The sequence below is a fragment of the Gossypium raimondii genome, chromosome 1 (genome assembly GCF_025698545.1).
Source record: "Gossypium raimondii isolate GPD5lz chromosome 1, ASM2569854v1, whole genome shotgun sequence".
Lineage (NCBI taxonomy): Eukaryota > Viridiplantae > Streptophyta > Magnoliopsida > Malvales > Malvaceae > Gossypium > Gossypium raimondii.
Genome location: NC_068565.1, coordinates 41,459,009 through 41,531,097, shown reverse-complemented (window position 1 = coordinate 41,531,097; position 72,089 = coordinate 41,459,009). Strand labels below are relative to the sequence as shown.

The 72,089-nt window shown below is 32.7% G+C and overlaps 2 protein-coding genes across 3 annotated transcripts; one reads left to right on the top strand and one right to left on the bottom strand.

Annotated features, from left to right (window-relative positions):
* Window positions 1–23,990: 23,990 nt before the first annotated feature.
* Window positions 23,991–33,909, top strand: LOC105785861 (mannosyl-oligosaccharide glucosidase GCS1). 2 transcript variants are annotated; one of them, XM_012612050.2, is made up of 22 exons: window positions 23,991–24,466; window positions 24,628–24,701; window positions 24,868–25,119; window positions 25,690–25,858; window positions 26,376–26,462; window positions 26,576–26,644; window positions 26,760–26,936; window positions 27,600–27,707; window positions 28,401–28,522; window positions 28,673–28,780; window positions 28,854–28,927; window positions 29,764–29,889; window positions 30,410–30,477; window positions 30,996–31,145; window positions 31,231–31,281; window positions 31,609–31,665; window positions 32,150–32,299; window positions 32,466–32,557; window positions 32,672–32,781; window positions 32,950–33,013; window positions 33,101–33,256; window positions 33,707–33,909. In XM_012612050.2, the coding sequence occupies exons 1-21, from the start codon at window positions 24,164–24,166 to the stop codon at window positions 33,243–33,245; spliced, it is 2,556 nt and encodes an 851-aa protein (XP_012467504.1). In that variant the 5' UTR covers window positions 23,991–24,163; the 3' UTR covers window positions 33,246–33,256; window positions 33,707–33,909. The 2 variants fall into 2 exon arrangements, with proteins under 2 accessions (XP_012467504.1, XP_052489876.1); XM_052633916.1 differs by lacking the exon at window positions 33,707–33,909 and having other exon boundaries at window positions 33,101–33,449.
* A 1,390-nt stretch (window positions 33,910–35,299) lies between these two features.
* Window positions 35,300–38,135, bottom strand: LOC105785860 (F-box/kelch-repeat protein At1g67480). The gene is made up of 4 exons (XM_012612048.2): window positions 37,982–38,135; window positions 37,111–37,179; window positions 36,195–37,015; window positions 35,300–36,107 (listed from the first exon to the last, which is right to left on the bottom strand). Exons 3-4 carry the CDS (start codon window positions 36,713–36,715, stop codon window positions 35,480–35,482), a joined length of 1,149 nt encoding a protein of 382 aa, XP_012467502.1. The 5' UTR covers window positions 36,716–37,015; window positions 37,111–37,179; window positions 37,982–38,135; the 3' UTR covers window positions 35,300–35,479.
* Window positions 38,136–72,089: the final 33,954 nt, after the last annotated feature.

Sequence of the window (72,089 nt, the reverse complement as noted above, 5' to 3'; positions counted from 1 at the left end):
TCATAAAACCTTGGTCAAAGTTTCCATTGCCATCCCTTCCTAGTTACCATGCAAGGGAAGATTCTTTCCTCTTTTAACTAGTCAATTTTTCCCCATAAACCCCCTTTTCACTCCACGTGTTCCCCATGATCCACTTTTCATGCCACTATTCCCCAAAGCTTCCATTTTCTCCCATTTACCAAGCTTGAACCCTCCATCCCACCAATGGTAGTCACCATTCACATTTTTCTTTCATTTTGTTTTCTTCTCCTCCCTTTTTGGCTGTTCCTCCTCCTTACTCCTCCCTTTCACACTTTTTGTTTTATTTTAGCCTCTAAACCTCTTCCTTTGCACCACACATTTCCATTCTTTTCACCACTACTTGATATCATTCTCCACCACCAAACCACCACTTCACCACCGCCACACCACCACAACACTACCATTTTCTCTATTCTTCTTTTCTCTTCTCAAAAACTTGCCACTTCCACCTTAATATTTATCATTTTATTTTGATAGAATGATGCTGGAATTATTTTTTATCTCAAATAGATCCTTTTCTATAAACCAGTCATTTGATTTATCCTTGCTCTCCTTTTGATTGATGGATTCAAGAAAGTTTTGATTAAGGAATAATGTAAGTATGAATGATTTCGGTATAGATCATTACTTCTTTTCATTCTTTTATTAAGAGTCGAATATAGAATTAGTTTTAGATATCACTTCTTTTCAAAATTAACATCTTGTATATTGTTTTGATGATGAATGATCAAATACGGATGTTTTGAAATGTTAGTAATTTGGAAGTGAGAATGTTAGTAATTTGGAAGTGATCACATCTCTGATTTAAATATCACAAAAGTAAGTATTGTCATAAAAGCCAAAGTGTAACCTCTTATCAAATATTTATTAAGGGTGTTTTAATGGTGGATTATTCATTTTGTGTTTAAGTCTGAGATAGATTTAATTAAATTCGGAAGTAGGCGTTAGAAGGATTTTCGCATTAGATTTGCTTAGATCAGGTGTGGGGTTTAATTTAATATTAAATAAATGAATGTGATTCATTTTTAAATAAATTATTTACATTTATTAATAATGGAAACACTGTTGAGTTCTTCATAATGCGAAATAATATGAATACACTATGTATTCGAAAAGGGATGCTAAACCCGTAAAAAGGCTGATTCTCAAGTAAGTACCTCGAATTGATTATTTTTTTACTGTATAATTATGTTGATGTGATTCAATGTTGATTGTGAGAATATATTTACATTCTAATACTCATGATGTGTGATATGTTGGCATTATATGATATGCATGATATATAAAACATGCCACTGATATTGAAATTGAGATATATGATGCACATGTTAAGCATGCCCATTGAAAATATTGTTTATATGTCATATCATTTGCATAAGGTTGGGATGAATGAAAAGAGGAAGCATTTGGCAGTTTTACTGCAATATTGAATGGCTTGGCCATAATGTTATTAAGTGGCTTGACCACAACGTCCAGCTTATCTGCGATATTGAGTGGCTTGGCCACAACATGGAGTGTTATTGGACGGACGAGTTCTAGGGAACTATTTATTGGTGTGTAATGGAGATGGGTAGGGATGTTTATGAAAAACTTGCACTAATTTCTAAAAAAGCTCTACATTAACATCCTCATACATACTGCTATTTTTATGAAATGTGTGTTTAAATTATTGGTTGTTACCCAAGTTAAGACTCTGTGGAATTAAATTGCATAAATTATCTGTAATATTTTGATTTGTATACTAAATTCTTGTTTCATACTTGAGTTAAGTCTCACACTGGCTTAAATGGTTCACCCCTTTGATTTTTTGACATTTTAGATAACCCCCGAGGTTAGAACATGGAAACGGCTGATGGAGGAGTACTCGGACGATTTTCAAATAAATGTTCTATACTTTAATTTTTTGTATCTGAACTGCTTAATTATTATTTTCGGATTGTGGCATGGTACATTATTTTGGGGATTTTTATTCTGGTTTGCATGACTTGATTGCATGACATTAAGTTTTAAAAACTGCATAAATTATTTTTTGATAAGATTACGCAAGAAACTTGGTTTTTAAATAAAACCTGAAAATATCTCTCTTTCCATTGCAACAAAGAAAATAAGTTTTAGTCAAAATACGACTTCGTTTATAAATGTTTTATAGAATTTACATGAAATATTGATTTTTACAAGATATGGTTTTAGCAAAAAAATTTGTTGTGATTTTTATTATAATCATCAATATTACATTTTTCTCTGCAATTCTAAGAAACAAGTTTTTAATAAAGTTAGACTTAGTTTTCAAAATTACTAATGTTTACAAAGGAGATTTCTAAAGACATTTGATTTCGAAGTTAACATGTTTTTCCGAATAATGATGATTAATCAAGTTCTCTAGTTTTGAAGAAAAGATAAATGATTTTGAAATGTGATTGAAATTATGAAAGTTTTGAATAGCTATCAAGTTTTTACAAATGAAATACCGAAATCATTGATTTCTATAATTTTCATGTTTCTACGAAATTAAGTTAAATATTTGATTTCACTAGTTTTGAACTATTCATACAAATGGTTTAAAAAGTATGTTTGAAAACTACGAAAGTTTTTCTGGGCCAATGTAACTTTTCAAATTCAGTCGTAACGAATGGGTCGAATTTGGGAGGTTACATTTATAAATACAGAAATGATTGTATATCAAGTTGAATGCATGTTTTGGTTGAATTTTAGTCATTTAATAGTATAGATTGGATGAAAATTTTTATAATTGCTCTGGAAACGAATGTGGCATCTGTAACTCAAACCCAAAAATTGATTCAGGTATAGGGTGTTACGTACGGGAACATATATGATTACTTATTAGAGCTTAGGACTACTAACCTTGGCATTACAACAATATGCTCCCTACATGCTAGGTTATTTCAAAAATTAAATATGGTTATAAGGTTAGATGTAGAAGTATTTTATGTCTAGATAGGTGCTTTTTGAAGGGGTATTATGGAGGTTACATCTTATCAGTTGTTGGGATAGATGCAAATGATGAATATCCAATTGTATATGCTACAATTGAAAGTGAGAACCATGCATCTTAGTGTTGGTTCTTGGAGCTACTATCAGGTGATTTACATTGTCAACTCACATCACATCACATCACTTTTCTGTCTAACAAACAGAAGGTACCTCAGCTTAAATATCTATTCTTACTTTTCATTTATTTTCAATTTTTTCGTTAATAAGAACTTGACTTCTGAATTGGAATTTGTTGAATCAGGATAAAGAAGATGCAGAGATTGGTTAAAAACATAGAAGTAGTTGAGAAGTACATTGGACACTTGTGTCCAAAAATTTAGAAGAAGTTGGAAGCCAATATTCAACAATCCATAAGGTATTTAATATGCTTATACACTATGCTCAAATAAAGGTCGTACTTTTTGACCAATCTTTACTTCAACAATAGTTCTACTTTATATATCTTTCTACAACTAATTCTAATGACTTAATTCCTACAAATCAGGTTAGAAGAGTTACAACTAACTAGACATCTATTAGCCAACTTATCAACCTCTCCCAACTAAGCAATAAAACTCGTAACCCAAACCCAGCAACTAACTACTACTCTATTAAAATATCAGCCTCCATTCCAACAATCAACTCTAAGTCAGTAACAACTTTCAAGCCAGACACAAATAACCAACCTCCCAGCTACAAGGGCAATCCAACCTCCAAGGGAAAAGTTTCCATTCAAGAGAAATGATGTTGGGGAGCCTAAGATAATTAGATTGAGGCTCTTTTCACAAGAATCTTTTGTCTCTAACCCTACTACACCTGATGGAATACAAAGGCAACACTTTGATTGAATGCAAGCTGGTTATTATTTTGTACAAACTCTTAATATGTTATGGTTTTTTGATAGGGTTTATGAGTTTAGGTTTAATTTTGTATAGCTGAAGATAAATTTGATCACATATGGTATTTTGTTTTGCGTCTAATTTCTGAAACAATTTTAAGCATAGGTGGTTTAGTCCTGAATTGTAGGCAACTTTCTGAATTGTAAGCAACTTTCTTCATTCAACTTAGTTGAAATACCTAAATTGTAGGCAACTTTCTTCATTCATACATGTGACCTTAAGTGAACATTAATTGCTTTTTTCATCAAACTCAACTTCTATTTTGTTAAACCTTAAACCAAAAGGAGAATTAAGTCAATATTTCTTTTAATAATTTGACTACTCTTGAATGTTGTATAATTTTTAAAGTTCTTTTTTTTCTCATAATATGGGATCAAACTCCAATGTGATACAAATCTAATGTTGGAGATTTTCACTCTATATAATCATTAAAACTTGTTGAATTTTGCAATATCAATTTCAAACTAATATTATACTTCTATTTTTCTATTTCATATGTTTGTTTCTTAGCATACCATATTTAACTTCATCATTCCATTTCATAAACAAAAAATGGGGTTACAAACCCTAAAATTTTACACCCTCAATGTAACATCCCATACTCAGCCCGATCACTAGGTTCGAGCTACAGGATGTCACATTCGTTACCAAAGCAACTACAAACGATTACATTTCAATACAAAAATTCATGCATGTTATTAAAATCATTACGCATTTACAACATGCTTCATAATCATATCCGAGATTTAAACAAGTTACAAAAGTTATTTTGATAACCTAAAGTCGAATAATGATTAAATTGTAAAGTTTTTACTTTTTTTTCGAGTTGATATCATGACGTGAATTTTGGTTTCAATTACATCAAACTTAAATATTAAACAACTGGACACTTTATTTATTACTTTATTAATTCACCTATGTACATGTCATACTCTAGACCATGAAATTTATTTTGTGTCCCTTTTATCCCAAGCTTTGATGATGTGATGATATTGTCGAGGTCACCACTTGGTACAAAAACTTCAATTCGACCTTTCACCTACACGTTTAAAAGACGTGTTAAGCTCCTGAATGCTTAGTAAGTACCCATGAATTCAAAGCTTAAAATTTCTTTAATTTATTTAATAGTGAAAATATTACTAATATAATTTCATGAACATGTCATTATTTTCAAGAGATTATTCACTACTATATAACACTTCATTCAAGCTCACTAATCAATTTTTTTTATAATCATTCTTCTAGCTTTACTTAACAATTATCCCTTCATATTTATTTTCAAGTTCACTTAGTCACAATATTTTCACTTCTCATCTACTTACAATTAATTATGATATTCACTTGTTATCACTTATGTTTACACTTATTCATACTTGTAAAGTCACTTATCATGCTACATTTCACCAATACTTTGGATCATTATATTATCACTTCACGATTTAATAAAAATTGTTATCATAATTCACTTGCCTCGGTTTCTTAGCCCATGTTAGACATGTTTGAACTAGCTGGATACTCGGAACAAATTAGAATACAAGAGCACTGATGTGCTACATCAAAATAGAACAAAGAACATCGTAGTGCTTTATCAAAACAGAGGCATCAAAGTGCATCTCACAATTAACACGGGAGCGCTCGAGTTCTTATGGCATGCCAACTATATCCATAAAGTTCAACTTTAGTCTACATGGGCATTCATATATCACTGAATTCACAATAATTAATCACGAATACTTTATTCCACAATTTTCACAATTTCATTACATTTTCTCATTCCTTTCATTTGAGTTTAATATTTAACATCGCACAAACATATAATCTTAAAAATTAAGACTTTAAAAAACTTTAGCTTTTCATTTCCATTATAGAACTATCCACTATATTTATTCATACTAGTATTTATTTCACGATTTTCACAATTTAACTATATTTTTTACTTATTCAATTTAGTCCTCATTTTCACGATTTAAAGAATAATTGTAATTTCAATTACAATAATCATGATATTTTATTCTCTAAATTCTAGGTCCATAATACATCATATATTTTGTACTCTCTACATCTTTTCAATTGTAAAATAATAACACATATAACTTTCACATAATTTTCAATTTAGTCCTTTTGCCACAAAATTCAATACACAATACTTACACACTTTAAATAAGTTCTCTTCCATGTAACTCTTTACTTGAATAATTCTTTTCAACATTTTTAACACTTATAGTCATTTCTAAACATCTTACAATTTAGTCCTTAACATTATAAAATTTCAATAATTGTTATAATACTTCATTCAAATTCACTATCACATAAAACTTTAATAAAAAAATTCTTTATAATGTCATATTTCACATATCTAATTAATATGCTATTCTTTTTCTTTTTTCAATTATAAATTTCACAAAGAGCACAATTTAGTCTTTAACATCATGAACATATAATATTTACTATAATCTCACTTCAACATCATTTTATATCTATTTAATTACCATATTTCACTTCAATTAAGCTTTCTTTTAACATTTTCTATTTTATAAAATTATTTTACTATTTTCAACAACTTTCACAAAGTTTACTTTTTAATCCTTAAATAACAAGAGAATTCAAGGGTACTTATCTATCACTAACCTAAAATCACTTGTTTTCCCTTCTCCTTATCACTTGATTCACTTTCTCAATTTATTTCTTCAACATGTCAAGAACATAAAACTTTTCATGAGTAATCTTTACTTTAACATCATTTCTATACTTTTCTAACAAGTTTAAACTTGAAAGCATGATAGAACCTTGATATTTATACATTGTTCTCTTGGTTTCAAACCTTAGTTTGACTTTCTCTCTCCTTCAATTCTGTCTTTCTTGAATCCAAATTGATATTCATGTTCACCATAGTCTTCTTATCATTTTTTTCCTTTTTGGTAGCTATGAAAATTCTTTTTTTCCCCAAATTATAAGCAAAACTTTCTTTTCTTCAAGATGGTCGACATGAGCTTGAAAAAAAGATGGAGAAATTTTCATCATCTTTTCTTTTTTATTTTCTTAACCATTAATTAAATAATAAAATATTTTATATTAAAATAATCTTAACCAATCAAAATCTAACACCAATATTCATAACTATCATGATGCTTCATGATAATTATCTTAATTAAGATATGACTATTTTACCCTTCAACATTCTCTATAATTCATTCAATGAATCATCACTTAATTTGGTAAAATTACAATTTAGTCCCTCATATTCTTCCACTTATTCAATTTGATCCCTGCTTACCAATTTCATGTCACAATATATTAGGTTATTATCACTTTTGATCTTTTAACTTTCTCGTATTTATATTTCAACCCTTCAAATCTCAGATATTCCCACTTGAGTCTCAAAACTTTTCACATCTTTATGGTTTACTCTCTGCCTTAAATTAATATATATCATGACTTACTTTGTAACAGCCAAATTCCTAATAACCCATAAATTTTAGGTAATAGGAGGACTAAATGGTAAGAGACCACAAGTTGGCAGCCTCTATTGGAAGAAACGGGAAAATTAGAAACTGAATTAGAAATATTTGAGGACCAATCCTGGTTCAATTAGAACGAAATCAACCGCTTCCTTAGTAGGAGACATAATGATTATAATGTACGATTCTCATAAGGTGGGTATTAGCGCTGGAAGGGCAATAAATAGCTGGAAGATAGCTCCCAGGGATGATTTTCTTCCCGATTCTATTTCTTTTCCCTCTTCTTCAGTTGCTTTGAATAAGAGGAGGCCATAGAAAGTTTTGCATGGAGCAAACTTCATGAGGGTTAAGTTGGAATAATAGGGAAACCAGCAAGTTGCTACCAGGAGAATGGAAGCTCTGGCGTTCGAGGAAGCTAAGCTGTGGAAACGATGAGGTTTCAGATAAGTTTTAAACCCCAAACCTGGTATTATGGTCTACGCTATTTAAGTATGCCATGTTTGCATAAACATGAGATATGATGATATGTGAATGCATTGCATGACTGTGGGAAAAACCTGCATGGGATAGATGAAGTTAGAAAGGGAAATAAGGAGTGACCCTGTTAGTTATTACCTCGGACAAAGCTCTGGTCCTTGCAGGAGGATTCGAGAAATAAAATCATGGAAAGGTATTTACTACGACCGTGGTATCGACTGGTCCTTTGGGGTAACACCGTGACGAAGGTATATGGTGTAAGACCATAGATGAAAGATGCTATGGCAGCTAGGTATAATAAGTAAGACCATGGATAAAAAAACTCCATGGCATCATATGATAGTGCACCAAGATGGCAAATCGGTGTAAGACCATGGATGAAAAACTTTATGGCATACGCAGAGATATTCCGCTAGGACAATATACATAGAACAAAGATAGTTCGCTAGGACAATAAGCACAGAACAAATATAGTCCACTGGGACAGTAAACACATAATAGAGATAAATCCCACTGAGACAGTAAACATGAGGTAAGTCTATCGGAACAATAAAAATGGGGTAAGTCCGAGAGGACGTGGAGGTAAAAAGGGTGTAAGACCACAGCTCAATTGTGGCAACCAACAGTGAGAGTCTGTCAAAGTAGTAAATGCGGAGTAGCCCACCAGGACATTCCAATAATGCAAATTGTCAAAACGATAAGGGCGAGGTATATTGCATAAGGCGACAAGAGTTATGGCTAGGAGTCTGCTAAAAGGTAAGCAAAATAAGGAGAATGGTATAAGACCATAGCTCAGCTACGAAAACCCATAGAGTCCGCTAGGATACAAGCACGAAAAGTCTATCAAGACCTTAAGCGAGGGGTATAGGCTAGTGCGTCAAGTATGGGAAACCACGTAGGTGGAAGAAGAGTTGAAAGAAAGTGTAAGTGGTGGCAAACGAATTTTGAGGAATCCTCCAAAAATGATAAAAGCAATAAAGGTAGATGTGAAAGCCGATTAGGCATGGATGAAGACCTGACAAGAAATAGAGAAAGATAGATCGAGTAGAAACTGGCCTAATTATAGAAATGTAAGAGGGGAATCAGACTCATGTAGTCTTATAAGTGATGGTCTGCTTGTAACGCCCCAAAATTTCTAATTTCGTTATTGTGAAAAAATGACACAAGTATCTATCAGCTTTAGTGGTTATGTGTTCTGGGAGTGTTTGGGAGTGTCCGGGAGGTCTCAAGTTCAAGCCTTCGCTTGGGAAAATTTTGGTATTTTGAATGAATTAGGTCTTACTCTTGTTCAGTAGGCTTTTATTTGATTGTTGGGTAAATTATATCAGAATGGGCCTACTGGTCTGGTGGTTAAATTGTGTGTTCTTATGGTCGAGGTCTTGTGTTCAAATCCCTATGCAGGAAAGGGTATTATTTTTTTGCTCAGATTTTGGGATAGAGTTGTGTAATAGGGGGATTCTGAGTAGTAGATGTGTAGTGGGAATTAGGGGAGAAGATTAAGGGATTTTGGGGGTTATCGAGATTTTATTTTATTTTTTTACCATAACCAAATTGTGACTCTCTTTTCAAAAAAAAATTCTGCCGTCTATTCTTCTCCCTCTCTTCTTGCTGAAATTCTCTGAGTTTTTCCATCCTTCTCTTCTTTTTGTTCTTCTTGATTTTTCCCTAATCCATTTATTTTCCTTCGTTTTCACACACGGTTAGTGCTCGCTTAGTTTCAGTAAGAATTTCTCTTCATTTATGTCATGAATCTCTTAACGACTAAAGTGGTAATGTTTTTTCTTTATGATTTGGGCGTAGGGGGAGGCTCGAACTGGTGAATTTGGTGTTCTCGTCTTAATAATAATTAAACGGAAGGTTATTGTTGGTGATAAGTTGGGTTTCTGTTCGTTCTTGGTTGTCAATTCGCTTATAAATCCATTAAATTGATGTTGAGTATCTTGATTATAGGCTTTGGAGTGCTCGGGGACTGTTTTATCATAAAAAAACCAGGTGTGTACCCAAAACGCAAAAAAAAAAAGGGATTCGGCGAAAAGCTAAAATTGCTTACTGTTTGGACAGCAACAGTAGGATAATTTTGAAAAATCGCCATAAATTATGGAAATCGAATTAGAGGATGAACAAAATATAAAATTAAATCTTATTGAGTCTAGTTTCTCATAGAAGAAACGGTGTAAGTAATGGAATTGTAAATCGTGAGATATAATAAACTTTGTAAGACAAGGTCAGATTGAATTTGGGCTCCCCTGTTCTGACTTTGGAAAATCATCAAAAATTGGAGAAAAATAATTAGGGGTTAAAATTTACATGTTCAAATTATTAGTGAGTCTATTTTTAATAGAAATAAACGGAAACATCATCAAAATTTTTTACTAAGAGATAATTATTTTTTAGCAAAGAAGGGACGAAGCTATCAGATAGCAGAACAATGGTAAGTTTGAAGATTTTACTGTACTTATTGGCTAAACCAAAAATTTTGAAATTTTTATGGTAGAAAGGTATTTGAGTCTAGTTTCAAAGACATCAAGTAGATCTTAATTCGAAATTATGTAGCTTAAGATATAAATAATTTAGTAACAGTGACTCAAGTAAATAGCTTTGAAGGAACATTTAATTAAATAGTGAAAATATATATGAATAACTAACTAGCATGGGTTACATTAAAAATAGATCGCGTGGCCAAGGCCAATTTGTGGCTGAGTGGGCCACATGGGTGTGTGAGCCCATTTTTTTGAAAAGTTTTGTAAGGTTGCACGGGTCGCCCAAGTCGACTGTGGACCTACTGTAGGGTCGGTAAGCTTTACTTAGACCCCTATATGTTTGATCTGTCTGTCTGATTTCTGTACCGAGCATGACTTATGATATCTAAATGTATGTATTATTAATTGCATAATGGCATGACATATTTTGTATGTTGCATTGCATCGGGGTGGGTTGATGACATTTGGAAGAAGTGTCTGAAAGGCTATTAAGCCTATTATCTGGCAGCTCAGCTGCGACCTTCTGATTATGTGCCGCATTTCGGTACAACATGATGTGTAGGGATGGGTGGGTTGATTTAATCCCTACATGGTGTGTAAGGTCAGACGAAGATGGTGTGTAGAGGCTGGTAGGTAGGATTCTAATTTACTATATCTGCATTTTGTATCTGATATGGGCCAAGGCCCTAATGTATTTCTGAGACTGTATCTGAATGAGCTAAGGCCCAAACTGATTCTGTGATGGGCACGGGCCCCAAACTGTATCTAACTAAATTCTATTGATTATCTGTATGCATATTTTCTGTGGGGATTACACACTGAGCTTGCAAAAACTCACCCTTTCTCTGTTTAATCTGTACAGGTAATCCTCAGACTTGACGAGTCGGTGCAGCGGAGGACTCGACGGTGGCCACACGTAAATTTTAGGTTGTTTTTCGTTAATGCCTAGAATTTATTACCTATTTGGGGTTTTTGATGTATCTTTTGGACTATAGACTGGTTGACTTTAAATTTGGGACTTTATACTATTTTTTATGGATTTTTTTTAAAAACTGCAACTCGACAAAACACGGGTTTTGTTCTAAAAACTAAGGTTTTTCGTAAATAGAAATGATTTTCTCTAAATTAATTGGTTACAAAAACTTCCGCTAAGAGACAAGTTTTAAAGCAAATCAACTAGTTTTTTCGAATTAAATAAAATCTAACTTACTATAACGGTTATTAAACTCGACAATCTTGTCTTTAAATCCCTTTCCATGTGACATCGCCAGATTCGGCCATAACGTCTAGGCCAGGTTTGGGGTGTTACATTGCTTATCACATGGGACAGGTAAGGTCCTAGGTTAGCCTTGTGCCTAAGGCAGATTACTGGAAGTAAGCCCATCATTGTTACTAATAGGAAGAAACGAGAATGAGTTCACTAGAGTGGCAAGGTCTGTTGAAGGTCAGAACAATACGAAAATGTCAATGAGTCTTTTGGGACTATGGTATACAAAGAGGGAGTCCGCCAAGGTCTAATTCGACCAAAGCAAGTGTGCCAAGGAAAGGGATGACCTAAGGATCTTTAGGCGGGAATTCAAGATAATTACCATAGAGGCCATCGAACACCCTATATGTGGGGTGTATGAAAGGAAGGAAAGTATGGATATGTTTAGTTGAAATACGAGGTATCTGGTGTACGGTTGAGTGGAGAGTCTGACCAAAGGAAAGTCTTATAGTGAGCTGAGTAGCTTAGAGGAACGGGTGGAGTCTGCCACCCTGATAAAGAACATCCGCCTTGAGCTACTAGAGAGTTAATTTAAGTTTAAATTTATCTTACATTATTTATCCTCGTGTAATAGGATTTATTTATGTATGACCTAGTGAAGGAACTCATTAAATTCAATTGAACTTACAAGAGTTTATCTGATATTCGCAGGACTTGGAAGGATGATCGAGGACTTAAAGGAAAGACCAAGCCAGATAGAGATGAGATCGAGGATCATAGGCAATTAAAGCCATGCACATAGGAAGAGGGTACCAGTGAAGGCTTCACCTCAGAATCAATTATGTAATAGCCAGATAACATCATCCAAATCTGGATTTTAGATAGCAAACAGTAGTTAATTTTTAAGAGTTTCTTTGTACCCAAATAGATGGATTTGAAACTGAATTTGAGAGACCTAACACTTAATGGCTCAAGGCCTTAGTTGTAAGAATTATTGTTTTTAATTTCATTATTAGAAACTTTTATTGTTAGGCTATTTTATAGCAATTAAGTTAGCATAATTAAGAATAGGTAAACCTGGTCTATTTGTGATGCACCATACTCGGATCTGGCAAATGGGTCGGGCGTGAAGTGTTACATACTTATTAATTAAACTTTCTTTGGCATCCATCAACCTTATCTTTTTTTAATTATATTCCTTATTCAATTTTACCGAGGAATCCATTATGCACGATTTTTACTTTATGCTACTTTTATAACATAACAATTTTATGGGTGTTACACTCAACTAAAGCTTTTAACATTTTCCCTTCAATAAAACAAAAAAAAAACCTCCCCAAATTTCAACCCCATTTTCATACATGAACAATAGAAAACCCTACATTCAACCCTAATCATAATTCAATAATAATTATTTTCTTTGTTTCATAGTCCACATTATAATACAAATTGTCGAAACCATTTTTTGAAAAAAAAAATTTTGGGTTGTCGACTTAAAAAAATGAAAATTGGGAGTCGCCACCAATCTTTTATTGAGGTGTGATTGGATCACCTAAAAAAAACGGCTTTGGTCTACGAGTTTTAGAAAAACGGATCCGGGAGTCAGTTGCGTACGAGGAAGGATTAGCACCCTCGTAACGCCCAAAATTGGTACCTAGTTAATTAATTAGTGTCTTAAGGTCGAGAATTTGGAAAAAAACGTGATCCTTGGCAAAACTTAAAAGGTTACGTATTAAGACCCTTATTATTTCAGAGAAAGAAGATACCACACCCAATGCGTTAGGGCACAGCATTCTAATTTTCCCCAAAATGAATTGGGCCAAAATACTTGTACAATAAAACTTTAAAAGAACATCCACTTATCCAAGATTTAAGAAATCACACCCAATACGTTAGGGCACGATTCCTTTAGAATCCCAAACTTGGAATATTTCCTTTACTTTAAAAGAACATCCACTTATCCAAGATTTAAGAAATCACACCCAATACGTTAGGGCACAATTTCTTTAAAATCCCAAACTCGGAATATTTCCTTTATTATTTTTAAAAAAAATCTTCATTTCGAGAAATCAATGCGTCACATCCAATACGTTAGGACACAACGTGTTGAATTCCCAATAATGAGTTTTTATTTTTTTGATTAAAGAGAAATGCTCGATTGTTAGATTCAACGAAGAAAATCGGAACCCAATACGTTAGGGCTCAATTTCCTTGAAAATCCTAAATACGAACATTATCTCAAAAAATTTCTATTTTAAAATTTGAGTAAAAAATGATGTAACGTTATTTTATACGTACAAATGTTATAATAATAATAACAACAATAATAAATACATCAATGACATAAAAATAATATAAACAAATGAATAAACGAAATAAAAAAACAGTAATTCATGACATGCAAAATATTAAATGTAAACACAATTATACAATGAATGGGAAAGCAAACAAAATAAATAAAGATCGAAGACGATAATATACACATGGAAATTATGAAGATAAAAATATACATATAATTTACAAATAAAATTTTGGGTTATAGAATTTATATATAAATATAATACATAATATACTTATGCAAATAAGGAAAAAATATAATTATACGTACATATATAAAATAATAAAAAATAGGTATATTTTAAAAAGAAAAAGTGAGTATTTAATCATTTAAAAAACGTAAATATATACATATAAATATGAAAATATTTATTTAAAAATATAGGAAAATATTAGTTTAAAAAATATTAGCTGAAAAAATAAGTATGTTCATAAAATATACATATATAGATTTTAAAAAATGAAAATAATAATAATAATAATTACACTATCAATTAATAAAATAAATAAAAAGAACATAAAAAAAACTAAATTGAATTGCAATTAAAAAATCAGGGTAAATCCATAAAATAAATAAAAGTAAAAGGACTAATTTGAACGCGCGAATTACGTAGAGGGTGGAAGGAAAATTTTCCTTTTCCTCTAAAAGCGCCGCTTCAAATGGATCAAATTGGAATTTAAAATAAATAAAAGGGTAAATTAAAAAAAATAAAAAAAAACTTAATTACAAAAACATTAAAAGGCGGAGGGGCTAAATAAAAATAAATAAAATTCGCAATGGTGTCACCTTCTCCTTTTTTTTTAAATCGTAAATAAATAAAAAAATAATCGAACGAAAAATAGTAAACCACCTTTAAAAACTGCCAATCGTTCTCTTTTTTTATTCCTCCTTTTCTTTCCTCTTTTTCTTCCCTTTACAATGAAGGGAGAGGCCTCTATTTATAGTTGAGCCTCCCAAAATCCAACGGTACAGATCAATTACATCAACGGCTGAGATTAAAGGGTATCTACAAATTAAATCTCTAAGATTACAAAATCATATATTCTAAGATTGCATATCATATCTAAGATTATATATCATATCTAAGATTACATATCATATCTAAGATTGCATATATCATATCTAAGATTGCATATCATATCTAGGATTGCATATCATATCTATGATTGCATATCCTCAAAACTTATGTTTCCATATGTGAGCCCGGGCTAAAATTGGGTATTACAGCTGCCCCTCTTTGCTCGTTGTCGTGTAACAGGAACGGAGCAAAGACTTTAAAAATGCCCAATTTTGCCCGGTCTTGCTGGAACATGAAACTCTTCTTCTTCAAATAGCCTCATTCCTTCCTACTGCATCTTCAGAAGTATAGGAGCTAGTGCTTCAATCAATTCCACTGCAACTGCAGGGAGATAAGACTTACAATCTTCAATCTATTCCACTGCTGACCAGGGAGATAGGATTACTGACTTTAATGTACTCCACTGTAACCACAGGGAGGTAAAATCCACCATCTTCGATCTACTCCACTACTGCTTAGGGAGATAAGATCTGAAATCTTCAATCTATTTCACTATTGCCTAGGAAAGTAGAATTACTAGCTTCAATGTACTCCACTATAACCACAGGGAGGTAAAATCCGCCATCTTCGATCTGCTCTACTACTGCTTAGGGAGATAAGATCTGAAATCTTCAATCTATTCCACTGTTGTCTAGGGAAGTAGAATTACTGGCTTCAATGTACTCCACTATAGCCACAGGGAGGTAAAACCCGCCATCTCCAATCTGCTCCACTACTGCTTAGGGAGATAAGATCTAAAATTTTCAATCTATTCCACTGTTGTCTAGGGAAGTAGAATTACCGGCTTCAATGTACTCCACTATAACCACAGGGAGGTAAAATCCGCCATCTCCAATCTGCTCCACTACTGCTTAGGGAGATAAGATCTGAAATCTTCAATCTATTCCACTGTGTCCAAGGAAGTAGAATTACTGGCTTCAATGTACTCCACTGTAACCACAAGAAGGTAAAATCCGCCATCTTCGATCTGCTCTACTACTGCTTAGAGAGATAAGATCTGAAATCTTCAATCTATTCCACTGTTGCCCAGGGAAGTAGAATTACTGGCTTCAATGTACTCCACTGTAACCACAGGGAGGTAAAATCTGCCATCTTCGATCTGCTCCACTACTGCTTAGAGAGATAAAATCTGAAATCTTCAATCTATTCCACTGTTGCCCAGGGAAGTAGAATTACTGGCTTCAATGTACTCCACTATAACTATAGGGAGGTAAAATCCGCCATCTTCGATCTGCTCCACTCTCGCTTAGGAGATAAGATCAAATCTTCAATCTATTCCATTGTTGCCTAGGGAAGTAGAATTACGGCTTCAATGTACTCCACTATAACCACGGAAGGTAAAATCGCCATCTTCAATCTGCTCCACTCATCGCTTAGGGAGATAAGATCTGAAATCTTCAATCTATTCCATTGTTGTCCAGGGAAGTAGAATTACTGGCTTCAATGTACTCCACTATAACCACAGGGAGGTAAAATCTGCCATCTTCGATCTGCTCCACTACTACTTAAGGAGATAAGATCTGAAATCTTCAATCTATTCTACTGTTGCCCAGAGAAGTAGAATTACTAGCTTCAATGTACTCCACTATAACCACAGGGAGGTAAAATCCGCCATCTTCGATCTGCTCCACTACTGCTTAGGGAGATAAGATCTGAAATCTTCAATCTATTCCACTGTTGTCCAGGGAAGTAGAATTACTGGCTTCAATGTACTCCACTATAACCACAGGGAGGTAAAATCCGCTATCTTCGATCTGCTCCACTACTGCTTAGGGAGATAAGATCTGAAATCTTCAATCTATTCCACTGTTGCCCAGGGAAGTAGAATTACTGGCTTCAATGTACTCCACTATAACCACAGTGAGGTAAAATCCACCATCTTCGATCTGTTCCACTACTGCTTAGGGAGATAAGATCTGAAATCTTCAATCTATTCCACTGTTGCCCAGGGAAGTAGAATTACTGGCTTTAATATACTCCACTATAACCACAGGGAGGTAAAATCTGTCATATTCGATCTGCTCCACTGTCAATGCAGGAAGGTAAGATTTACTATCTTTAACCTGCTCCATTACAAACGAGGAGGGCAAGGCTTTGTTTTCGATCTGCTTCGCTGTCGATGCAGGAAGACAAGATCTGCTCTTTCACTAATCTGTTTTCTGGGGAGCATGACCTGTATAATGAACCTAATTATGCCTAATGATTAGAATGGCATGATCAAAATGCATCAAATGCTCCTAACTAGACATGTATGAATGGTGCTTGCATGAATGCAAAATTTTATTTTTCCGAGAATGATCCCGCTTAGGTTGTCATTACTCGAAGTTTATTAAGGCTTTGTGACTAACGTGCTACAACACCTTCTTGCTTGACTGGCTTTTCTGAAGAAACATTTAGCCAGGTTGCCCCCAGTGTGAACCTCCAAGTTTAATCCATTGGGGCGCAAAAATTCATACCATCGTTCTCCCACTGTAACCCAAGAGTATATGACTTTTCTTCAATCCTCTCCTATAACAATTCAAAGATACAGGATCTAAATCTTTCTAGTCTCTTACACCATTCCCAAGGTGTCGTACCAAAGGCTCATGCGCAACTGAAGGCTCTCTTCCCTGAGGTAACCTCTTTCTATTGCCTGGTGATCATTAATTGCTTGTTGACCTAGGCTTTGTCATCAACACGACATCCAATTTTTGACAACAAAATCCAAAGAGAAAGTCCTAGTTTAGACTGTTCCTTTTCAGATTTCCAACCTTTAAACCCGGTGTGTTCTAAATAATAGTCCTATTTCAGGCTCTTGTATTATTTAGAAACTTCTAGAGTAATATGCAAAACTTCCTTCGTGAAAGTTTTATTAGTCCATTGATCATTATTCTAATGCAACATGCTTGCAAAAAGAACAAAACGATGGATGAAATAGAGATAATTCTGAGTATAGCTTGAAATAAATAAATTATCAAATATAGTAAAGAAGAATAACAAAGAGATTAATTGGGAATACGTATCTTGGAAACGAATGAAGTATTCCGAGAATAACAAATTTAGTATAAATAATATGAATATTGGGTGCCCCAGATATCGCAGCTTGAACTTCTCTGTACAAACTTTTTTTTTGAAGATCCATCTGAGTTTAACATGTGTTTAGGAGATCCACAGTACTCTGCCAATGCCCCAAGATGTTGCCTACCTTTTCTTGATAATTCTGGTATAACAAGATCACCACATGTCCTAATCTGGTTAAAATTTGAGTTGCTCTAATCACCTCGTGCCCCATTCTGATCAATATTTGAGCCGCCCTTTTCGGGTTTTCAACTCAAATCCCCTTTGGTCTCAAAGTGCCCTTTGTGGGTTTTCACTTTGGCCTCTCCATTTTTCCCTTTTTTTTGTTTTTTTTTATTTTTTTTTGAATCTGAACTCATAGGATTAGACAAGTCTTCGTTATCCCTTTCGATCAGAATCAATGTAAAATCTTCTTTGTGATCAAATTTCTTTGATAGAGCCTTTTGGGGCATAATTTTAACTATGACGAAAACTTTGGATCTTCCTCTTCAATTAATATGAAATCCAACAATGGAGAAATGACAACTTGACTTCGACGGGCTAAACCATTATGAGCCAAAGAAGAAGGCATTGCCCCGGCAAGGAATGCATCGTTCATGATGTTAATCTTGAACATACTGTAAAATTTTTTTTTTTGATATTGCATTGTTGTTCAGATTACAATGTCAATGCATACCCAAGCATGACCATACGAAGACATATTTGAACTCTTTGAAGTAACTCAACAAGGTTCTGCTTCATTTCTTCGGTTATGCACGTTCCCTTAAGGTCACAATCTCCATTGTCTCCTCATGAGGTAAGATTTCATTCATGTTCGACCATCTGTAACAAGTCTGAAAATAGGCTTTGAATAAGCTTTCATTCCATTGTCTCCGCATTGAATAAGCTTTGATACAGCTCCTTGTACGACATTGGAATTGGCGTGAACTGGAGCTTTTCAGTACCTGGCTTCACACCTAATTCTTGTATTGATGAACCCTGTTGGTTAGCAATCGATTTGCCGTATGTATTCACTCTGTTCACTTCATTTCCCTTTTCTTTTGAGGCTTGTCTTTTGTTATTTCCTCCAGCATCAATCGTTCCGCTCCTTATGGCACTTTCAATCATTTCACCATTCATGATTATGTCAAAAAAGCTTTTTGTCGCACTCCCTAACATATGTGTGATGAACAGAGCTTTCAATGTATTTATGAATAGCATTGTCATTTCCCTTTCCAAGAGCGGTGACTGAACTTGGACGGCGACCTCCCTCCACCTCTATACATACTGCCTGAAGCTTTCATTTGATTTCTTTTCCAAATTCTGTAAGGTGATTCTATCAGGAACCATATCATCACATGACTGTACTACTTTATGAATGCATGCCAAATCTCTCCATGAATTAATGCAGGTGCAGTTCAATCGATTGTACCACTTGGATCTCGCCCTGTGAGGCTATCACGGAAGCAATGAATCAAGAGTTGGTGATTATTGACATAACCGGTCATTCGTCTGCAGAACATGGTAATATGAGCTTCGGGGCTACTGGTTCCATTATATTTCTCAAACTCTGGCATTTTGAATTTGTAAGGGAGTACTAAATTCGGAACCAGACTCAATTCTTTAGCATCCATCCCATAGTAGCCTTCTGCACATTCCATCGCTCTAAATTTCTCTTCCAACCATTTGTACTTTTCCTCTAGTTGTTTTGGCAATTCATCATTCATTTTCTCCTTTCTAACCGTCTCATCGAAATCAGGGATAGCAGGATTAACAAAGTTGGCTCCGGGGTTAGAGTTTGATCCTGCTTGGAGATTCAATAGCGTTGCAGCGTCACCCGGAGGATTAATGGTAACAGAGGACCTACGCGGGTATATCTCAACTTGTTGGGGGTAAAGTCCGGAGGATAAACAGGTCCCTCATTGTCTCCTTCTTCAATATTGAGTACAGAGGCTTTTCCTTTATCAGTTCCTTTGTTGAACCATTGAGTTAACTGAGCCATCATACTCCCTTGAGATTTTATTATTTTGTCTATCATTTTTTGCTGCTCATTCATTTGCTTTTGAAGCTGTTCGTGCATTTCCTTTTGGGATTGTTCTATTCTTTCCATCCTTTGATCCATATCCTTAGTTTTCGATCGAGTACCGTAGTAGTGTTTGGTAGGTTGATTGGTTTCCAGATTAACTGAGGAGTGATTAGAATCTTTTAGTGGAATTTAATGCATATGATATCATGTAATGTGAATACATGCAATGAATGCATAAAGAGACAAAATGCCATGTCATGTAAATAAAACACGAAAAGCCAGTATCATATAAACATATAATATAATAGTAGAATTCCTACTCGGATATCTACTAGGGTTTAGTATAATTCTACTTAGGGTGGATTCCTAAGGTTCATTATATGAGGTTTGGCTTCTAGAGTAAAGGTACCCAAACCAGCAGATTCCTCAATCCTCATCCATTATAGGCTCATATGGATCGAGTTCAGTTCAGGGGAATACATTTCCCTATGGCTGCACGGAGATGAAAAATCTCACGAAGACATAGGTACGGATGTATCTTGAAAGCAATCCACTACCCTACACGGAGGTAAAAACCTCACGAAGGCATAGTTTCTCACTCACACTTAAAAGGGTAACATTGTTCAATTCATGAAATGTATAATGCAAACAATATTTAGACAATAAGATGATGAATGCGAAAGGATGTCATGAGTTTTTTTTAAAAAAAATATTTTCTCGACCATAAGACAAAAATTAATCAACTTTGTGGCTCGACTCTCTTATCTTTTAAAAAAAAGTCCCCAGCGGAGTCGCCAAGCTGTCGAAACCATTTTTTGAAAAATAAAAATTTTGGGTTGTCGACTTAAAAAAATGAAAATTGGGAGTCGCCACCAATCTTTTATTGAGGTGTGATTGGATCACCTAAAAAAAACGGCTTTGGTCTACGAGTTTTAGAAAAACGGATCCGGGAGTCAGTTGCGTATGAGGAAGGATTAGCACCCTCGTAACGCCCAAAATTGGTACCTAGTTAATTAATTAGTGCCTTAAGGTCGAGAATTTGGAAAAAAACGTGATCCTTGGCAAAACTTAAAAGGTTACGTATTAAGACCCTTATTGTTTCAGAGAAAGAAGATACCACACCCAATGCGTTAGGGCACAGCATTCTAATTTTCCCCAAAATGAATTGGGCCAAAATACTTGTACAATAAAACTTTAAAAGAACATCCACTTATCCAAGATTTAAGAAATCACACCCAATACGTTAGGGCACGATTCCTTTAGAATCCCAAACTTGGAATATTTCCTTTACTTTAAAAGAACATCCACTTATCCAAGATTTAAGAAATCACACCCAATACGTTAGGGCACAATTCCTTTAAAATCCCAAACTCGGAATATTTCCTTTATTATTTTTAAAAAAAATCTTCATTTCGAGAAATCAATGCGTCACATCCAATACGTTAGGACACAACGTGTTGAATTCCCAATAATGAGTTTTTATTTTTTTGATTAAAGAGAAATGCTCGATTGTTAGATTTAACGAAGAAAATCGGAACCCAATACGTTAGGGCTCAATTTCCTTGAAAATCCTAAATACGAACATTATCTCAAAAAAAAATTTCTATTTTAAAATTTGAGTAAAAAAAATGATGTAACGTTATTTTATACGTACAAATGTTATAATAATAATAACAACAATAATAAATACATCAATGACATAAAAATAATATAAACAAATGAATAAACGAAATAAAAAAACAGTAATTCATGACATGCAAAATATTAAATGTAAACACAATTATACAATGAATGGGAAAGCAAACAAAATAAATAAAGATCGGAAGGCGTATAATATACACATGGAAATTATGAAGATAAAAATATACATATAATTTACAAATAAAATTTTGGGTTATAGAATTTATATATAAATATAATACATAATATACTTATGCAAATAAGGAAAAAATATAATTATACGTACATATATAAAATAATAAAAAATAGGTATATTTTAAAAAAGAAAAAGTGAGTATTTAATCATTTAAAAAAACGTAAATATATACATATAAATATGAAAATATTTATTAAAAATATAGGAAAATATTAGTTTAAAAAATATTAGCTGAAAAAATAAGTATGTTCATAAAATATACATATATAGATTTTAAAAAATGAAAATAATAATAATAATAATTACACTATCAATTAATAAAATAAATAAAAGAACATAAAAAAACTAAATTGAATTGCAATTAAAAATCAGGGTAAATCCGCAAATAAATAAAAGTAAAAGGACTAATTTGAACGCGCGAATTACGTAGAGGGGTTGGAAGGAAAATTTTCCCTTCTCCTCTAAAACGGCGCCGTTCAAATGGATCAAATTGGAATTTAAAATAAATAAAAGGGTAAATTAAAAAAAATAAAAAAAAACTTAATTACAAAAACATTAAAAGGCGGAGGGGCTAAATAAAAATAAATAAAATTCGCAATGGTGTCACCTTCTCCTTTTTTTAAATCGTAAATAAATAAAAAATAATCGAGCGAAAATAGTAAACCACCTTTAAAAGCGCCAATCGTTCTCTTTTTTATTCCTCCTTTTCTTTCCTCTTTTTCTTCCCTTTACAATGAAGGGAGAGGCCTCTATTTATAGTTGAGCCTCCCAAAATCCAACGGTACAGATCAATTACATCAACGGCTGAGATTAAAGGGTATCTACAAATTAAATCTCTAAGATTACAAAATCATATATTCTAAGATTGCATATCATATCTAAGATTATATATCATATCTAAGATTGCATATATCATATCTAAGATTGCATATCATATCTAGGATTGCATATCATATCTAAGATTGCATATCCTCAAAAATTATGTTTCCATATGTGAGCCCGGGCTAAAATTGGGTATTACACAAATAATCACAACTATTAACCATATGATTGTCTCATTCCTTCTCCATTGTTCTCACTTTTTTCAACATCCCCAATAAAACAATTCTTGAATGAACTCTCAATGGTGGATCATACTAGGAAAAAAGAACAACAAATTTAGTTTCCATTACCATAGTTCATACAACAAAAAAAATTCCTACATGAGTTGTCATATTATTGGGAAGTTGTTAATTTTGCTAGGTTTCCATAATAGCACATTGGATTCAAGCTAGGCTACTCTATTCCTTCTTTTTTATTGGGATAAATACCAAAACTATACATGAACTATGATTTAATGTGCAATACTATACACAAATTTTGATTTTGTGTAATTTGATACATTAAATTTTGATTTGATCAATTCTTGTAAATTATTAACACAATTATTGATATAACATCATTTTATATTTATCTATTACATAAATAAATAATTATATTTATCTAATATAAAACTAAATTGATGTATTTATTTCTTTAAATATGTATGATTAAATTAAAATTAAAGTTTCAAGTATATATTTGAACCACAATTAAAGTTTCACGTATATAATTGCACCAAATTAAAGTTCATATATACAATTACACATTAAATAAAGATTCATATATAATTTTAAGATTTATCCCTTTTTTATTCTTCCTTCTTCTTATCTTCTTCTCGTTGGTGAATGTAAAAAAAAAGAAAAAAAGAGCTGAGTATAACACAAATTAGCTTAGGGTTTATATAGAAAACTATTCCTTATCTTTTTCCAATATAAATATTTAACTTTTTTATTGAAAATATTATTTTTTATTTCCCTAAATTTATGTGGCAATTCACGTGGAACCTATATGAAAAACTAACGTGCCACATAAGACAACAGTTACCCCACTAATAGATGATAACGGTTGGGCGATCGTTTTGTTCAAACCCGAAATGTAAGTAGCAATTTTAAAAGTTTTGAAAATTCAGTAACAAAAACGTAATTTCAACCAAAGTTGAGGGGAAACCGGGATAATTTACACAAAAAATTAAATCGTATGTTATTGGATCGTGTGACGTGCCAACATGTGATCTATGATACGGAATCATTACTCGTTAGTCGTCACAGGCGACGGGAGCCGTGATGGGCTGGGCCGAATCCTAAGCTGCCCGCCATTTTTGGCGCACACACTGCGTTGCTCCATTCCTCCATCGATCAGTGCAAGAAAAACGCCTATTTCCCTAATCTCAAAAACTCTCCGACCCCAATCTGAGAATGACCGGAGGTGGTCGACGGAGCGCTCGAAGCAGAACCAAACCCTCCTCCGATGTCAACGAAGACGATGATGCTTTCAATAAAGCTAAACCAATCTCCAAACTCCGCAGAGTTAAAACCAAAGATCACGGCACCGCACTTCGAATCCTCAACGCTGATCTTAAAATCATTCTAGGTTTCGGCATAATCGCCGCCTTAATTATATTCTTTTTAGTCAATCATCTCATTAGCATAGCTGAAGAAGCTCGTAGACCTAGAGTCGTCACTCCATTTCCAGCTCCCAGAATCATGGACTTACCTCAGGTACTCCAAATGTGAATTTCTATCCCTTTCTCACTTTTTTCCTTCAAATTTTTTTAACAGAAGTTTTTAAATCGCGAATATAAATGTAAGTATATTGCAGTATAGATTTTTTTTATACGTATATGTACGTATTTGGTAATGGAGCACTCGATTTGTGACAGTTTCAAGGCGAGCATAAGGAGAGCTTATACTGGGGAACTTATCGTCCTCATGTTTATTTTGGGATTCGTGCAAGGTAATATCATATTTTTACATTCCTAGAACTTGATATGTTTTTCCCTTTAGCTTTATAATTTTGAACCGAGGAGATAAAGTTCATGTGAATAATAGCATGGTAATTCTTTTTTGGCTAAAAAGTGATTGTAATTGGAGGTTGTTAATTAGCAAACTGTATCTGGCAGGACTCCTCTGTCACTAGTTGCTGGATTAATGTGGCTCGGTGTAAAGGATGGGAGGTATTTTATTCGACACATTTGCCAAGATTCCGATGATCTGAGCACATATGGTTGGACAAGTCATAATGGACGGGATTTTGGACATCAAGTTCTGGTTGATCAGGATATGACTTTAGCAACAAGTTTCTTGAAATATAAGGAGGATGACAGTGGCTATGGAGGAGACTGGGCAGTTCGAATTAACGTACAAAATCAAGGGTATGTTGCTTGATCTGTTATTTTACTTGTGTTGTTGATTGCATATGTTTAACCTGGTGCTTTCTTGAAGATAGGTCAGAGGAAAATATTGAAGTTGATTTTATGACAGTCCGAGAAAAAAGATTGAATAACTGAAGAATACATTTGTAAATGTACAATTAATGCATATTTCAATTTTATGAAAGTCTGTGGCTTAACATTTTTAGTGCCATGCATGTTTCAATTTTAGGTGTAGAATTCTTTGGGTCAATTAATGTATTGAGGTATTATATTTTCCTATATAGCTAGCCTGCCCCTTGGAGAATGAGTTTTAAATTCATTATGCAGTAGTGTGAATGGAAAGCCTGATCAACTATAGCCATTAGAAATATTGCTTCCTCTCTACATTCCTCCATACACTCATAATTGCATGTTTATTTTCAAGCTAGAATAACAAGGTGTGTCTGAAAATATCTATAGAATGCATTTACTTGCATGTGGAGCAAAATGTTCAATTCTGAGTGTGTACTTGGCTCACCATTCAATTTCCCTATGGGATCAAGTTTATCATGTTCCATTTTACACCTCTAGGTGGAATGAGGAGATGCAGAAAAATGTGCACCTTTTTTTCTATTTGGCTGAGGAAGATGGAAATGCTCTAAGTTTAGGTGGAGATATCTTAGACATTCACGAGAATTCTCTCCTGGCATCAGGGTCACGAACAGACATTGGAGAGTGGCAGCTACATCTAAAGTCGAAGGTAAAGGGAAATTGAATGGGAATTAGAAATTACAATACCTATATTTGAATGAAAATTTGATACTGATGAGGAAAATTAGTTCATATAGTAGAAAGCTCTCGTGGCCTACTTGCCATTCACACTACCAAAGTAACTCAAATAATGTTCATTTATCTATTTATTGCTGGTTAGCATTTAGGAAGGAGACTGAAATTGGCCACTAATATTTACAGAATCACATGTGCACTTCTTAGTTATGTTACAATTTGAGCATCCTGGATTCAAACAGGAAAGTATCTAAAATATATTAGTCAACTAGGCTAACCTCTTGCTAAATGTTAGCATCAAATAGCTTATATGCTTCCATACTATTTCTTCCAAATTTCGGCCTAAACCTCTCACTAATTGCTTTTAAGGGTTCAATATCTGGATTTTGTTCAATAAAATAACGGGACTTATATGTGTTTTTGTTTTTCTATGGTTTTATTTGGTAATTGATACTAATTTGGAGCTAACTTTTTTTGTTCTTATTTTGTAGGCTGATCTGGAAGTTCATTATTCTGGTTTGAGGACACCTCATATCCACAATTTGTCTGATCTTGTCCAAGAAAACCTTGCATCCCAAGTTTGTTGGATTTTCATATGCATCATATATTTTTTCAGTTGTTAGTCTTAGACGAGTTTTTCTTTCCCCCCTTATAACTTCTCTTTACTCTTGTTTCTTTTGCCTTTTAACAGTTAATAAGATTTAATCGGCTTCAGCTACCTGATATCTACCAGAGTTCTTCTAACATTTTAGTTTTTCAGGTAATTTTATGTACACACAATGGATAATACTACTCTTGAAATATTTGCATTCTTGAAGTTAACTTTGGTTCGTCTTTCTTGTCTACCTCCTCCTTGGTTTTCAATTTTTATGCAGATTTCTGGGAGGATTCCACTGGAAACAGATATCGTTTTTGTATCTGGAGCTGGTGAGAATTCAAGAGTAGAAGAACGAATAAGCAATCTTGCAGGTGTCTCGTTGACCAATCAACTAAACAAGAAACAAAGAGAATTTGATGTTAAATTTGAGAGTTGCTTTCAGCTTGCTGACAAGGTATACATTTTTGTGAAGTAATTTATTCTTCCGCGTGTGCTTTGGTTCTTCACATTTTATTACTTATTCTTAGCTCTGCATCATGTTCTTTTCTAATTTTTCTTGCTGCCAGTTCAGTATCCCTTCTAATCACTTTTGATAATGTATGGGAAGAAATATAATTTTGTTCTTTCCCCATGTATTGGGTTATGAATGAATTTGTTTAGAATCTTTGGCCTTGATCAAAGCGGCTTTCAATCTAAGTTACTAAATCATGTACTAAATTGTTTTTTATGTCTGTTGTTGAATAAGGAGACTCAATTTTCTAGTGTCAATCATTTATGCTTTCTAGAAATGACATTGTTTTGCCTTGTACGTAAGCTTGATGGTTTACTTGGGAAGGAAAGTCTAGGTAGTTGATAGCTTTCTTTGGCAATCATTTTGGAACTCAACTAAGCAAACTATCATATCCTCTCTTTTTGAAGACAAGTTGATTTTGCATGGTGTCATGATGGCTATTAAGGGTTCAAAACTGCTTGATAAGATACCCTCTCCTTGGCATTTAAGATGATACTAGTAGCCATTAGGACTTATTTTCTTTTCCTCCTTTTTTCTGTTTTGTCTACATTGTGGAGTTAATTTTGCTCTACTAGGAACTCTGATGCTGTAGCATTGCACCTGCAGCTTGATTCTAATTCCATTCATGTGGGCAAGGCTGCTATTGGAAATATGTTGGGTGGCATTGGCTACTTTTATGGCCAATCAAAAATCTCGATTCCCAAAAATTCTAATGTGAGTAACTTGCAATTTGTTTTATTGTTCTTTTGTTTAATTAATCTAAGGTTTTTTCTAGGTACATATTACTTTTTGCCAATCACTCCAGCCATTATATTTCATTTTGGCATGGTTCACGTTTTGCTTTGCCCTAACTCTCTAATTCATGCCCTAAGAATATAGTTTAGATTATTGGATATTATTCAGTTGACTTTTCAGTTCTTTAATAATTTTGTAAGAGCCAGCTGTTCCAATAAGCATCTGAGAGTAGGGATTCTGAGAGCTCAGAAAATGTATGTTTGCTTGGCTCCAAGTACAACCTTTTGGCAGCAGTTTCTTTTTCTGAACGCTTCCTGAAGCAGCAGCACTCATATAATGTCTTTCTCTGTTAAGTCCTTTAACAATAAATTTAAATTCAGTCCTATATGGACATATATCATTTGGCTAATCTTCCTTTAGGATATCCCCTGTTCTTATTTGAGTAACTATAGGGGAACAACCTAGACCATGAAAATTTAGCGATTGGAATCTAGATTCTTGCTGCTTGTTAACATGGTCCATGTTGTTTGCTTGTAAAAGTCTATTTGTATGTTGTTTCCCGCCTTCTATTCCTTTATGCTTAACTCTATTAAGAAAAAGAAAAATTTACTAGAACGTGTACTCATCATAAACAGACTTCTTTGTCTGACAGTGCGCTAACATCTCTTGCAGGTTAAAAGTCATGATGATTTTCTTCTATATTGGCCAGCTGAGCTATACACCGCTGTTCCAAGCCGGCCATTCTTTCCGAGGGGATTTCTCTGGGATGAAGGTTTTCATCAGCTACTAATCTGGTTAGTTGTGCATTTGTCTAAGAGATAAATTTCTTGATAGTTGTAAGTTCATTTCTTCAGTGTGCCACACAATCTATAGTTGGTTAGGATGTATCATGCTTATCATACTTGGGGCATGTGCCTGCACATATGTCCACAAATGTTGAGCAGGCGTTGGGATCTTCATATAAGCTTGGATATTGTAGGACACTGGTTAGATCTAATAAATATTGATGGCTGGATTCCTCGTGAGCAAATTTTGGGTGCTGAAGCACTAAGGTAACTTTCAGTAAATTCAAAGTTCCAAGTTATATCTGGTGATAAAACTCTAATTTTTCTATGATTTAAGCAGTAAGGTTCCTGCAGAATTTGTTCTACAGCATTCAAGTAATGGAAATCCACCAACACTATTTTTGGTTTTACGTGGTATGTTGTTTTCAAATTTAATTTGCGTTCTAATGCTGTTGGGAGGGTGATTTTAAGTCAAACAACTTGTATGAAAGGGAAGAGATTATTTCAGTATCATGGAAAGGGTTGATGCAATGATGCTAATGATTTGAATAATTCATGAATGTAGTAGTATTTAGTCCTAGGTTCTCTTGCAATGTTATGCTGTTCAGCCCAGTGTATAGCTGGAGGGTAATGTACCAGAACTGGTTCAATGACTATAAATGATTGTTCTTAAGTAAATGGGAGACGTTTTCATCTAAATTCAACTGATTATTTTCTGATAGAGGAACTATTTTGACCATTAAATATTCCTGGTAGAAAGACTGCACACTTCACACATGAATATGATAAAAGATTGGATTAGATCTGTGGATTAAAGATCCAGTCTACTAGTGTATGATTTTCTGTGCGAATTTGACTATCATGCTTGGGTGAGGCTATTAATTTAGATTAAGCTCCACAGCTGGAAATCATTTCGATGAAGTGCTTGCAGATGAACGTGAATATAAACAATTTGATTATGAAGAATGTATGTCTGAAGAGTTGGAGATATCCTGCCAAACAAGCAGAAATGTTATAGTCCCTTATGATCAATAAATGTGCAGGCAACTAGAAAAAGCAAGTAAACTGATGGACATGAAATTAGATTATTATGTTGCTTGTGTTTCTTATTTTTCAGGAGTCTTTCTTTTTTATACAGTTATGATTGCCAGATATTAGATCTTGTTTTCTTTTCTTTTATCTGATTTCATTGTTTTTCCCGGATTAAGATTCTATACACATGATGTGAAATATGAACTTGTCTCTTCCAGATCTTGTTAATGGTATAAAGAAGAACAAGTTTACAGCCTCTGAAAGCAGTGAGATCATTTCCTTCCTACAACAGGCTTTTGTTCGGCTAGAAGCATGGTTCCAGTGGTTCAATACTACCCAGTTAGGTATGTTACTAATAGTTTATCTTTAGGAGGGTGTTCACAGAAAGAATTGATGTCATATCAATTTACTTATTTTCTTCTGCTATGGCATTATGACATAATGTAAAGCAGGTAGAGCCAGACGAAACTTTCATAGATTCTAACACATACTTGCGGATTGCTCCCTTGTATGTTGTGTCCTGTTTCTGGTCATAACTTTCCTAAAGCAACAAGTTCAGGGTAAATGACAATATGGTGGCCTTTTGAGCAATGCTATTGAGCATGTAGCTCAAAATCATACAGATATAAGCAACTATAATTCTTACATTTGTTTCAGATATATGCTGAACTTTTTGGAAGCACATTTCCTGAACTGATATTTTATAGAAATTATTACTAGATAGTTATCAGTCTTTTCTAATTTTCTGAAACCTTCAGCAGGGATACTTGGAGAAGGCATTTTGAATTGTTTAGAACTTGAGATAATGGTTTTGGCTGTTTCTAACATTCCTTCTTCAATTCTGCTTTAATGTTATGACATCAGGGAAGGATGTTGGTAGCTATTACTGGCATGGGAGAGACAATTTGACAATTCGTGAACTAAACCCAAAGGTTCTATGTTTCAGCACTTCTAAGAGATTGATAGTCCTATGAAAACATAACTTCTGCTTTCTTTTCAAGCTTTTCAATAGTAAATGATATATATGTTCATACTGAAGATGCCACGGTAGCTGTGCTTCTTGAAAAATACTTATTTTTCTCATTGAGCTTGGGACTGAGGTCCAAGCAATATAATTTTGTCAGGATATATTGCTGACCATAAGCGTCAGAAACTGGACTTGCAAAATTGAACTGTTTACCAAAAAAATTGGGATTTGGGGCTACTGTTTTCATGTTTTAGCCTTTTAGGTGCCGTTGGATTCTGACCTTGTCTAAGGCCTAAAAGGCTTTTTATATCCTGGTTTTTGAAACAAGTCGACTTAATTAAGCTTTTCTTTGTGGATCTTTGGTTAGAACAGATAATTTACCTTTTCATCTAATATCATATAAGTTGGATTTTTCAAAAAGAAGGAATAAAGCTTGTTTTGGAAGACATCTGTAGTAAATGGAGTGGTTTCGGCTATTTCCAGACACTTTCCTCTGGACTGGATGATTATCCTCGTGCATCACACCCAACTGAAGATGAGCGTCACTTGGATCTTAGATGTTGGATGCTTCTTGCAGCAGATTGCATGAATTCCGTTGCAGAATTGATTTGGAAGGAAAACAAACCTGGAAAGGTTAGAAATGCAGCAATGAGAAAACTAGATCCTCAGATGTATCATTTAACTATTAACAATAGATCTTGAAAATGAATTGGTGCAGGACTATGCTTCTACATCCAATCTGCTTTCGGACTTCGATACTCTGAATCAGGTTTGTCTTTCATCATGATGTTGTTCAAATTGCTTTCTTATTACTTTCTGATGCTTTTTGTGAGTGGTGCACAATTCTTTAAAATTATAGTATACTATGTTCATTTCCTAAGCTACCCCTTTAAACCTGTCCAAACCCTCTAACCAGTTATACTCATTTGAGGAGAACATTATATGCCTAAGTCCACTCAAACCTGCAACCTCCTTTCTCTACATAGAGCAAAATTTGAAAGTGTTACTATGTTTTTTCAATTTACATGAGATTGTCCTACTAACTGTTCTTAGAATTTAGCCTTTTCATGTCTCATTTGTCTTGATGTTTTACCAGATGCACTTTGACCATGCCTCAGGAGCTTATTTTGACTTCGGGAATCATACAGAAAAGGTATGCTGCCTGCATCTTGCTATTTTTTAGATAAAGTATACTTATCTGGTAATATTATTCATGAATGAATCATATGTGCTACATGTTTTCCATTTTATATTGCATTATATGCTAATGAGACACAGATTAATTGCACATGCTTTTTCAACTGTTGTCAGTGATATATATATATGTGTATATAGAGAGAGAGAGAGTTTCTGTCCCTTGTGCTGCTCTTTAGTTGGTGTTTTGGACAAGGTTCACTTAATGCACATTCAAAACTTTAAGCAAACAATACTCTCTTGGGCATTGACATTCTTGTGCTGTTCATTCTTTTTAATGGAGTGTGTCAGGCTTTTACATTCAACATGTTAAAATGTTACTACATTATAATATGAAGCTGGATTTTCTTCTGTTAAATAGGTTGTCGTGCCATTTGCTTAAGATCTCAGGTTGTGGACTTGAGTTACCTTTTTTTAAAGCTCTCTGCTGATATGTATGATAGGTCCGTTTAAGTTGGAAAGAAAATATGATAGGCAATAATTATGTGAACCGAGAGCTTGTGCGGGAAGTATTGGAAAGGCCAGAGCTGAAATTGGTTCCTCATGTTGGTTATGTCAGCCTTTTCCCATTTATGACGAGAATTATTCCATCTGTAAGTTTCCAAATTAATATGTTATCAGTTAACAGATGCTTTTACCATGTTGTCTTTTAAACAGTTGGAAGCTTTTATCTTTTTAACTTTTCATCCATCATATAGATTTGTCATGTTTCTCTTTCTTTTCTGGATAGAATTGTGATTTTATACTTTTTCTGCACAGGAATCGTGGATTCTGGAAAAGCAGTTAGATCTCATTTCAAACCGGAGCATCTTGTGGACTAATTATGGACTTCGTTCGCTTTCCAAAACTAGGTAATCCTGAACAATATACTAGTTTTTTTCTGTTAGGTATAATGCTAGGTTTGCTCCTTTAGTTTTCTTTAATCAATCTGAATATATTATTAAACATGTACTTGCATGCCCTAGCTCCATGTACATGAAACGCAACACAGAGCATGACGCACCTTATTGGAGAGGTCCAATTTGGATGAATATGAACTACATGATTCTTTCTTCACTCCGGCATTACTCGTTAGGTAAACAGTTTTCGCCTCACCCTTCTTCCCTTTTCTTCCCATTACTACCACAAAATTAAAAACAGGAAAATTAAAATAAAATAAGGAAAAAAGGGGGATGAAAGTTGATAGTTTTCCTTTAGCTTCAATGTCTCTGTCCCTGCTGATCTACTGAGCAATTGTGTACAGAAAATGGACCGTACAGAGACAAAGCTAGAGCCATTTATGAGGAGTTGAGAGACAATTTGATAAGGTACTCAGTAAACATTATAGGTTAGGTCTATTTACTATCCTTGGCCGCTTCTGAAGTTCAATTCAAATTTTGTTTGGGATGTGGCAGAAACGTTGTTCAAAACTATCACCAGACAGGGTTCTTGTGGGAACAATATGATCAAAAGCAGGGTAAGGGAAAAGGTGCACGCGTATTTACTGGTTGGACATCGCTTGTGCTATTAATCATGGCAGAAGCATACAATGAAATGTAGCAGATTTTGATGTAAGTTTTCTTATCTTAGGTAAAAAATATGAATGCTTATGGGAGCCCAACTAAAACACAAAAAATTAGTTTTATTTTAGTTTTAGATATGCGTTTTCTTGTCTTTAGTTCAGTTTAGTTTCTTAGAAAATTACTGAATCCAACTTTTATATGAGTTCTTCAAATATATACGTATAACGCAGTTGCTCTTTTAGCTCTATGGAAATGTCAAACGGATCGAGCTTGGTCAGCTCATGCATGCTAGGGAGAAGTCAAAAATAGGGCCGAAATTAAATTGCAACTTTTACAATAATAAAAGTACAATTTTACTATTTTAATAGTTTTATCTTTATAATTTTTAAAGGATTAAATTAAAATTTTATCATTTTTAAAGGTCAAAGTGTAATTTTATCTTTACTAATTTAAAATTTTAAAAATTTTAAAGGTTTAAATGAATTTTTTTTCGACCAGGCTCCTGTCAGCCCTGATTTCGCCCCTACTCCTTACTGTAGAGACTGAAGCTTGAGTCCTTGCAGTCTCAGTCGTATTCGTATGCACAAGAATTTAATAATTTAAATATCTATGCGCATGATGAAAAAGGTAATAATGTTCATTGGAATTATTAAATTGCCACAGAAAATATTAAAAGGTTTATAGGTTATTTCTGTTTTTCAAATTTCCTTTGAATATTGCTAACTTGCCATGTTATTAGAATTACTAAATAATCTTGAAAGATTTAATTTCTAAAATGTGTTTTATTTCAAGAATTTAATCTCTATATTTTAAGCCTATTTGTTAGCCTTATCTTAAAAATCTTCTATTAATACATTTTAAAATTAAAATAATATTTATTTGGTAGAAATTTAAAAAAAAATCCACATTGTAATGAATCTAATTTAATAGAAAATTTTTGACGGTGTCAATAATTAAACTTATATTTTAAAATTGAAAATTAGAGATTAAATTTTTACATGGATTTAGATCATATTTTATTTTAGTTTTCCTTTTCATGTATAATTTAACATATTTTGCGTTACTTTTTTCAAACAAACTTATAGTACTCCTGTTTTAAGATGAATTTTTTGAAATTTTTGAAAGTTTTAAGATGAAATTAAGGTCTGAGTCTTATACAAAATGATTTTCTAAAACTAAATTACTTTACAAAAAAAGTAATTTCTTTATTGTTTGAATGGTTGTGCAAAATCTTTTTGTTATCTTGTGAATTGATATAAAAAAATTATATTACATTTAAATGTATTGATCCTTTTAGCTTTAACTTGTACTCAAGTCAAGAAAGGGATGTCTCTATTCTTGATCCTTAAATTAAGATCTATCCCTTTTGTTTTATTTCAATAATTTTCAAAATGCTTAGTGTTTTAAAATAAAATAGATTTTCATTAGTCAATTATTGTTTACCAAACTTTTTCTTGCAAAATAAGCGCGGGGTACAAGCAGTATTTGTATAAATTATAAACAGATGAAGCATTAGAAGGTATAATTTGATAAATAAATTGAAAAGTTAAATCAAAATAGCTTTGGAGATAATTCGCAGGTAAGATTAAGTTAAACATGATTTGAACTTGGGACATGAAGCATGTTTCTTAAAGAAAATAGATGGTGAGGGGTGGGCCAATCCTTTTTTAAACTGAGGCTTTGTAGGTTGGGGGTAACCCAGCTTATAGGCGGAAGTGAGAATTGAGAAATATGGTAACTTATTAAGCAAGGACCTGAGAAGGGCAATACCATTGGCCTCGAAGACCAATGATTAATGAATGAACAAAGTAAGTAGCTCTGAAGAAGCCTTGATCAAGGACAATATGGAATTTGTTGGTTAAAACTTGATCCTGCTGATTGATGCTGCCTTCAATTGCATGCGTCAGCCACTCCACATCCCTGATATTAAACTCATTTCCCACCCTTCCTCTCTGCGCTATATTTGCATATTCAATCCTGCTTATATCACTAATCTAAGTAAACAAGCCAGCCGGCCAGCTTTAGTTTTGTGCCACTTCCCAACCACCAAAAGAACACGACGAAAGATATAAAGCATTATCACCCAGGATATTTTGAAAAAAGAAATGATAAAACAGAAATCCAATTAACAAGTTCAACCTCAACAACATAGGTTTTGGGTTCTGACATGTTCCCAGTCCAAATCAGCTTAACACAATCAAATTTAACTTAAATGAGAATACATAGGTCATTGGTCACTGAAGATCCTTAAATTATCAGGGCATGCTTCTTTCAAGCTTTAATAGTCACACTGCATAGGCACAGACCAGAAGGCTTTATTTCAGAAGTTCGCCATTCTGAACCCGGGGCTGCATTTGGATCATACAAAAGTGTGTGGTAACCAGGGTCCCCTTCCACTGAGAATAGTAGCAGTTTTCCATCCAATATCCCGAAACGGAACCCTATACTTGTGCTCCCTGTCAATGGCACCGAAACCATCTTCCAGCTATTGTCGTCTGGGTTGAATATTGCCAGCTTCCGCTGGTTCTTCCACTCCATGCAGAAAAGCTTCTTCTCCAGCACAGCATGGGCAGTGACCATCACACACCCATTTTTCATCTCACACCAAGTCTGCTTCTCAGGGTTGTACACATCAACAAACCTCGAGTTTCCAATAGTGAAGCTTGACCTACCACCTAAGACATAAAGCTTTCCGTTCAATCCACAGGCAAAACAACCCCAGCGAGGTCGACGTAGACTTTCAATGAGTGTCCACTTATCTGTGTCAGGGTCATACACCTCTGCAGTGGAGAGGCTCTCGCCTTCAACCCCATAGCCTCCAACGACGTAAACCACGCCATTTACCTCCGCACAAGCAAAATCATAGCGGGCAACATTTAAGTTTGCTAGTTTGCTCCAGCTGCAATTATGATGATGTGTTAAAACCAATAAGAAGTCCAAGACAAAATATTAAGCATCATATAAACAGTGAAAATGGAAAACAAACCAGTTGAGGCAAGAATCATATTGATAAACATCTGCAGAGGCAGAAGCAGTTCCGTTGATGACTGAATAGCCAGCAAGTACAAGAAGCTTTCCATTGAGGACAGTTGTCCCAAATCCAACTTTTTCTGGACCAGGCATTGGTGGAAGAAGCCTATGTTTCTGGCCCAAACAATCCAAAACCTCCCAGTGGCTTTCCTTTCCTTCGGAATCCATAGTTAGAACATAAAGCCACTCTTCAAGCATTCCAGCTATCTTTCGTTCCATTAAGAATTCTTTGCTTTGAATGAATGATCTCCACCTCTTACATACACCACCCATGGAAGGGAAGCTAGAGCGCGGAACAAGAGCAAGGCAATACTTGGCCACATCATCCGGTAGCCCTGGAAGCAACAGGCTTTCTATTTCATCAGTAGCCTGAGAGGGTGAACGGTGATTGCCTTTTGAATGATCTTGCATAAGCGGGGAGCTGAGACACATATTGGGTTCTGTGATTCTCTTCTTTTCTCTCACAAAACCAGGCATTTTTTTCTAGATGGTTCTCGTATGCGGTACAAATATATTTTCCCAAAAGAATGCGTCAATATAAATGCTAGTCAACTAATTAAAGAAACTCATGAAATCCATCACCTATAGGGATTTTACAACTCCAAGGCATAAGTGATGTAGCAGAACGGATGACTTGAGCTGTAAATGCCGATGAAACTCTATTCTTAGTCCAATCTGATTCATATTCCATGCCAAAAGCCCTCTTTCCTGTTGAACTCTGTAAAGCTTTTCCCACACCTCTGTATCCGTTCCGATGCCCACACATTTCCCAAATAACTAAATGCAAGATTGTAAAACCATAACCAATTAGTTTGAAGACAGGAAACCAAAGAAACAATAGCTTATCTGTAAGGTCATTGTCAAATCAATACCTCTTAAGGCCATAAAATTCAGAAGTTTTAGCCCCCAATAACTTCCATTATGATGAAACCAGTAATCACCTGAATATATAAATTAAAATGAAGAAAGGTCAATTCAACCAATAAATATCCAGTTCATATAACAGCGATTCGTCTTCAAATAGACAACTTGTTTTGATCGTGATTTTCCAGGCCGGCAGCAGTGACTTATGTACTGCTGGGAAGCACCCAAAGCCAAACAGAAATATAAAATAATAATAATAATAATAATAATGGTGGTGGTGGTGGTGGTGGTGGTGGTGGTGGTGAAGTAAGTGTTCCTTTCTATTATTCTAAACCTAAAACTCCAACATGTTGCAAAAAGAAGGTATTACTTTATTTGCGGTGGTAGATACACAAATGGGGCGAACAACTCACGGGGCTTATTATATATCTCTTAACTTGTAAAACCCAGATCTTGACTTCACCTACCCAACCACCCTAACTTAAATTAAAATAACTACAACTAAAATTATCAGATGAGTTCTTAAGATGAAATGTATGATATAGAATCAAAAGAATTAAAGCAAAAGGCAGCAGACCAACAAATCATCTATCAACGAGAAAACCCAGATTCCTGGAAAGTAAAGTTGGGGGGGGGGGAAGACAGCCGAATGTTCTTATCCAAAATCCTAACAGTCTAGCAATAATACTATTGAAACACGTTAGATCTGAAGATAAACACTAAAAAAATCCCCAAGTTCGTGTCTCAACAGGTTCTCTAACCTGGTAAGAACTTTTTTTTTTTTAATTTTTAAAGAAAAAAAACCTAAAAGAACATAAATTGAAAAAGAAAGGAGAAAGGAGGCAATGTATATAGAGGTGTAAGGAAAGGGGGATTTACCTTTGAAGATCCTGGAAAAGAGGAGAATGAAAAAGGGTTGGCGTTGAAAAGAAAGGCGTAAAAGGGGATGAGAGTGTTTTGAAGCAAAGCAGCCATGAGTAAGGGAATGAATTTATAAGCATAGAAATAGGAAGGCAGAAAAGGGTGAGAGGGTTCCACCACTCACTAATCATCTCATTATCATTTATTTCTTTATTTTAAGCCTCCGTTTATTTCGTGATATCAGACAAATAATTCTTTTTCTGGTAAAAAGAAAAAATGAAGTCAAATCTAATATAGGAGCATGATTTGGTTTTACTTTTTATATTTTCACTCCTATTTTTTAAAGTATATTTTTAAGCTGATAAAATCATTGTTGGTTACCATACGACGAAAGAATTCGATAAATATATATAGAAAAGTAATACAAAGAAAAACATGAAACCATTATTGTATTTCTCTTTTTTTCCTGAAAGATTTCTACTTTAAACTGTTTGGTCAATCCAATTACTGGGAGTTTGTGATTCTTCTATGCAATTTCTTTGTCGTTTTAATTTTCCTTCTTGGGGGATCCCACTTTAGTAAGATTTTTCCTTTCTCTTTTTCTTAATTCAAAACTATTATTTATATAGAAAACTGGGGTTCGTATTTTGCTGTTTTAACAAAATATAGTTTTTGGTCATGTACAACTATTTATTCTTTATTTTAACATAATACTTATAAATAATTAAAATTAATATGCTAGGAAGCGATTAACTGAATTAACATGTAAAGTTTATGTTAGTTAAAAGAATATTAAATAAACATGTTACATGCCTTTACCCCTCTTCAATGGAACTGTGCTGCTTGTCCATCCCACTAAAACTTCAACTCACCAATGACAAAGAGTTCACCGAAATTTTTTTAAAATTTGTGGGTAAGTCGTCTCACCGTCACATGACTTGGGAGAGCTTTGTGAAGTGATTTGTGGCTTAGAAATCAAATCCCCACATATGTGCATGTAAGATCACTTGACTTATCTCCTAAGTGTTACACTTATCCAAGGAACACACACATACACACACTCCTCCTTATCGGGAGAGGTGGGCACTAAAATAACCCTTTAGGCTTTCTGCACGTAAGCATTGCGTAAACCTTTTCCAACTTTTTTTCTTTTTTTTTTTATTTCAACTCTCTCCTTCTACTTTGCATGAACAATTGGTGCGTTAAGCGTAGACTACGTGACCTTCCAATTTTCAAATCAAATGGTCAATCTTAACAAAACTATCGCCAACCATCAACCTCTGAATCAAGTTGATAATTAGACCTACAATTTGTTAGACCTGTATGACCTACGAAACATTATGCTAGAGAAAATATAACTTTGGCTCAAAGTTTTTCCCACCACCAACAAGAATCTGACCTTACCCAACACCTGATGACCAAACTATACCTAATTTCAATTCTAACTCCTAACAAACTTTTCAGCTCCAAGAGCAGATGAAGATGATGCAAAAACAACTGCAACAATAGCAAGAGAAAAATAGACAATTGTCTCAGTAAAATGCCAAACTTATGCAAGAATTACAAACCACCCAAGGTCTTCCTCAGCAACAAGTGCTCTAAACTGTTGAAGAATCAACTCCTCTCATCTTAGGAGTGCTGATTGAAGGAAGGAATCTGTTAAGGGACTACGCCAGATCATTGTTGATTGTGAGGCTTCTTCTAAGTTCTATATCATGCATAATGTGGGCAAAGTGGCGTATAGAAAATTTTTTTGTAACAATCTTATGTAACGACTTACAATTTTACTTTACTCTGATATTTGAAATCTTTCTTCAGTATTATATATAAGTGATTTGATTCAAGAGATGATTATGATATTATATTTTAAGCGTGTACACCAAATTGTTTAAACATATTTTTTAACTGCCAACGATGTACATTGAAACTTTTGTAAAGGAAATACTTTATTGTGTTTCATAAGACTTTCACTAAATGTTTTATCTTAAAGTGTTATATTATTGGTGTATGAAGATTTTGAATATTTTTCATTTTTATATCAAGTAATATGCCAATATCATAAAGTTAAAGGAGTTTCAAATACCTTTGTTAAAAATGTTTAAGTTTAAGTTGTGGCACATCATACTCGGATCCAATCATTAGGTCGGGTAAGGTGTGTTACATTATGCTTTTGTTTACTTAGAAATTGATATGGTTGAACCTTATCTAATGATTAATATTTAAAAAGGTTAATGCCAACATGTATATTTATGTTTTGGTGACTTGTTGTGACATTGTGAATGGCTTTGAAATGATATGTTTGAGAATGAAATGGTATAGGTAAAATGATGGTATTAAATGGCAAAAAGAATGGTTGAATAGATTGAAACTGAACAAATTGGATTGGTATGTTTTTGGTGTCAATTAGAAGTTATATCGGAATGAATGATTGGAAATGATTAAAAACAAAGTTTTGGCATGTAGTTGTTTAGATTTTATGCAAGTTTAATTGTGCAATATTGCACCAAACTTAAGGTTTGATAGGTGAACATGAAATAGGTACTAAATGGCCTAATTTGTACCAAAATAGAATCCACGCCGTGACGTCGGATGATGGTCATCGCGACAAGCTTTAGACTTTAGGTCACGGTGTGATGAGAAAACTCATCGTCACAACGAGACCAAGTTAGCATTTCATGTCACTACGAAGAACTTCCTCACGTCGTGACGTTAACTCAATTTTATAATCTTTACAATTTGGCCCTATTTCATGCTCGGGTCAACAAATGAGCTTTCGTAAACTTGATTAAAGTTGGAATCTAATTATGTATCATTTTGTAAATGTGTTTATGACATGTTTGTATGCTTGAATGATCATTTTACTATATAATTGATTGTAGTTGCTCCAGTAACGAATGTGACATCTTGTTGCTCGGACCTAACGATCGGGTCGGGTAAGAGGTATTACATTTAGACTATGTTTGTGTGACTCATATACTTTGATGTAAGTAAAAGCCTAAGTTCAAATAGATAAAGAATCAAAAGTTGGTGCGTTGGGTATGCAACTTCTATAGTATGTAGCATCATTCACAATAGTGAAATTCATAGCCCAATTAATGGGTAAATGATATCCTCTCATTAGCATTACATGATAGATGAAAAGTAAATGTGACCACGAGTCATTTGTCTTTGTGCTAAATGGCTTAATTGCTATTTGATAGTAATTGACTTTTCATGAAGGAATGTGTAATGGTTACCACGAGATAAAATAGGACCATATTGGGAGAATGGATTTATCCTAAAGAGATTAAGGATATCCTATGAAGGCAACAAACTTATGAAAAGGTCATTGGACGAGCATTGATTGAGTAGCTTTCGTAATGATATGTAATTAAGGAGAGCTCAATCATAATATTATAATGGAATGACTTTGTGACTAAATAATTTTATAATTAATTGGCAAAAAGCTGAAACTTAATTATAAGTTATTTAAGCCTTAATTACATATGTCCAATCGGTCCCTCCACTAGCTTGTTGAAATCATAAATAAATTGCATGTAGAATCAAATGAACAAAAATGATAAAGTTAGAGAAATGGATCACATTCGCAAATGAATGTGTCTCCTTCTTGAGTATAGAAATGACTTGATTAATTTAAGTTTTTCAAATTATTATTTAATTAAATAATTGAAGATCAAAATGAAACTAAATTAATTACTCATTGTGACTCTGTTGAATATATAAATTAAATATATTTTATCATAGATTCTTTTATGGTAAAGTTGTCATGACTTAATAAAATTAGAATTGGGTTAAGAAAATTATTTAATTAGAAAAATTAATTTATCTAATTGAATTAATTAATAAATAATGTTTATTTTGAGAAATAGAAAAACATATATTGGTTTATTTTGGGAAATAGAAAAACATATATTAGGTTGGATTAAATCATAAAGTGTTGGGTTAAAAGTCTAAGAAGCACATATAATTGGACTCAATATAGGAGAGACCCCAATTTCCCTCATATTACACATGAGGGGTGACAACCCTACTGCATTTAACTAGGGCGTGCCACCCCCTCTTCTAGTTCAACTAAAAGACTAGTTTTTTCTATTAAAAAATATTATTTTTATTTTACTAATTCAACCAGGATTTTCCTATCTCTCCTTATAAATAAATGACACTGGTAAAGTTATTAATATAAGTTTTTCATAAGTTTTACACAACTTTGAAATATAGTTATTCTGCTAGAAAGTAAAAAAAGATTTATTTTCTAGGTATAAATTATATTTTTGGCGAATAGCAATTATGCCAATTTTTATTGAGAGAATTACTTTCCTAATGAAAGTAATAAACCGTTTCTAGTTCTGTGTTTAATTTGTGATTTTTCGAACCCACACTCAAAGTAATTTGTGGTATGAAAATAACGGAGAAGGTCATTAGGATTAAAGTCGAGAATGTCTAGGATTCGTCTTACTCAAAGCACAAGTACTTTTCGGGGAAAAAATATTACTATAAATATCACAAATCGACTCGATTTTTAAAATTTTAATTTTCTACTGTTACTGAAGACTGTTTTCAAACCAAAATTTTCTAACACAAGCATGCCCCACCCACTTCATGATTCAACCTAAGACATATTTTACCACCCAAGACATGGTAGACCTTCTAATAGGGATCATACAAAGTGAGGCCCTAATTTATGTGTTCACTTGGGGGAGCATTGTTTCCTTTAAACCTCCCAATTCATGAAAGAAAAATAACCGCACAAACACACCTCAAGGGGTTAAGTAGGTAGATAAGGTCCCTTATAACAAAATTGATTCTTGCACATGTTTGAATGCTTTTAGAGCTTATATATTGAATCAATTTGATAGACAAGGAATTGTAGAGCAACAACCTTCCATAAAATCCATCCACAAACATCATATCTCTATTAATTTCACAATGATGTTGGACACAAAGATGAAGGTTGTGTCTACCTCAACACATATGTACAAGACAGGAAAACTTAGAAAACCCTTTAAGCTCTCTTCATGCAAGTCTTATGTGAACCTTTTTTTTCCAAATTTCTTGATTTCAACTCTCTATCATTTCTAACTCCTTCAATTTTGTATGAATGAGACTAAATTTTAATGTGTAAATTAAAACTTTAGGGGAAAAAACTTCAGATAATAATTATGTATCCAATATATAATTTTAATTTGTATGAATAATTGAAATTAATGAATGCTACTTGATCTTTCAAGAAAATAATTTTGCTTTATATGCATAGTATATCACATTACCATAATTTTTTAGAAAATTAAAAGTCAATTGATGTAATTAACAAAATTAATGCAAAATTAAGCTCACTTTTATTTATTAACTCAATAAATTTACTTAACAAAAATCTTTTAGTGCAAGTGTAACCTCCCCAACCCAATCTAGACGTTAGACACGAGTTCGGAAAATTACATTAGCCACCAAAGCGGCCCAGTAAGCTATAAGAGTTTTTGAAAATGGTCATTTTTAAAACATTTGTTTATTTTGTTTAGAAAACTTAGTTAAGAACTTGATTTATTATACCTTAAGTTTTATTTATTACCTAGCAGCAAAAAATATGATAATTACTTATGTTCTTAGTAAAGTTGGGTTTATCGGATAATAATTACATAATAACCTAATTTAAATTTATAAATAAATGTCATGCAAAATAAAATTTCAGAACTAAATCCTAAGTCCCATGCCAGGGTTCATAAATAACTAATACAATCTTTTTAAGGAAATAAAGGATAATAATGAAACTTAAAATATTTACGAAAAATGAAACTAAGCCGAGTCTCTCTAGATGTCGTGCCAGCGTCCTAACCTTGAGGGTTATATAAAAAGATGGAAATTAAAGGGGGGTGAGCTATGATGCTTAGTGTGAGTTCATTTACAATAAAACCAACACAGACAATTGTTAGGATACATTAAATAGCATTGCACATAATTATCATAGATATCAGTTCAGGTCAAAGTACGATTTTTCAATGCAACTATTACTTAAGCATTAGAACTCACAATCATAGACTTCAAAATAATCAAGTTTTCAGAATTTCCCATTATAACCATATAGGATATACTCACATTTATATTTATGTATCCATTCACATGCACATAAATCACATAATATAACTTTTAGACATGTATGCACATAATATCAAAGATGCCATACAATTTCGATTTTAAACAAGATTTATCCTACCCCACCGCTACACACCACATTGGGGGTCCCCAGAACTTCAACTACCATTACACCAAATTGTGGAATAACCACCATTAGTTTGTAGTTTTTACTGCCAAAGTCTATGGACACACAGCAAATTGACATAGTCGGAATCTATTTTGGTTGTAGGTACACAACAAAATATTACAGATGAAACCTGCCAATGTCCGTGGAAGCACAACATACTCGCAGATAAAAGCTGTCAAAGGGTTGTGATTGCACGGTAAACTGATGCAGATGGAATCTACTCTAGCTGTGAATACACAGCTAACGTTTAAATGCAAATATACTACCATTATTTCCTCCGATTATATCAACCCAACCCATGCAATGTAATATAATCACTTTAACACATTCATATATTGAAACATTTAATGTTCTAACACACAGAAATTAAGTAACAAAGTCATGCTTTTCATATATTCGATTTGACAATAAATTAGGGCACATTGTTCATATGATCACAACAAATATATATACGGTCACATATACTATTCGTAATTCATGCAAACACTCATAATCACAAATAAACACTATATTAATTCGATCATTCATGGATTCTAGCATGCCTAAAATCATTAGGGACCTAATTGCATAATTTAATTCACTAAAAGTAGTTTGAAACCTATTTAGGGACTAATCTACTCAAAACATAAAATTTTGGGTCAAAATTGTAATTTTTTAGTTTCAGAGGACACACAGTCGTGTGACCGAACCGTGTGGGAAACCCTGGGCCATGTGAAAAGGTTACACGACCATGTGGCTAGGCCGTGTGAGAGACTGTGGCCTTGTGACATTCGAAGTTCCAACCTACGAGGGAGACACGACCGTGTGGTAGGCCATGTGGGGGTCCTAGGTCCTCTGAGAAGTGAAAACCTAAGGTTTTAAGGGGGACATGGCTTGGTGTGAGGTCGTGCAGTCCAAACGAGTGGGCCACATGCCCGTGTCATAAGCTGTGTGGTATAGGTTGGTTTTGATTTTGTCTCGATTTTCTCATGAAACAACACACACCTGACTTTTGACGTCTTGTATGACAATCGTCACGTCCAATTCTGATTTGGGTCACCTACAATGGGTTTTTCGATCGACAAAAACACAAGAATTACTATCGGTGTTCAAGTTTTATTGAATTTAACAAGAGTTTCGAGAAAACTCATAAAAGATTCGAAATCTATTGAAGTATTGACAAGAACATTATTTTACCAGATTTTTAGGGTTCTACATAATTAGAAGTAAGAATTCTTACCGATCTTGGCACGCTAGAAACGGAATTTGACAGTGTTATGTTAAAACAACACGAAGAACGGATTGAATGGGGTGGACCTCGGGTTCAGGGTTTAACAATAAATTTCTAGCAAAAGAATATGAAAAATTTATGAAATGGAAAAGTGGAAAATAAAAGAAAAGATGTATTTAAAGAAAAGAGAAAAGAAATTCTAAATAGAGTTGAAAGAGATAACAAAAATTCGATTATGATTAGGAAAAGGACCAAATGGCTATATTAAGCAAATTTGAGAGGGTTGATTTGGTAGGTTACCTCTATTGCCGAAATTAAGTTCTTTCCACTAAACCAACAAGCTCATTATTGGTTATTTTTTACTATATTTAATACTTATACTAGCTTGATTTTGATCCTTAGTTGCTGAAAAATTAAAAGGGAAAAATACAAAGAGTAGAACTTGAAATTTGTTATCTAAACAATATACTAAGTTCTCTACCATCTAAACTAAAGCTTTTTCCATATTGTTTTAATAATTCTAATCCTATAACTTTTGGGATGTTACAGCAAGTAGAATTCATATCTATAAATTAGATAAATGATTTTTATAATACTTTAAAAATAAAATAGAAAATTTTAAAATATAATGGATATATACATGTGTGTGTATTTTTATTAAAAGTTTTTACATTCATATTTTACACATTATAAGAGGATAATATTGCACTGTTGATGCATGAGTTTTATGCACCATCAATATCACAATTAGTCATTTCATTAATGAGCAAAATATTTAAAATTTAAAGGACATTTTAATAAATACTTAAAATGCATTTAAAAATAATTATAATTTCTTATCTTCCTCTTAATCACAACACTAAACTTTTAATTTAGGGTTTTAAAAATATTGAAAAAGAAATCTATATGGAATGAATATGGTTCTTTCTCTTGTTCTTCATCACTATTCAATTTTATCAGAAGAATAAATTTAAAAATATGATTTTATTACACTGCGTCAAACACAATTTATATGATTATGGATTTTGAAAAATTTATAAATTATTTTAAACACATTTAACCAGTTACTTGAACAAATAATATTCTAAAATATTTGAGGGTTAATTAATATTCTTTTAAAGTGTTAAATTTGATGAGCATTAACTTAAAAAAAAAAGAAGAAGCCATTGAGTATATTTATATTATCAAAGAGCTTTTTGAAAAATAAAACAATGAACTTTGAAAAAATTGTTTAAACTAATTACCTCCTCTGAAAAAGAAATGTCAACAATTTTTTTAAATTTTAATTAATTTTAGCTCTAATCATATAAATCTCAATAAATAGTTTAAGATTTTAAAAACCTTAAAGCTTTTTCCTTTTTAGACGAAAAGGAGAATTACAAGTATTTATTCAATTTTAAATACTTTATTCATTAATAATATAACGAATATATATATATATATATACTCGACTTTATTAGTATTTGAGTGAGAAAGCATTGCACACAACGGTATATAACACTTACTAGACTGATATTCAAAATCAAAATAATAGTGCTATAAAAGAATGAGAAGACAAGAAATTGCTCATGTTTTCTATTAGAAATGACCAAATTAAATAAGGTTATGTTGACACTTTTTAGATCAGAAAATGTGTTTTATAGGTAATCTTTAATTTTATCAAATTATTTTAACAATTCAAAGAAAGCTTCTTAATTTAGTTATTTTAAAATTATTTTTCTATAAAATGGTTTAAGTTTTATCATTTTATTTTTATTTTTCATATTTCATTTAAATTATTATAGAGTTGTAGTGTAAATTTATCACCATACGCTATAAGTGAATATTGAAATTTGTATTCCGTAAAAAAAGTCACTATATTTTATTTTAATTAATGTTAGTCATTATATTTTAAGAATATGAATAAGCTTACCACTTTTATGTGATTAACATTAGCCACTAAACGTTGAAGTTTAATTAATTTTGCCACTAACTTTAATTTTAAATAAAATTTTACCATTAGATGTTAATTTTAATGATTTGAAAAACAAAATTCAATGAAAGTATATTATTTCCAATACTTAATCTTAATAGTCAACACTAAGTTAATATTAAAAAATATTTTAAATTAATTTCAATTTTTATTTATTGGAAGGAAAATTTGAATACCTTTAAAAATATTTTGGTTTTTAAATAAAGGTTTTATTAATATTTAATATTATGATAATTAATTAATTATTTAAAATATTTTTATTAAATTTTAATCAAGTTAATTTAAATTAAAATTTAATAGTGAAATTTAATAAAAAAAACAACCAAACTTTTGTTTCAAAATTCAATGAAAGTGAAAAATTCAATATAGAGTTAAGTGGATTTACCTTTTATTTAAAAGTATAATGACAAATATCAACAAAATTAAAATAGAGCGACGGATTTCAATTTCTCTAAAGTATATTTAAAATTTTTTATAAAATTTAACTTAAAGTTAATTTAAGTTAAAATTGAAAGTAAAATTTAATCAAAAATCAAACTTTAGTTTTAAAATTTAATAAAAGTAGCAAATTTGATAATAGAGTTGAAGTAGAGTGATAAAGTTACCTTTAGTTTAAAAGTATAATGTTAAATATCAACAAAACTAATTATATAGTGACAACTTTCAATTTTTGTCTAATGTATATCGACAAATTTGCACATTAACTGCTAACTCTAATATCTTAGAGTTACTTGTATTTTATTTTAGTTTATTCTATAAGTTAATTTTAGTAGATTTTAGGAATTTTATTTTATTTATGTTTTAGTTAATTATATATTATTAGTGTTAAATCAGACTCATTTTTTAGTATTCTTATCTAATGTAGGTCTGACAAAGCATGGGGAAAGGTTAGCTTGACATAGACAATGAAAGCAGATTTTCTCTCCAATGAAATTTTTTTCTACCTAGCAAAAGCAGACATACAACTTTTCGCTCTCGCGGAAAGATTGCTTGCTTGAGCAGCGCACATACTTGAATAGTTTTTAAGAGTTGCAATTTTTAGGAGTTATAAAAAGGGAAAAAAAAATAGGAGTCCAAAACTCAAAGGAGGGGAGAAAAAGAGGAGATGTTGCCAAAGCCTTCACGCATCAATAATTGACACATTTCATCAAGAAAATTGAGTTTCTCCATAGATTTTCTTCTTGTTTCCATTTTTCTTTGAGTAGTTCTTATTTTTATTTGAAGATGTTTTTCAAATTCTCAATGAACTAAGTTTTTTTTCTAGGATTGCAATGAATTTCATGTTTAGTTAATTAAATATTTTTCTATTTCCATCTCTTTTTATTTTTAATAGAGATTTGATTATTTATTCATTAATTTTTTTCTTTATTGATAATAGTTTGACCAAACCTAAAGAAATTGGAAGATGACTTTTCGTTTTATGTCTAAAATGAATAGTTCTTGGTTTAAATTAGATGGGTCAATCTATGATTCATAATTAGGATAGAAATATATCGATTACCTTGGGTAGCCAAAATTAGGGTTTGTTCTTAATCAATTTGGTCTAAATAATTGGGATAGGAACATAGCTCAATAATTAAGTTAATTTAGTTCTTCAATTGGTTGGAAAAGATTTAAGAGAAATTTAGTATTCTGGTTAGTAATCAACTCTATTAAGATAGATTGGGTGAAGATAGAACAATTAGCTAATACATGGAATAAAATTGTAATCCTAAATTTTATTATTGATTGATTATTTCATTTTAATTTGCCTTGCCTATTTTTGTTTCTTTGATATTATCAATTTATTTGAATAGGTATTAGTGTAATATTTGGTGATTAGCATTTACTAGTAGTAGTTTTTTGAGAGATTACTTATTACGATACGACTACAATATTTATGTTTTTATATCCAGCAAAACACTCGATTTGTATCTCTAAACTCAAAGAAAGTCCAAGCTCATAAATATTGTGAAGCAAAGAGCCAATCACCTGCTTAGGGTTAACAACCTTATCGAAAAGGAGAAACCAGGGTTGTAGAACCAACAAACGGTCCACCAATGAATAACTTTAGGTAGCCTACCTAGCTATAAATACCAGGCATCATCCCTTTTCGCACTTTCTACACTCCTACCTTTACTATCATCATATTTTTATTACAGTTTACATAGTTATAACCACAATTAATTTGTAGTTAAAATGACTTTACTATTTGCGTAGAAAATTAAATTCAATCATCAACGCATCCTTATCTCGCGTCCAAATCTTCTTTTGTAAAAATGGTAACAATAAAAATCGTCCTAGAGTTGAGGAAAAAAGATATTTGTGGTTGTGTCTTATAATAAATAGGAACACACAAGTTTTATAGTGTAGGGTTTCCGGGAGGAGGTTGAGGTGGACAAATGATTTTTGAGATTCTATATTTTTGGTCGGTTCCACTGTTCACCACATGCCATATTTGTGGTATCCTATGATATTGATTTTCGTTTTCAGAAAGAAAAAGAAAACAATCAAACTCAAAGAGATTCAATTCATTGATGCCATACAACCCCCAGAGTTGGGAGGTTAAATAGGGTGGATGGTCCTCCGCCATAAATAACAAAGAAAAAGATCCAGGGGAATGGGCAGTTTGGTTTTATCGTGTGTGGTGTAGGGTTACCAATTTGTTTAGGGGCGAATGGGCGATTTGGATCTTTGCGGGACCAAACTTGATGGGGACGGGGTTGCTATTTGTCTTTGAGGTGGTTGAGCCTTGTTGGTGGAAGCTACCTCACTTTCTAATAATAGAATAAATATTAAACTTAAAAACAAATCACAGTTTTGATTGGCAATTCCAAAGGTAAGAAAGAGACGTGGGATGGGCCACCCACCACTCTAATCTATAACTGCAAGTGCTTCAGGAAAGCTTAGCCTCAGCGGTCCAATATATGGGCATGGTCATCAATATGCTTCCTTCATGATAATACTATAAATTAGAAAATATGGAATTGTTGATATGCTAGAAATGGTACACAATTCACACTTGAAATGTTGAGAATCTTTTAAGGTAGGTTACCCAAAAATGCTTATTTATTCAGTAAGCTTGATGTGGGTTTTACTGCAAAGAGTTTGTATCAAAGTTATAGGTGAAGTCGCGAAGCATCTTTTTTGATGGTCAAAATATTGATTTGACCAAGTATATTAGAGGAGGTGATTGATTACATATAATAAATGCATGTACTACACATAATTAATTTAACAAAATTATATAAATGTAAAAGATTTTATTTTTGTTTAAAAAATAGTATGAAATCAATAGAATAGAACTTAGTGCACCTTGGTTCATCCCTGAGAATTAAAACACTATTCATGTCATGTTAGGTGGGTATTTGTTTTCTTGTTTTGGAAGGGTACTAACATCTACAATTGTTTAACAAGAATAATTAATTAATTGTATATACAAGTCACGCCCTATTATTAACATTTAGCATGTGCTTTAGTTGCATAATTGGAAAATAATTTAATTTTAATATATTATTTGGTACCACATTTTTTAATTTGATACTTGTGTTATTTTTGTTTAATTTGTCCTGTATTTAATAGAAGTTGTATATTTTGATATTAAAAATAACGATGTTAACTTTTTAATATTTAATCCAGTTAATTGCTAATATTATTGGGTTTGAAACTTTCATGTAAAATAAATTTAGTGTTAATTGTGAACTTGTTTAATTATGAATTTATTTTTCAAATGAATGTAATTTAGGGTCTGTTTGATTGACGGAAATGATTTTCTAGAAAATCATTTCCAACTTTTCCGGTGTTTGTTTGGCGGAAAAGATTTTCCATTTGGAAAATCAACTCCAAAACACGGGTAAAATGCCTTACAATTTAGGGAAAATGTCTTCTTCTTTCAATTTTCGTAAGACGTTTTATTGGCTTTCCTCTCTATCGATTTTTTCGGTCCCTCCTTCTTCATTCCTTCATTTCTGTTAGAAAACTTCATTCTCATCTTTTTCCAGTAATCCCCCACTCTCCTCCTTCATTCCTTCATTCCTCTCTGTCGATTGTCAGTGTGGTTTTCTGTGGGCTCGAACTCGTATTGGAACCTGGATGAATGGATATCGTAGCTGCTGGAGTGCAAGCCTTTATTGGAGCAGTAGGTAACGGATCTGTTTCAAATTTCTTCATTTGCGGTTTGATCCATTTTTTGTTTAGTATTTTCTCTGTATGGGGCTAGATCCATTTTTTGCCACCGATCCATTTTTGTTTAGGAAGAAAATTTCTTCATTTTGACATGTGCTGTCTTGGTTTTGTTATTTTATAGTAATAAATTACAAGACATGGACTGAAATTGATTTTCCTCTTACACCATTTTCAAATGCCTAATATCCTTCTGTCTGAATTTCTCTTTTCAAATGTAGGTGTTTTTGTGGTTTTTCTTTACCCCACACATATAGATACGAGATTATGATCCTTCAAATCCTTCAAATTGTAAGTAAAAACGAAACAGTGATAAGATCTTTGTTGAATTATGTTTTGTTCCACTTGCTTTCACCGATATTGATTCGTTTGTTTGTTCGTTTGTTTGAAAATGTGTTGCTTGTTTTCACCGATATTGATCCATTTTGTTCGTTCATTTTCTCGTATCTTGACCATATTCAATTGACTAAAGAATTGGTTTTGAGACTAGAAATTAATAGCCTCAAAATGTTCTTAGAGGTAGAAATTAATAGCTTTGAATAATAAAACGCTCTCTGTTAAAGAGCGAGTCTTGTAATTTGAGTTTCTTGAGATTTCTTTGCATATTTCCATCAACTTCATGTAAAAACAAAAATGTTTCATCAATTTAATCTAAAACTACTCCTCTACCATCTATATTTCAACAGATATATATTGACATACTAATTAGTTTATTTAGCATAGGAGATTTGCAAGGAAGTTGATATTTATTGACATACTAACTAATAACACACTAAAAAAGAGAGTCAAGAAGCTTGATCAACAGGAGAAGGGAAAGGAAGAAAGAAACATAGTGACAGTGCTGTAGTCTCAAGTAACACGACTACCTTCCTTTCCTCATAAACAAATTACTGGCATATCTAAGAAGTTCTCCACTGCATCTCGATTTGAATCCGACCGTTCTTAGAGTCGATCAGATGATACCTTTCATTGATTCTTTTGTTATTCACAACATCAGCTAGGCTTATAGTAACATAACCCAAAGATTCCTGGTCATACATGTAAACAAGTATTATTATTCGAGTACACAAAACATGTATTTATATTTCAAAGCAGACAAAAAGAAAATAAGCTGTTATGCACCGTGGGATCAGATAGCCCTATCTGGAAGATGTCTTTGAGCGCTTGATGTGAATTTTATCATTCGTGGGTGGTTCATCCACCATAAACTGAAATTCTTCTTCCCATCTTGGATCTCGCTTTTCTTTACACGTTGTGTTGTCGAAATTCAAGCGAGCACAAATAATATTCATAGTCAATAATGCATCTTGAAAATTGCCGTTTTAAATATCAACTACCAATGTTTGGTTACAATTTGAACATATATGCCCGGCATGATACATCAAATATTTCCAAGATTTTAAATGGTTGCATCAACTGCTTGCGACTAATGTTCTTCTTGACGAGGTTCTAATTTCTTTCTCGCTTGACCTCCATATCTCGTTCTTCTTGTCCTAGCCTTTACCTCGACATTTTACTCCTGTTAGTGGCGTTGGTTGGTATTTTCATAAGAGGTTAGTGTTGAGCGTCTTTGGAATGTCTTATTTCTTGATTCTGGTCTGCTAATGGCATGGCATTTGTGGTGTTATACGTTTGTGGTGTGCTTGATATATGATTTGGTATAATATGCATTTGTGGTTGTTATAAATTATTTGCAAAATGGCAGTGATGAACTGTTATATTTGGTTGATGGTAGGTAAATACATATGTGCCTATGTCATGAATTTTGGTAATTTTGGCATGATTTAGCATCCGAATGTGGACTGATTGTCAAGTGAGCAATGTATGATTAATGTATGAATTGGCATATGTGCCTTTCTCTGGTTAGCACTTACTGATCTGTTAGTATTTGTTAGCACTTAATGATCTGTTAGTATTTGATGCTAGAGAAAAGGGGTGTTGAATGTTCATTACGTATATCTAACATGTTTGACTACAAAGGAAGGTCCTTAAGTAACATCGATGCCTCTGTTTCATCAGAATGAGCTCTTTCGCTTGTGTTTCATCAGAATGTTCATTCAATATCTGGAATTTGAGTTTGCCATCCCCACATGGCTTTTGCCAACTTCCTTTGTTCAATCTGTTTCAGTTTTTTGAGAATATTCTTAATTAAACATTTGAATGCTAAAGTTTGGTTTCAGTTAATCAGATGTTTTACGCACATTAAAAAGGTCTTGGATTGTTCTTTTCGTTGATATTGTTATAAACATTTGAATGCTTTTTTCATGCTGAAAATGGAGCAAACAAACTTATGCTGGACATTTGAGATTATGGCAATTATAGCAGTGCACTTAAACATGATTTATTTTTTATAAAAATTAATCAATTTTTTATTTAAAAAATTATAAAAAATAGAAATAAAAAAATTTATAACATTGTTCAATTTTTTGTTTAAATTTCGAAATAAAAAAGAAAACACACTTGATAGCAATTTATAATTTAATTTTTATATTTTAAAAAGAGGCATCACCATTTTAATAATTTTTTGCAATAAAAATAATACTTCTTGTTAATGTATATTTTATAAATAATATGGATAATATTATTAATTTCTAGTACGCATTGTGGTTTCTAAGCAATTTATAATTATTCAATACTTGTTTTTAACACAATTACAAATAATTTATTTGATATTAGTTTTTTCAATTTATAACGATTAATATTGTAGCTTAATAATTGAGTATTATTATAAATAAATCATTGGAATATATGTAAAAACAATTTAAAATATAAAATTTATTAATATATATTAATATATGTAAAAACAACTTTTCGGAAAATATTTTGGAAATCATAAAAACAATGAAAATATTTTACAGATTCAATCAAACACCGGAAAATATTTTCCAATAAATCATTTTACGAAAAGTAAAACATTTTCCGAAATCATTTTACGGAAAATATTTTACTGGCAATCAAACGGACTCTTAATTCGGAAGAGTTGATGAAAGTTAATCATTAATATTATTAATTAATTATGAATTTCAATCAAATTTAAGATTATCTTCAAATATTAAAATATCACATTAAAAGAAGGTGTAAAATTCAAATACCAGTTAAATTTTTAATAATTATAATTTTAGATTCAGATGTATAGAGTCTCCAAAACGGTAGATAATTTCATCAAAACAGCTGTCGTTTGATGAAAAGTGGGTGACATTGCTGGCTTATGTTTTCTTAATATAATTAACATTACATCGCAACTACAAAGAGGACCAAATCCTGAGCAATGAAAGGATAAATATTGAAACAATTTTTTAATAAGCCAAGGCATGTGGTAACATAGCCTAGCAATTAAGACACTAAATAAAATTTCATCTTTTCTTTGGTTGCTTCTCTCACTATTTCCATTTAATACCTAACTCATTTAACATTCATTTTGTTTCTATATCAGTGTAGTTGTTAGATTTAAAAGGACTAAACAAGACACATGCTATGCTATTCTCCTTAGCAGATAATAAGGTTAAACATAACATTAGATTATATAATTAATTAAATGTAGTTATAATGATAGATGAGAATAAAAATGATTATTAAAAATATTAGATTAAAAGTGATTTATAACAGAGTTTTAAATTATTAATATTTAACAAAATCTATGTATGATAATATTTTTTTACAAATGTTTTAACTATTTATTTTACAAACATTTTAAATTATTTATTATATTGACTGATTTTTTATAGTTAATTCATTTCCTTATCATAATGCTATGTCCTATTTTCATAAATAATAACACTTTGGATCAATTTTAAAGATTTTGATCCAACTTTAAAATATTAATTAATTATGAAAATAATTTATTACAGTGGGAGTCAGTGTTGTCTGATCAACCGAAAGTGCCACCTCATTTTCTTTTTAATCATTACTCAATCATTATTTTTTTAAAAGATTTTTTTTGGTGTCACTATTGTGTCAGGCAACACTCATATGTATTTTTTGAATTACCTATGAAAAATACGGGTATTTACGGTGGAGAAAAAAAAGGAAAAAAATATTTTTAATGGGTGATGTCGGTTTTTTAGGTGACACCGGTCTAATTTATTTTAAAAGAATCTATCAGTGAAAAAAAAAGAAAAAAAATAATCTTTATTGATGTCATCGCTATGTAAGGCGGCACTGGTGGTTGTCAGGGAAAATTTTTTTTAATGGGTGTCGCCGGTGTGTCAGGCGACACCAATGGCAGAATGTCAAGAAAAAAAAATTTAATGGGTGATGCTAGTGTGTCAGACATCATCAAAAATTTTTTTAAATAGTTGTGAAGAGATAAAAAAATTTAATTAGTGGTGCCGCCAACATGGTGGTCTTGCCGCTATCAGACAGCACCATCCAAAATATATAACCCTATCTTGGCAAAAAAACTGTATATTTTGAATGTTTTGGATTTTGTTGAAGTTTTTTGTGTCTATTTAAGAGAGGAAAAAGAATATTTGTGTTTAGTAGAAAGGGAGAAAATAGAGAAAAAGAAGAAGACATATTTGTGTAGGTTTTTTAAAAATCAAGTTCGAGTTTATAAGGTTAGCTTGTAATTATTTGTATGTAATTACATTTCTTTTTGTAAGAGCTACTATTTAAAAAAACAAATATTTTAAAATTTATTTTACAGATATTCCATCAAAGATGATTAACCAATTCTTTGTATACATTCATTTCAAAGAGGTAATTTTACAAATAGCAGTTGGTTGTATATTTGAATCTCCCCAGAAAATAGGAATGGAATTTAATAAGAATGTAAAACTCGAAGATACAAAACAAAAGATTAATGCAAAAATAGTTCAACGTTGCGGGAGGAGACGTCTGGACTATTCTACAAATTTCCAGTTTCGTCAAACTTTATCAAATTTACCGAGATGGAACTTGTAGGTGGAGACAATAATCGCACTTTATTGCTCGACTCGGAACGTGAACACTAAACCAATTCAATTATTTTTTGAGTTAGCGAATGTGGAGCCCGTTCTAAATGCCACTCTATTAAGTCAACAATATGGAGTTGAAGACTTGTGTACAAAGGTTCCGATAGCGCTTGTTGATAGGCGATCGTCTGTACAAGGATTTGAATTTGATCTGAATGTTGGATGGGTAGAACAATACGGTTTTGGAGGGACATCGTGCCCAACAAAACGCTGGTGTTCGATTGATGTCTATGGAAGTAAGGTATAAAGAGTAAGTTTTGAGTGAGTGTAAAGTATAAGAATTTGACTAAGTATAAGAATTGTTTGAACAAGCCTATAACCCCTCGGTTCTAGCGGGCACAAGGTCTGGCGTAGTCTTTGAAAAGTACGACTGGCAAATTGGTAATCGCCTAAGTGCTCTTTCTAGCGTATATGGGGGCGTAAACAGTTTTATGTTCAAGATGTTGAGAGCTCCACGCCAGATTACTGTGATTCGTTGGAAGAAAGATGTGGTCAGGTAAATAAATATTGAAGGTATAAGCCCACGCCAGAAGTAGTACACCCTTTTTCGCATGATACTATATAGGTTAAGTTATAAGGTAAGTTGGTGAGGAACTAACCGAACGTGAACCAGGATAGTTAAAAGAGAAAGGGGAAGTACTCAATTAGTTTCTCTGAAAGTTGTAGACCCTTGATAAGACAAGTCAATAGTGATGTGACATTTGTCAAGTTCCAATAAAAACTTTGACTATTTTAATAGGTCTTCAAGTTGAAATAAATGGAGTTCTTTGCTTCTCTTTTGAAAAATATTGAAATCTAAGGCTGGAGGAGGAGCATTTTTTTAAGTTGGATCTGAAACTCTGAATTCTTCTAGAAATTTCTCTATGTTGAGGTGAATTTTATGGCTCTAAAAAGTAGATCTACAAGAATGCTTGAAGAAGTAAGGCTTTGTTTACGGGTTATGTGTGTTTAAGATGATGGAAAGGTTATCCGAATGGATTTTTATGGTGTTCTTTTGTTTTAAGAGGAATGGTTGCTGCAACTCTTGAAAGGATCTTGGATCTAGAGCTCAAGCAACTACACATTCTTGTCAGGTGAGTCCCTAAGCCAACTCTTGTATGTGTGATTATGCATCTTAAAAACTTTTGTGAAAAGTAAATAAATTATGGAACTGAAGCTAGAGAAGTATGGTGTGACGATTCTGTGTAGAATGAGTGTTTGATGGACCGTGTATGTAAAAATTGCATGAGATATGATAAACTAAGTATGTGATGTGAATCTGGAAATCGAAAGATGTTTGTATATGAACGATTGGAATGTATAAGCGAATGTTGAGAGCATGTTATGAGGTATGTCTATCAAGAGTGAGTTAGAGTATGATAAGTTTGTGTTTTTCTCCATTAATTCATCTAAAGTGGTCCGTCGGGACTTTAAACACGATTCTCTGAAAGGAAAAGTCCATGGCACCATATCGTGTAAGACCATAGCTAGTGGTTTATGGCATCATATGGAAATGAAGTCATAATCTTTACGAAACACCCCAGTGGTATGAATCGGGTATCCAAGGTACTTCCTAAGGTTTTTGGTTTTCACCAATACTTAGGGAAAAAAGGATTTTAGATTTTGGAAATTAATGTTTTGACCTGAATGAATCATGAATATCTCAATAGTATCTTTAATTGACTTAACGGATCTTATATTAACCTTTGCAAACAAAATAACATCGTTTGCAAAAAAGAAATGGTAGAGGTGTGGCCTCCATTTGACACCTTAATCGATTCCCATTCCTTATTCTAAATTGCTTTAAAGATCAAATGGTTCAAATATTCAATGCATAGGATTAAAATATGAGGGGACAGTGGGTCCCCTTGTCTAATGCCTCTCGAGGGAAATAATTTTTCAAGCTTGGAGCCGTTTAGAATGATCAATGTGGAAGTGGTGGACACATTGGAGTATAAGGTTTATCGTAAGCTTTTTTTAGATCAATCTTAATGACCATGGCTCTTTTTTTGCCTTTCATTCGTTTCATAGAATGGACGACTTCTTGAAAAATTATGGCATTATTAGAAGTCTAGCGCCCTAGTAAAAAGTTACCTTGGAAAACGGATATCAACTTATGAAGGAAGGGTCGAACATTAGCAACCATGATCTTAATGATGACCTTATAATTCGTATTACACAAACTAATAGGCTGGAATTGTTGAATAGAGGAAGCAACTTTTGTTTTAGAGATCAATGAGATTAAAGTTTTATTGATGTCTCCCGGTAACTTTGAAAAAGAAAAGACCTTCTTAACCATCCTAATAAGTTTATCCCAAACATTGTCCAACATTTTTGGAAAAAGAATGGGTGTAGTCCATCAGGTCTTGAAGCTTTATGAGGTTTAAGAGACCAAAATGCTTTAGAGACTTCACAAGAAGTCATTGGGGTGCATAAAAGTTGCACATCCCCATCCGATAAAGTGGGCTAAGAAGTGTCCAAATGAGGGATTTGTCTACTAGTAGACTCAAAGGAAGTCGAGAAAAGGTTGAAAAAATAATCCTAACCAACTCAACAATAATCGGTCAATTAATGATCCATCTGCCCTCATTGTTTTTTAACCCAACAGTTTTGTTGTTATTTCTACGAATGATCATGAAAGTGTGAAAAAATTTTGGTATTTCTCTTACCCTTTAGTGTCCAATCCACCATTGACTTCAAAGCTATGTAACTCTTCTTGATGCAATACATCTTGTCACTCATCTAAAAGAGATTTGTGGAGCTTCATGATAAAATCATTTGGTTCTCAATCAATAGCTATTTCGGCCCCAACAATTCTAGTGAGAAGCTTTTTTTTCTTTTTCTTTTAAAGAAATCCCCAAAATTATGTTTATTCTATTTTCGGAGATGCTCTGTAAAGCCCTCAATACTGGGCATGAGTGGATGATTATAATCATTCCAAAAGTACTTTAAAATGCTCGGGAAGGTGGGAAGACTAAAGCACATCTGTTGGAAATGAAAGCACATCTGTTGGAAATGAAATGGGTTGTCTCTTTTCCTCCACTGATTGTTTTCAAGCAAAATCTTGAAAGGCCAGTGACCCAATCTAATTATTGGGAGATGGAAAACTTAGGCATTCGAGAAAAGAAGCCTTCAGTTAGGGTTGACAAAAACGTGATCCAATAATTCTTGATAAGAAACTAAAGCTTGCGAAGATTAGTCCAAGTAAAATTAGGTCCCTTAAAAGCGAGCTCAAGGGCTTAAAAATCATTGAGACATTGGTGAAATTCTTGTAATCTAGATTGTGAAGGTAGTAAACCACCTATTTTGTTTGAGTTAGAATTTCATTAAAGTCACTCATTATAAGCTAAGGCATCTCGTGCTTATTAGTTATTAACTTTAAATTACTCCAAAGAAGTCTACATTCTCAAAATCTAATACTTGCATATACAATAAAAAGTAACCAAGTCGAGTTTGAAGGAAGTACCTTAATTGTGACATGTATGTAACACCCAATACTTGACCTGATTACCGAGTCTGAACAATAATGTGTCACATTTATTTCCAAAGCAACTACGAATAATTTATAATCCAACTTACATAATTAAATATTAAAATCCAAGGAAATTAGGTATATAAAATGATATATATTCATTTTCGGGTCTTATACGAGCTTACGAAAGCTCTAATGCTAACCCAAGATCGATTTAGAGCTAAACTGTAATATTTACAAAACCTCAAGTTGACATCGTAACATTAGAGGCTCCTCGTCACAACGCAACATACTAACTTGGCCTCGTTACAGCAACCAATACTCAACATGGCATTGTGGAATGGTAACTTGATCTCGTCTCGACGACACTTGCTTGACGTCACGATGTGACAGGCTGTTCTAATTTCTAAATGAAACATCAACCTAAAAATTTCAATCAACTAATATACACATTCATACCATACTTTTAGCCAAAATATGCAATCCTCATGAATCAATTCATGAACTATAACACCTTATTCAACTATATACCAATGTCATATTACTTATAAGTTAACTATCTTGCACATTTTATTCAAAATCTTAAACATACCTATCTATTCATCAATGCCATAAACAATTGTAGCTTTTAATATATTTCAAACCATATCTTGAACTTATATACATGTTTGATCCAAATGACCAATTTTCATACATCAAAATTCTAATTCAAAAGTTCATATAGACGTAATGTTACACCAAAACTGGCTCAAGTTAGGTACATGTCACACTTAAACAAAACAAAAACTTACAAACTTTGTTGATTCAGGGATCAGTGGCAGGATACTGGATCAATTGCTTGAACTATCGAAAATCTACTATACCTACACACAGAGAAAATAAAGCATACACTCAATGGTATTTCTATGATTCAAGGCAAAATAAACAAATAAAAGTGAATGCATACATTCCATACAATTTCAATTTATAACATAATCTCATGAAATTTCATACCAAAACACTTTCATTGTCATATAGAAAAGTATATAATCAACTTGCAACCAAATCATATACATATTTATACTAAAAATTACGTTAATACATAACTTGCATATAGCTATATTACATAACAATTCACTATATGTATACCTAATTTACCTTATCACATTCATATCACATAGTATCAATACATTTCATATTGTCTTCTATAGGTACACCTATATTCAATTTCATAACAGCAATTAACCATTTCCGAGCCTATTATCTCATTCATATTCAATTAGCCCACAGTGCTCGTTCGCAATTTGTTTTGTACAATCATTTCATTTCAGATATCATTTAATCAATTCAAGTATTTATAACGTTATTAACCAGACATGGACTTGGAATGGATATTGGATCCGTCACCTCAGGTTGAACGTCAACGATGACATTATACATGTCCATACTACCATTTCAGATTGCTCAACAACGATGGTTTTCTCAATCTGATTAACTTGTCACCCTGATTTGTTCGGAAGCAATGACTCTATGTGTACAACCTACCACCTAGGGTTGCCTAACAACAATGATTTTCAATCGATATCTTGACCCTATGGCATGCCAACTATATCCAACTCGGTCCGAACAACTAATAGGGTAACCAATTTCTGATTTACTATAAATATAGTTCAATTCACATTCTTCCATTCTCAATTTATCATCAAATCATCATTTTAACATATATGATAGCATGCTTCAACTCAATTTCATACCAATTAACACATATCAATTAAATCATACTATTTTCCATTCTATTCAATTGAGTCCCTAACTAGATATTCAATCTTAACTATATCAATTCAACTCAAATAACCATCGATACCTCACCTCAACACCACATAATGCAAAATTACATGAACATGTAGAAAATAAATGGTTCCCGGATCATAAAAATACAAACCGAATTTTCGATCTACTCGTCGACGACTTTCCATTTTCCTTTCCCTCTAGACGATTTTGTGTCAACTTTACCAAAATAAAATCACAAAACATATAATATTATCAAATTCCGTTCAAATTAAAATCAATCACAATATCAAGCGTATTTTATAATTTATTCAATTTAGTCCCTAAACATTAAACAAACATAACTTTTGATTAAAGCTTTTGATTGAAATTCGATTTCACAATTACTCACTAGAGACCTCTTATATTCTATTCCTTCTAAAGTTTCATGATATTTTTATATTTTACTCAATTTGGTCCCTAATGCACGAAACTAATTATTAAACTTTACAATTTATTCATTTTCTTAATCTAAGCTTAATATCTTACTTTTTCACACCAATTTCATCAAATTCTCAACAATGGTAACTCTCTAAAATTTTAATAGTTTTACAAATTAGTGCATGAGCTAGCTAAATCAAGCTCTTGTGATTTAATTTCCATGAAAATAAAAGTAAAAATAACTAAGGACTTACTTTAATTAAAGGCCAAATAGCTTGAACCCTAAAATGATGTCTTCCTTGGTTGTTTCTTTTTTTTTTCGATTAGATAAGATGATTTATCATCTCTCCATCCACCAATTTTACTTTTTATACTAAGATTAATAATTAATTAACTTAATTAACCATGTTTTCACCTTAATTAATCACAATTTGCTTAATTAATCAACTAGCATCATTATCGCCCACTAACTCTTACTTATGCATGGTCTAATTACCATTTTGGACCTCTGGTTAATTGCAATTTAAGTCCCCAAGACATTTCCTAATTAAAAATATATAGTGACTGGACTTTATAATTTAGTCATTGGGTCTTAATTAACTAAAATTTCGGCTAAATTATTTAAAATTTTTTTAATTCATCAATATATTAACTCTGTAAATATATCTATTTAATATTTATGAGCTTGATTTACAAAAATGGGGTCTCAAAATAGCATTTTCCATCACCACTGGAAATTAGGTCGTTACAGTGTACCTCTTACTTGGTATTGTAGAGAAGCTTGATAGTCATAGAAAAAGCATTCCACAAGAGCCAAGTACCTACAATAGGCCCAATCGAAGCTACGAATAGATGAGAATCAAATGTCATTTTATCAGCAATGACTAAAACATCACTAGCTTTCACCTTACTTTTAAGGATTACCAAGATTTACGGGTTATAAAGCCTAACTAAGTCACAAATTGTGTTCAAAAAATAGGGATGTCGAGCCCCCCTATAATTTAATATTATAATCGACATAGGCTTCTGATATGGAGGATCCTGGATTCACGATGCACCAGTCTTCATTCGTTATATGTTCCACTCTCATTAAGGGAGTCCATTCTATTTTGTGAAATAGGCTTTGGGTTCTCTGAACCATCAAAGACTAAAGGCAAAAGCTTATTTTCTCTATTGAGGCTTCCACTTTCAGCATTAAGACCAAAGGAATATGGCTATAAGTAAGTGACTCCATCAGGCCATTTCTCATGAAGGAGATGGACACAAGCCTCATCCACTCTAGCTCTTTTAACTAGGTGTTCCTTGGCGAACTCCAACCCCTTGATGGTGAGCAAATCTTTTTTTGCAATATCGACACAAGATGAAACAAAATTAGCTTTAAAGAATAGTTGTACTAGCACATTAGTTGTCTTCCCATGGCTTTTGGGTAGCCTAGAAAATTTCTCCCTTAGTGAAACAAACTTTAATCAGTCATTGGTGTATTGTTCACACGAACTAGATTTTAACTAGTGACTCCTCCCTCGTTCTCCCTATTGACATAAGAGAACCTTTTGGGGGAGATTTTTTGTTTAGTTGCTTTTTTGGGTTCAACTTTGCACCCTTCTTAGTCTTTGCCTTAGAAACCTTCTGTTGAGACCACCCTACTCCATTAGAGATAATCTAATTTTTTTAGAAAGCTTTAATAGAAAGCTTGAAGGAGGAGGCACAAGGATTCTTGGTAGTCAAAGCATTGGTGGGTAGTCTACGCTTAGAAATGCTTGCAGAAATAGTTGGGGTAGTTGAAGCTACATGAGACATAACGTGTGCACTAGAAAATATCATTTTCATGCAAACATTGATATTAGCTATATCTAGAAATAAATGCCCTATTTTTTCTTTCTCAATGGTCACATGGCTTTTATCCACTTATCAAAACCATCATCAAGAGAGGTCCTTGTTTGACTTTCTCTCACAATCTATTTATTGACCTATTTTCCTTTTCTTCAGTAGTAGCTTTCTTTATTGAGTTAAGGTCAGCACCACTCTAATTAGTCATTTCTATAATTCCCTCTTCCTATGTTAAGCTTTCGAGGTAGCCTTTCTAGACCCCATATTCATAGCCTTTTGACTTTTTGAATCAACTGATTTTTCCTTTCTCTTTTTTTGAACTAGCATCCATGGCCCAAACCTTGTGTCTTCACCATTTAGCTTGACCTTGTCTTATTTCATTGTTTAAAATGGTAAAGGTAAGCAATTCAGGGTCATTAACACTTGCCCAGATTCACCTTCCTTGACAGAAGGAGGTGAACTTGTAACATGCCAAACCCGATCCCTTAGAATGACCCAAGTATGATGTATCACTACTTAGAAATCATCCATCTTTAAAATTTTTTTTGGCAAAAACTTTGTATAATTTGCAATGTTTGAATTAAACCTTTAATAAAATATTAAAATAAAGTATAAGCCAAATGGTGTATAAACTTCAATAAGATAATTTCATTAAAGCATTATTTATCAATCATAAGTTTCAATTACAATTCCATCTCAAAATAAAACTAGACATCACCCCCATATGTCATGCATAGCACAAATAAATAGATGTCTCACAGTAGCAGATATCCTTTAGCGTAGTCCTTCAGAAAATCTTCCTTCAACAATAGGCTTGAGAAGGAAAGGATAATGAGGTAAGTTCAAAAGAGCTTAGTGAGTTCCATAGAGATCTTAAGCAAAATACTAATAACACAATCCAATATTTCAAAGGAATCACTCAACATTACAGAGTACGCCCAATGGCATATACATAACTCAAACAGGTTCAGTACGCCAATGGTGTGTCACATGGGCAAATACTATACTCCAACACAACATAACTCAAACATTCCATTTTCTTGTCAATCGCATACCTAAAGTTCAGAGTCAAATTCATATCAGATGTTTCCGTTTCATTCATATACACTCTCTCCTTATAGCTTTCATTTCAGAATCATTCAGTAGCATGTTTAATTGTGTTATGTCAATCTGGTTTGCAATATATGTCTACCTTACTGGAGGCTAGACAACATATTTCCTTTAACTCCATTTTCTTAGATCAATTCATATCATATTATTCATTTCAGAAGCATATGGTAGTGGTGTAACATGAAAATGGTCCATACGTCTTATCCTAGACATATAGAACTCAGACTAATGACTGTGGACAAACAACCGTTATTCATACACACATATACTGATCATCCTTGACAGAGTAAGAATACTTACCTTACAATATTATAAAGTAAATATAATCACAACACATGGAATTAAGAAGGAACTCACAAGAAAAATAAAAAAGTTTGAATAACAAGTCTTTTGCCTGTGTCACTTGAAACTTTAGCTTATTTAAATATATAGGATTACTACTTCATCGAATCTAAACATGCATGTATGAAACATTAACATTTAACGTAGAATCGAGAAGTTTCCTTCCTTACACATCAGTTTAACACTTATGCATATAGAATCAAAAACACGTAAATAGCTTTATAAATAACCTAGGGTTCATTAATGATTACTAGAGAGCTATGGCAACCGTATAAGTTGGTTGACTATAGCAAACCTAACTTCAGATAGATTTTCTGGACTTTGGTTTACAGAAAATGCAAAGAAGATCAAGGAGGAAGATGAATACAAAGAAAACGCAAAAAATTTCAGTGAAGGCGTTGCTATCTTTATATACTTAAGCATGGAAACAAGGTTTAGTGGAAAAATTAGATAATTCTACTAACACTCTTGATTCTCGTGATTAAGTGTGCTTATAAAAAATTAAGTCTTTTCATCTACAGTAGCTTAGTTCCATTCTAACTAAGTCTCTATTTAACTAACTAAATTTTCTTATTAAATAATAAACAAATCCATTCAACAGTAAACCATGCGAGTTTGCCAAAGCATTTGGGTGTTTTACACTTAACGAAAAAGTCCGCTAAACCACAGATCTTGGCCAAGCTAAGAGTTCTCCTAATGGCCCAAAGAAAGAATTCTATACTTAATCAAAACAATCAATTTACTTACTGTAACATGTGGTTTGTGCAACTGTACACGATCATTATCAAGTAATGAGTAAGTAAAAGAGTTATCGTCTTCATAGGGATTGTGTATGTTAATTAATTAATTGTAAAATTAATATTAACAATTTGGTAAAAAAACACAATACTCTTGTGGTGATTGATGATTAAATTAAATTAAATAATCTAGATGCAAAGTGATCCCTAATGCAAATTAACCTAAATGAAATGTATGCAATAAAATGAAAGATGGATTTAGCAGCAAAATTCAAAAGATTTCAACAACAATAACATGTTTAGGCTAGAATAATCACATCAATTGACTTAATTCATTTTTATCATGCTCATAATGTTCCGAAAAATATTCCATAGCAACTCGATCTTTCATGAACTCTTTTTGAAACCAATATTGTCATTTCGGAATCTTTTACTTAGAAAAACATGCATACTACCATGATCATATTTAACTAAGGGTTTCTTAGAATTCATATGAAGTAACAAGGACGAATTAGGTTTGAAACAATTTAATCACACAAATCTAAAAGTTATGCAAGGTAATAGAGCTCTCCCGAGTTATTACGAACCTTTAATTTAATCGGGCTAGGATCTAAATTAAGCATGCACCTTTCAATTATTCCGTCCATTAATCATCGTTTAAATAGGATCGCTCAACTAATTCTAATGCATTCAATCACATTTTAATGGATGAAATACATGCATGATTTTAATTGAAAGTATGATTGATTGAGGTATAAAACATTATGAACATAAATCAAATGTACTTCATCAAATTAATGTAATCATTCTAGCTAAACAAAATTAAGCTACCATTGTTGATAGAAAAACAACAAAACAAATTGCGAACATGATTAATATCAAAATAAAATAAATATAAGGAAGAATAAGCTCTAATTGATTCGACAGTTCTCTGGGAATCAATCATAATGGCTTCTTTCAATTATCGTGTTTGTTCTTTCGCAAAGTGCTCCTCAAGGTGGCTGACCAAGAGAGTGTTTTTTTCTCAAGGAATAGCTAGCTAAGGGAAAGGGAAAATGGGGATGGCTATGCATGAAAAGGAAAAAGAAAATGTAGTGAGAGGAAAGAATAAAGAATGAATGTTGAGTGAGGGATGAGGGATAAGAAGTGAGGGTTGGTATTTATAGTGGATGGATGGCCAAAAATAGTTGAAATTAATATGTAGCATGAATTAATTAAATTATGCCCAAAATTAATACAAAAAACCATAAAATTGCATATTTTATGAAAAAAATTCACCCAATTAACTATCAAATACTTGGGATTAACATTACTTTTTAAGTCAAAATGTTCCGAAAACAACTATACAAACTTTATATAAATTAGAGTTTACAAACCCCCAAACTTAATTCATTGCTTGTCTCGAGTAATGCAAAGCTAAAATTTAGATAACGTAACCTTGCAATAAGTTTTAATAGAATCATTAAGTAGAATCAACTTTTACTCATAAACATGTATCAACAAAGTCATGTTCACAAACTCTTTTTGCCGACAAGTTGCTCACATGCAAACATTATTTCAAAATTTTGTACTAAGTGCAGAAAAATGCTAACATAAGTCATAGAGTGCATGCTTTTCAATGTCATACATATCATTCACCATTCAATCAAATTTTCCTTATCAATTAAACAAAGAAATGACAAGGTTTAATTTAGTGGTCCTCATATGTTGAACTTAGCAATTCCTCTCCACTAATGTAATTAGCATAATTATCAAAATTAATAGGTCTTTTATAGGGTTGTAATGGTGCTAGGCTCAAGGTAGGGATAAACAAAAGTGAATATTTAGGTTCAATAATCTTAACCTTAACTTTTCCTTGGATCTTTTTGAGGTACATCCTTCATACTAATGGGTTTTACCATCCCCAAACTTAATTTGAAACTTTGTGCCCTACAATACTTCTCAATATTTTGAGTATTTATTTTGCTCCTTTTTCTTTGATATTTGAATAGAAATTTTTTCATTTTTTTATGAACATGGAGAACATATACATGTTTTTGAATTTTTCCTCGATCTTTGCTCACCAAGACAAATATTGTAAGATTGGTGCAAAAAAAAAAAGATAAAACTTAAAAAGATGGTAATATGGCTTATCATGTAAGTGAATAACAATAAAATAGGCTTAAAGGATCAAACTAAAGTTTCAAGGGTCAAATTCATATGGTAGGCTTAAAAGACTCAAACAATCTAAAAAAAATGTGTGTATATCATGTTTAGAATCTTATCTACTAGGATTTTGCCTCAAGAAAGTTACTAAGTCAATTCTAAGAACTCCAACCTTCATGTATGTCTAAATCTAAGGAAATTAAATTTTCATGGCAAAAACTACATAAGACCTAAGAACATACAAGCATTTCATACCTTAAGATAACATAAAAAAACTCAAGTAAAATCATAAGTCATACTTGCATTTGAGCTAACTTATGAACAAAAATATTTTTCTAAACATTATTTTATTTTAGCATACTTATGTGTAAACATTGAATCATACTTAAGAAAAAATTTAAAATCATACAAATATTACGTTACCCCCCTTAAAAAGAAGTAATATCCTCATTGTGGAAACAAAATAATGAATGAAAACTGAACACCAGGTAGGATTGCAAAAAAAAGAGAGGTGAGTCATGAAGACTTCTTAAGTACCAAGTCTTTCTTAACAATCAAATCCTAGACATATTCATTCACATTACCACACTACTTCACTTTTTATAATGAAAAGACATTGAATGGGATTTATTCATGTTTGCAATTTCCTATTTATTATGCAAAAGAAAAATACTAACTAAGAAAAGAAACATAAATGCCTAAAAATAAATACTTAAGAAAAAGAAATTTCCCCCTTTTAATTTGTGTCATCGTCTATGTCTTTCTCCTTCCCCTTCTTGGTTGCACTTGATTCCACAAGCTCTTCTTGCCATGTCTCGAAGATATGATCTAGGACTTCAGGAACAAAAGTGTTAGAGATATTCTTAAAAGTATTTCGTATGGTATCATCTCTAACTTTTGCATATCTTTAGTAAGATTGTTGTTTGTTATGCCTAAATTTCCACATATCCATCATAGTCGAAAATTATAATTTCTTCATAGTGTTTGAAGAAGTAGGCATTGGAATGGTCAACTCAGGATTAACACTTGGCTGAACTTGTTCAGCAACATTTGGTTCCAACCTCAGTTCAAGGTTGTTTGGTTCCTCTTCAGTTTATACTTCTTCTGTTTCATTTACTAAGTCAGTTTCCGGTTCAGATTTGGTTGATAACTCGTCAGATTTTGGTTCAGTTGGTGCATCTGGCTCAACTTGGTTCAACAATTCAACATTCTCCACTAACATTTAAATATCATGCCTTGTTATGCAACCTTGAATATAACGACCCTTCAAGTTTGCTTTTGATCTTACTTGGGCCATCAAGCAAAATGAAGTAATCAATGATGGAAAGTATACACTTCTTGCCTTTTTTCTAGTGCAATCTTGAATTTCCTTAAGTATAATTCTCCCAAAAGTAATAAACCTTTCTGTCATAATTGCATACAACAAAAGCATTCGTTCCATCAAGATGGTGGAACTATGTAAGATAAGCATGAAGCTATATCGAACAAAGTAGAACCATACCTTAGCCACTGGGTTTAAATACTCCATTTGGAAAGAATTACTTTCGTACTTTCTTATAATCCATTGGGATCCTGGATTTGTAACAACACTAAGTACTTGTTGAAGAAAATCTCAATTGATATTTGTCATCATGACAGAGTACTCATCTTCTTCCACATCAGGTAAGTTAAACAAATCATTAATGGACTTAGAAGTAAGGGGTACCTTCTTTTTACGAACAAGAACTTCATTAGCATCTTGTATGGTCAAATTGGCGTAGAACTCCCGCACTAATTCCTCTTCAGGCATTGATTGTGCACCACCGAATTGATTCCAATTTAAAGCATCAATTGTTTTTCAAATTCACAAAAGGCATAATCATCTTGTCATTTCTTTCCAAATTGAAACCTTTTTTCGGCATCATGGTTGATTTTTGAATATAGAAACAAATATTTCCCTTACTTCCTCATCTTGAATCAAAATTGGATTTTCAGCAATGTTTTTGGAAGATCTAGTTCTTTTGCGAGACATGGTAATTTTTCTCGAAAAACAAAAAAAAAATTAGCTTTTTGAGGTGGTCATTGCGGCGGCAGTGGGGTTTCTCTAATGAAGGCTTTGTAATGGCGAAAGGTGTGCAGCGACGATAGTTAGGTTTTGTGACAATGAGAGGAAAATTGGGGGGAATTTTCGAGATTTGAGGCCGACGGCTAAGAAGAAAGAAGTAGGTGGTTAGGGTTGAAGCTAAATGCTTGAATGGTGTGAAAAATATAATGGTAGCTAGGGTTTATATAATAGTAGGTTAGGGTAAATTTTAGCTAAAATTTAGCTACAAGGGATGCTTAGGCAGCAAGCATGAAAAGAATCAAGATGGCGATAAAATTTTAAGGTTTGGGGGGATATATGGACAACAATAACATGGGTAATTTCCTCCTCTTTACCGTTTTGTGCCTCGAGCCCAATCTATAATTATTTGAAGAGTTAAACTGAACTAGAAAATAAACTGATTACTACTTGGGCCAAATTGACCCTCTTATTAAGCATAAACAAATACAATTAAAATTGCAAATAAAAATAAAAATAAAAATAAAAATTTTCTTTTGGATTACTTAGAAAATTCTTTCTCAAAAAATTACATTAAATTAATATCCCAAGAAAGGTTGGAGGGGTCAAAAATGGTCCCGCTTAAGTTTCAATCTCCTTAGACAGATTTAATTTAATGAACTAATTCAAGAAAAATAATTTCTAAATATGTCATTTACTAAAAAAATATGAAAAATCAATGGTCTATTAGTTTGAACGAGGTTTCCTCTCGCTTAACTTCGTTGTCCCAATAATGTTTGAGACTTTGACCATTAACTTTAAACTTACCTCCCTTGTTGTCGTGTAATTCTACTGCTCTATATGGATAAACTTTGTGAATGGTATAAGGTCCTTTCCATCGAGATTTGAGCTTTCCCGAAAATAATCTTAGCCTCGAATTGAACAACAACACTCTTTATCCTTCTTTGAATTCACGAGGTTGTATATGATTTTCATGCCATCTCTTAATGTTTTCTTTACACATCTTGGCATTCTTGAATGAAAATAACCTCAACTCCTCCAACTCGTTAAATTGTAAAATTTTTCTCTCTCCTACTTGCTTAAGATCCAAATTTAATTCTTTCAAAGCCCAGTGAGCTTTATTTTCCAACTCAAGCGGCAACTGACATGCCTTTCCAAAGACTAACCGATAAGGAGTCATTCCTAATGGTGTCTTAAAAGCAGTTCGATAGGCCCATAGAGCATCATCGAGCCTTCGAGACTGATCTTTTCTTTTACGTTGAACCACCTTCTTAAGGATATCTTTGATCTCACGATTTATCCGTTCAACTTGCCCATTTGATTGTGGATGATAGGTAGTGGCAATTTTGTGTTTCACATCATGCTTGTCAAGTAAACACTTAATTTATTTATTGACAAAGTGAGATCCTTCATCACTAATTATAACTCTAGGAGTCTCAAACCATGTAAATATATGCTTATGTAGGAATCACATGAAAACCTTAGCATCATTCATTGGGTATGCCTCGGCTTCAACTCACTTGGATACGTAATCCATAGTTACTAAGATATACCTGTTACCATAAGAATGAGGAAACGGGTCTAGAAAATCAATGCCCCATTCGTCAAATAATTCTACCTCCAAAATGTTTGTCAAGGGCATCCCATTCCCCCTTAATATGTCTCTGGTCCTTTGGCATCTATCACTACTTTTCACATATGCATACACATCCTTGAACACTGTAGGCCAAAAGAA

Coding starts and splice junctions, on each gene's coding strand:
- LOC105785860 (XM_012612048.2), bottom strand. CDS start 36,715: ATGCCTGGTTTTGTGAGAGAAAAGAAGAGAATCACAGAACCCAATATG. Junction 36,108..36,194: donor TATGATTCTTGCCTCAACTG/GTTTGTTTTCCA, acceptor TCATAATTGCAG/CTGGAGCAAACTAGCAAACT.
- LOC105785861 (XM_012612050.2), top strand. CDS start 24,164: ATGACCGGAGGTGGTCGACGGAGCGCTCGAAGCAGAACCAAACCCTCC. Junction 31,666..32,149: donor TCGGGAATCATACAGAAAAG/GTATGCTGCCTG, acceptor TATGTATGATAG/GTCCGTTTAAGTTGGAAAGA. Junction 32,300..32,465: donor TGACGAGAATTATTCCATCT/GTAAGTTTCCAA, acceptor TTTTCTGCACAG/GAATCGTGGATTCTGGAAAA.